The sequence below is a fragment of the Haliotis asinina genome, chromosome 2 (assembly GCF_037392515.1).
Source record: "Haliotis asinina isolate JCU_RB_2024 chromosome 2, JCU_Hal_asi_v2, whole genome shotgun sequence".
Classification (NCBI taxonomy): domain Eukaryota; kingdom Metazoa; phylum Mollusca; class Gastropoda; order Lepetellida; family Haliotidae; genus Haliotis; species Haliotis asinina.
The window spans coordinates 52,270,876-52,333,904 of record NC_090281.1 but is presented as its reverse complement, the minus strand read 5'-3'; the positions used below and the strand labels follow the sequence as shown (position 1 = coordinate 52,333,904).

The following is a 63,029-nucleotide window of genomic DNA, read 5'->3' as shown; positions in this document are numbered from 1 at the left end:
CCTGTCTTCTTGAGAATGGTCTTACTGTAGATGAATCCAGTTCCTTTCGTTCCCCCTTCCCAGAGAGTATTTTTAGCTCCTCGCAAAGGCAGGTTATTAGCAGCTCTGTACGTTGGACCACCATTATCTGTTGTAAAGACTAAGAATAGATTGTCTACTAGACCTTTTTCTTCTAATGCCCTCGTGATATTACCAACAGCTTCGTCTAAAGCACTCACCATTCCACAATAGATCCTTCTGCTTATGGTCTCTATGTTCTTGTACATGTTTTCATATTCAGGAGGAACTTCTAGAGGTGCATGTACAGACTGGAATGGAAGGTACAAATAAAGTGGCTTATTGTTGTCATGGTTCCGAATGATTTCAACAGCTCTGTCCGCAAACACGTGTGCAGAGTACGTTCCATTGGCGTCTCTATAGACCGTCTTGTTATAACGAAAATCCAGTCCTACTTCACCAGGACCTCCCCGTCTCGAGTGGTTAAAATAATCCTCAGCACCACAGTAATATCCAAGGTAGGAGTCAAAGCCTCTCTCTGTGGGTGTATATTTCCAGTTACAGAAACCAAGATGCCACTTTCCAACCATGTGAGCATCATAACCAAGTTGTTTCAGTTTCTGTGGAATTGTTGTGAGATTGGCGGGTAGATGTTTTGCTTCGTTTACCAATATGACGCCATCTTGCAGTCCTGTGTGATAAGGGAAATATCCTGACATGAAGCAGTTTCTGGAGGGAGAACACAGAGGCTGGACGTAAGAAGAGTTGAGGATGACTCCCGCTGTGGCCAGTCTGTCCAGGTTAGGGGTGATCATTTGAGGATTCCGGAATCCGACATCGTTCCATCCAAGGTCATCAGCAACTATGAATATGATGTGAGGTTTCTCTGCACACTCACAGAGAACCGTGACCAAAAGAAGACATACAACAGACGTGAAAGGCATGTTGTTTTTGATGTAGGCAGTGAGACCTAGTTTTATATAAGAGATCTCCCAAAGATAAGGTGTCATGTGAGTGTCCTGATTCGTACCAGCTTGTGTTCATATCTGTGAAAGAAATGCTTAAATGGACGCATTCCGACAGATTATATCAAGGACTGAAAATATGGAGACTATATATGTAGACGCTATAAACATAATGCTGTCATGGTTATAAGTATAAGATGTCAGGATAATGTGACTGTGAATGAAACATGTTGACGTTTCTGGTGTAACCTAACGGTTTGTGATACTTTCAGAATTCAGAATGTCTGAATCGAAACACCAAAGAATTGAAAACAACGGCATGTCGACTTTTTTGCGTAAGAGTCGTCATCTGGGCGTTATATAATGCAGATAAATTACAGCATTTCGATTTTTCAGAAATCTATTTTGTGTACATGTATTATGCTTCTATGAGTGATTGAGTGAGTGACTAAGTGAGGACTTCACGTCACATCGGCAATGTTTCAGCCATATCGTGATAAGAACATATCTGATGAGAAACATGTGTATGGTATAAAACCTGCCGCCAAAGGACAGTACTCTATCAGACAGAATTAAAACTAGTATGAGAAAGATAAAATTAATCGCAGTATTTTCAGCTGTGTGAAAACATTTGCTTTTGTACAACACGCCAAGCATTCTCTGATTTCTGTTCATGTCACTATACCCGGGGAACTACATACATACATGCATACATGTTTACATATGAACAGATGTATTGTAAAACAAATTCGTAACGTTGAAAAGATTATTGTCATGAGTTCACTAAATGATAAAACTCAGTGGAAATTGGTGAATTCTAAACGAAACTTTACACTAAACCCTTTTACCATATTTGCACATGTTTTTCAGCAATTTGATGCATGATCTTCGTGTAATTCATCTGCATAAGATTTGCAGTAGCTGCCCCGACGTTAGTGGAGAAATTCATCTTCGATGTAGCCACACACACACAGGGACACGCGCACACACACGCGCGCACGCTAACGCACACGCACACACATACACGCACACACGTATAATAGTGAGTCTAAACTTTCGATGGGTAGTATATATGACTAAAACTCTGTTAACGAATGACAGTAAAGGAACTACAAATCACAGATGAAGATTGAAATTTGTATACAATCATTAGAACATTAACAGACAACAATATATAATACAAAATAACATTAGATAGATTACATAGATTACCAGCAACCAAAGTTGGGCTACCACACCAGGGACCATGGTACTTCTGCTAACTGCACAGTCGCCCAAGTTGGATGTACGTCAGAACGTTTAGCCAAAGAGTTAAAATTAACAAAATACTGCGACCAAGAACACAGAAGAATAAAAAAGTATTTGGAATAAAATTGGACTCACGTTCCTTCTCGGAGGACTATTATTTTACGGTACTTCAACCACCTTTGAAGGTTTTGCCAAAGTTTCACAAAGTGGTTTTGCAATAGCGGCTATACTTGCTTATAACTGATCTCCACCTTCAAGATGAAGAATGCCGGATTTACAGCCGGTACATTTCTCTCTCTGGAACATCGATATCCTTAAGCTTTAGTAAGAACATAGTGACAATCGGTACAATGGACTCAGTTTTGAGCAAAGATTTCATTTGATTTTAGAAGGAGTTATCACCTGTGATGTGTTGTTGTCTTGACTGATTACGGTGATGAAAATGTCACTGAAAAATGGTTGTGGAGCAGTGATTGATTAAATAAAGACATACTAATACATCAGGCAAAATCATATAATGGCATATTCATACATGAAGCAATGACAACATGTGTAGAGGAATTTAATGTTGACTTTTAGTTTTTGACTTCTGCTTGACAAGTATTAGACGAACCAACGCAGTGAACGCGTTTGTGACAATTGGGAGGGGCAAGTAATGTCTGCGAATACACTTGGTTGCTACAGGTAGATTAGCGATTAAGCACGTGCAATACATGCTGACCGTGGCATGACATGAGTACCGCTACTGTTTAACACGTGTCTCGTAGAACGATTTAGTTCAGCAAGACACCATCACGACACGAATCGCACGAGGAAATTGCACTTTTCAATATTTAGAGGACAACGTGTTTCCCTCTTGTTTCAAATGGAATGTTGTAGAGGGCGTTCCGATATATGTAAATTGGGGTCATTAGTCAGGCCATGGCTCATCTAAAGTTGTCAAGCAGTAGTGGATAATTAAATATGTCAGTTACAACTTTTCATGACCCTCAGCAATGTCTTCAACGTGTTTGTAATATATGTTCATACCTGTCAACTCTCCAGCTTTGGGCTAGAGATTCACGCATTTATTTATTTATGATAAACTGGACCCGGTACTCAGGTAGCTCAAGGTTTTTTTCTGGGTTGGAAGCTTTACATTCTAAGAACTTAACAAGAAGGTCCAGTAAGGTGCACTTACAAATGTTTTATTTCTACTGCAGAAACAAGGGCTTTTGTGCTGGCGTTCGTGTGTCCGACAATGATATAATTTTCTGCCGACGCGAAGCGATGTTGGCATCATAAGTAACAGTGAATGTGATGCAGAATCACATTCTTCTAGTCCTCAATGTCATAATTTCCTAACGCGTTAAGTCAAAAGAACTTCAGTTTATAGTCGTAAGATATTAACATTCTCACAACATTTGTAAAGACCTCCATCTCTACAATAAGATATAGTTTTTAGTCGAGAGTTTGTCTTCAGATTCTATGAAATATGTCTGAAACTTCAAATAATCTTTGATATAGGTTTAAGACTGGAATTCATAAACCGACGTTTAAACTCGACATGCACACTAGTTGTTGCGTGGCTAGGAACAGTTTCATATTTTATAGCTGCTTCAAAGTGATACCTTCAGCTAGAACTGCGTTAATGTTATCAGTTGAAGAGTTGTGTCCTTGATATCTTGTACATGTTGTAAACGACTGAACACACGTGCAGCAGTGCGAAGAGTAGTTGCCATGCACACCTCCATTGAGCTCTGTCAACGTTACAATGAATTCATTCGGGAACCTATTTCTTTTGGATGTGAGCGTGTTTTGAGTGGGTTGATCTAACCACCTCTACTTTGAAAGATATTGAAGATATTTCACAGCATGTCAGTTTCATGGGGCAGTAAAGTCCACCCCAGACTAAACTATCAAAGGCAATTTTCAGGGCCAGTGAGAAACTTAATAACTATTCTACCCACAGATGGAAGCGCGTCTAATGACCACAACTGTGCATGACCTCAGTTAATGCGATCCACCATTACACTGGCAAAATGTTTGTTAAAAAGGGATATCATCTCAAATTCTCATCAGATATTTAACAAAGTATCAAGAGGCGATGAGGTAGTCTAGTGGTCAAAGTGCTCGCTTTCAAGTCACTTTTACCATTGATGTCGGTATACACGTAAACATAACATGCCCTGTAGGACTCTGTATTATTACGTTGTATTACGTTAGTGACGCTCTGGAATCCAATGCTTCTGGTCGCCTCTTACGTCAAACGAGAATGTGCACGCCATGAAAAAACAACAAGTAATATCATGACTCAAAAGCATGTATCATTACACGATTTATTACGTTCATACATTTTCAAACAAACTTTCAGTCTATTCCAATATCATTTGCAGAAAGAAAATGCAAAATATACTGTATGCTATTTCTTGAATACTTAATGTGAATCCCATCGTAGCTTGTGTCAACACCACCCGGGGCTCCACACACCACCACAGTATTTTGGGTTCGCTCTTGGAACAGGAGACGGATCCTGGGCCGGAACACGGGATTTCTTCCAGTTCTCCAGCCTCTTCTTCATCATGTCCACAAATTCAGGGTGCTTGGTTTAGTGGTCAAAGTGTTCGGTTGGATCTGCAGTAATGTTGTAGAGTATGAAGGGAGGGAACGTTTGGTTATCAGCTTCACTCCAGAGACTTACGGAATCGGGTGGTCAGACTCACTTCCTTGGGCAGTGCATGTCATCATACATCAGTTACCTAGAATACCTTCTTTTGGTATTCTCTGGATTGTCTTGTCCAGCCTTGATTACCAACAGAGTTTCACTCAGCTAGTATATTGCTGAGCGACGTAAAACCATACTCAATCATTACTAGTACATCACAAATGAAATGTTATCAATGTTATGTTTAATGCGATTATCTGCCCGTCTGCCTGCATGTCTTTCCGCCTGTCTTTCTGTTTGTCTACCACCACCACTCTCTCTGTGCGTATTTGTGTAAGCGATGTTCAACGGTTCCCAAATGCTTCCAATTCCGACTTCAGTTACGTATGACTGATCAACTCTGGAGAGGTAAGGATTGGTTAATACAAAATCGCACCCATCCTCTTAGTCTTTCCTGCTAATATACACGCCATCTGGTTATGCTTTGTGCCTGCGCTTCCTTGCATGCCATCGTCAGTAACCATGGAAACAACAAGTAACCGTGCCCTACTATACCTGCTACATGTGTACGGACAATGATAACACCATGATTACATCCCGTGTGACAATGTGTCAAGTATGGCATGAATCTACATAATTAATTTTGTCATAAAACTCAAGTTTGTTATACAATCTGTGGTATTCGTTCGAGATGTTGGAGAACGCTAAAGGCAAGCTTGAAATGGAAAGATGAATGACCAAGCTGATTTACAGTCTGGTATTTAAATTCGTTGTCACTTTATATTCGTGCATATATACGCTGTGCAATGAATGGAATTCTTCGATAATGAGGGATCCAGATACGCAGTGGTGGATCCTTTTTTGTGTTTCGGTAGACCAATAACTACGTATCTGGATCCATAATTACGTATATGGATCCATCATCGCTTAAGGTCAGTTGGGATAAATTAATATTAAGTGTAATAACTGACCTGTTACCCGTTTTCAACAATTTACCCAAACGCTTTTCAAACAAGAAATTACGAATACACATCATCCAAATTACATCTTCAGTTGACATTACACTGCTTCTTTTACAATATACATAAAACTCACGTCAATGATGTTTGCCATGGGCTAGGGAGTTGGGTTTGAAACCGTCTTTAAGTAAATTATTTCAGCTATTCTCTGGTGCGTCATCGTGACGGGAACTAATGAAGGTGTTAGGCGTTGACTGCTTTGGTGGCACTTACCATCGGCTGTGGATGGCCGACACAACCAAGAAATATAATGAGTGACTGAGTGAGTTGCGTTTTACGCCACACTTAGCAATATTTCAGCTATATGGCGGCAATGTGATCAACAACATGAGCATCGATCTGTGCGATTTGGAACCGATAACATGTGTCAACCAAGTCAGCGAGCCTAACCACCCGATCCCGTTAATCGTCTCTCACAACAAACATAGTCGCCTTTTATGGTAAGCATGGGTTCCCGAAGGCCTATTCTACCACGGACCTTCACGGGCCAAGAAATATAATAAAAATGAAGTTGAAATTTGGATATTTCATGTGCAAACAATTTTACATCGAGACTAGTATTTTTTATTTGCTGTGAGTGATACATGGGCGGTTTCACATCGTACTCATCTTACGTGGCATCGTCAAACTATTTGATTATATACACAGAAGCTGCAGGGTAATATAAAAAAACTACATTTCCACCTGTACCCAAACACACTACATATTAGCACCACCCAGGACTCCATACTCCTCCATAGTATTTTGGGTTCGCTCTTGGAACAGGAGAAGGGTCTTGTGCCGGAATACGCGACTTCTTCCAGTTCTCCAGCCTCTTCTTCATCATGTCCACAAGTTCAGGGTACTTGGCTGAGAGGTCGAAGTGTTCGGTTGGATCTGCAGTAATGTTGTAGAGCATGAAAGGAGGGAACTTCTGGTTATCAGCTTCATAGACACGTTCATCGATTCCCAAATGTGGCAAAGGAGCCCAACCATTGTGAGTTCCTGGACTCCCTTGCATGAGTTTGAGATCTCCGTACCTGATTGCAGCTGCTTCCCTATCATCATAGATGTTGTAGACGAACTCATTTCGCTTGCTCGGTCCACCATTGATGAGCATGTCGTACTGACTGACTCCGTCCATGTTGGGATCGGTGTTCTCTCCACCAGCCAACTCCACCAATGTCGGGTACCAGTCCACAGCATGCATCATTCCAGTGTTGAGGTAGCCTGTCTTCTTGAGAATGGTCTTACTGTAGATGAATCCAGTTCCTTTCGTTCCCCCTTCCCAGAGAGTATTTTTAGCTCCTCGCAAAGGCAGGTTATTAGCAGCTCTGTACGTTGGACCACCATTATCTGTTGTAAAGACTAAGAATAGATTGTCTACTAGACCTTTTTCTTCTAATGCCCTCGTGATATTACCAACAGCTTCGTCTAAAGCACTCACCATTCCACAATAGATCCTTCTGCTTATGGTCTCTATGTTCTTGTACATGTTTTCATATTCAGGAGGAACTTCTAGAGGTGCATGTACAGACTGGAATGGAAGGTACAAATAAAGTGGCTTATTGTTGTCGTGGTTCCGAATGATTTCAACAGCTCTGTCCGCAAACACGTGTGCAGAGTACGTTCCATTGGCGTCTCTATAGACAGTCTTGTTATAACGAAAATCCAGTCCTACTTCACCAGGACCTCCCCGTCTCGAGTGGTTAAAATAATCCTCAGCACCGCTGTAATATCCAAGGTAGGAGTCAAAGCCTCTCTCTGTGGGTGTATATTTCCAGTTACAGAAACCAAGATGCCACTTTCCAACCATGTGAGCTTCATAACCAAGTTGTTTCAGTTTCTGTGGAATTATTGTTAGGTTTGCCGGTAGATGTTTTGCTTCGTTAACCCCAACAACACCATCTTGTAGTCCTGTGTGATACGGGAAATATCCTGACATGAAGCAGTTTCTGGAGGGCGAACACAGAGGCTGGACGTAAGAAGAGTTGAGGATGACTCCCGCTTTGGCCAGTCTGTTCAGGTTAGGGTGATCATTTGAGGATTCCGAAATCCAACATCGTTCCATCCGAGGTCATCAGCAACTATGAATATGATGTGAGGTTTCTCTGCACACTCACAGAGAACTGTAGTCAAAAGAAGGCACACAGCAGACGTGAAATACATGTTGCATCTGGTGTAGGCAGTGAAATGCAGTCGTATATAAGAGATCTTTCATAGATAACGTGACACGAGCCTTACCTTATTATTGCCAGCTTGAATTCTTCTCATCGGAAAATATGCTACACATCGACACATACCAGACTGATTATATCACCCATTAAAAAAAAACAATGAAGATGGTACATGTGGACGCTAAGAGCGCAATATTAATTTTGCATGATTATAACTACTATATCCTGATTTAGTCACTGAAAATGACACTCGTGACTTGAAACCCCGGTGTTAATTTTGTATTGTCATTGCTTTAGAAGGATATGATATCAGGTTTCACATCTTCACCATGAAATCCATTGATAGAACTGCTTTACCAATGATCTTTCCAGATGGATTCCATATGTTAAAGACTACAAGCACAACACAGTCAAGAAAAACGACCTAATCACCCACCAGTTTCACAAGACGGGCTGCTTTAAATGTTGAGTTTGATTTGAATTTGCTGAAACGATACGGAGACGTCTTTTTAAAGGTAAGTATGTGAGCTGAGGAAGATACAACCACAAAAACAACGAATCAGTGTTTTTTTCTCTTTTGTATAGGACCTCAAAACTCTCTTAACATCCAAACAGAGATAAATATATTGCCCTGTCCAGCAAGTTAAGGTGTATTTAAACTTGTGCACTGTTTTATGCCTCAGGATACGGCCAGGAATGTTTAATGAGCACCTGGGATAATTTCCGTATTGATTCTACACATGCTACTGTAGTAATCAAAACCTTTGGCCCGGTGTTCCTGATACTTTTTCTCAACGAATGTGGAGAGTATGTGGCATATATTTATAGGTACCATTGTGTCAAAGAGATTAATCATACAGATGTCACTGGAAGATGACCAAAGATGAAATAATTGTAAGGATAAGGTGATTATTTTAAGTGATGAAAGGGCAGGTAATCACATACGTGATAAAAGGGCAGATAATTCAGGTGCCTCGTCACATGTTTTTCGAAGGTCTCGTGGCGAGATGGTCAGCAGACAAGCCAGTCGTTCGTTTCTAGGAGAGTGTATAAAGCAGTAAGAATACATCGTGGATTGATATGTTTGTAATATAGCGATAAGCTAATTACATAAGTTGTTGTAAGAATGAAAATGTAATAAATGAAAACTATGCAGTCCGTAACATGTTATGAATTGGGTTACGTACTATCGTAAACAGTTAACGTTATTGCTATATGTGAATCTAAGTTATGTTTATTGTTGCAGTCAATCACATTTCAAGTCACTGCCAGAATAAAGATATGACGTCCCTCTCATTCATCCTTCGGTCGTTAGTCATAATAATAATAGAATGACATACCGATACACTTCAGAGTATCATTTACACAGAAATTGCATGTTGACTTTGAATTAATGACTTGTCGATAGCTTGTAAAGATATTTTCTATAACTATTTCCTACGTCTTCGCACAGAAAACAATATGTTGGCCAAATAAATAAAACTGCAATGAAGATTGGTTTATAAAGTGTTTGTGAAGCAATTGGTCTTGATCAAGGTTAAATATACACATTCTCATCAGTTAATATTACAGAGTATTAGATAAATATATGTGCTCTACGTGCACAATGTTTGTGACTTACAATCCCCTTACACCAAGTGTGAACTTTCTTTTGTACGTCAGTGTATTTTATGAAAAGCACATGTATTGTCAGTTTCTTTTAAGTGTTTTCTTGAGTGAACTTAAGCTGAAGTCAAGATAAGGCACAGAAATGCTTAATTTTGTACTTCATGTTGATGTGCTGTGCGCGACAGAATAGTGTCGTATTTAAGGGTTCTTCAAAAGATAACGTGACATGCGAATAACTGTATTTGTGTCAGCCTGTATTCTTATCATCAGAAGGAATGCTTACATAGACACATTCCACACCACGCATTAAAAACAGCAGTCTAGATTGAATACCACTGTGGCTTGAAACCCGAGTGTTAAGTTTGTATTGTCATTGCTCTAGAAGGATGTGATAACAAGTTTTACACCTTCAGTATGAAATACATTGACGCAATCGCTCTTTTCAATGCTAAGGATCCGCATTTACTCCCAGTGACGTTTCCAGCTGGGTGACATATGTTATAAACCAAAACCACAATGCAGTCAAGAACAACGACATAAAAACTTGCTTGAAAACTTCTTAGAGTGAAACAAAATAATGAATGCACTGCGTCACTCCGCCATCAACTCTTGAAAATAACTAAACCAATCACTAACTGCCACTGATTTCAACAGCTGCACGCATGTGCAAACACTATTTAGGGAAATGGAATCTAAATATAGTAGGTAAAATTCTGTCAAGAAGACACTGAAAAAACACTGACGATACGTGTAGTTGTCATAAAATACACTGGCGTACAAAAAAGAACACATCTGGTCTTTGGGGATTTTGACTCACAAACATTGTTCAAGTAGTGACGCAGTGACGCAGTGACGCATTGCATTCATTATTTTGTTTCACTCTAAGAAGTTTTCAACCAATGTCGCATAAATATAACCATGTCGAAACTGAGATCATTGATGCAAACAGAAAAAGATTCGTCAACCTTCAAATGGCAGACCCCGAAGTTTCCTAGGAGGTTCGAGTATTTTCTTCATTTAACTCCCAGAAATATTCAAGAAAGAATCACGTCTGGACTAGACAGTCTGGTGTTTGACATTGCCTGAGTCCACCCTCACATTCTGTATTGGAATGCATACCTCTCCTTCATTACATGGTACCGTTTTTCGCCTTTTACAACAAATATTGATTGTTGAAGACTGACTCTAGCCCATATCGTCAGGGTGATGCTCTTAAGAGAGCTCGTAATACGCTGACTCAATAAAATATATCTGTTCATTGAGTAGTCATTTTTATTCATCCTTATTCATCCTTGAAGGATCGTTCGACATGTTTGAGCACAACCATTGAAGTCCTATACCAATTTGCATCTCTTCCAATATATTTTTACAGAAAATTAAATGCCTCTTCTTCATCATGTCCAGAAGATCAGGGTACTTGGCTGAGAGGTAGAAGTGTTCGGTTGGATCTGCAGTAATGTTGTAGAGCATAAAGGGAGGGAACGTTTGGTTATCAGCTTCACTCCAGAGACTTACGGAATCGGGTGGTCAGACTCACTTCCTTGCGCAGTGCATGTCATCATACATCAGTTACACGTTCATCAATTCCCATATGTGGCAAAGGAGCCCAACCTTTGTAATGTCCTGGACTCCCTTGAATGAGTTTGAAATCTCCGAACCTAATTGCAGCTGCTTCCCTATCATCATAAATGTAGTAGACGAACTCATTCCTCTTACTCCACCATTGATGAGCATGTCCCTTCGTTCCAAATTGCCATAGTGTAGTCTTGGCTCCTCGCAAAGGCAAGTTATTAGATGCTGTATATGTAGGACCACCACTATCCGTTGTAATGACCACCAGCCAACTCCACCAATGTCGGGTACCAGTCCACAGCATGCATCATTCCAGTGTTGAGGTAGCCTATCTTCTTGAGAATGGTCTTACTGTAGATGAATCCAGTTCCTTTCGTTCCCCCTTCCCAGAGAGTATTTTTAGCTCCCCGTAAAGGCAGGTTATTAGCAGCTCTAAACGTTGGACCACCATTATCTGTTGTAAAGACTAAGAATAGATTGTCCATGAGACCTTTTTCTTCTAATGCCCTCGTGATATTACCAACAGCTTCGTCTAAAGCACTCACTATTCCACAATAGATTCTTCTTCTTACTGATTCTATGTTCTTGACCATGTTTTCATATTTAGGTGGAACTTCAAGTTCGCAGTCTCATTATACCGAAAATCCAGTCCTACTTCATGACGACCTCCCCGTCTCGAGTGGTTAAAATAGCCTTCAGCTCCAGTGTAGTATCCAAGGAAGGAGTCAAAGCCTCACTCTGTTGCTGCATATTTCCAGTTACAGTAGCCAAGATGCCACTTTCCAACCAGGTGGGTATCATAAGCCAAGGTGTTTCAGTTTCTGAGGGATTATTATTAGGTTGCCCGGAAGGTGTTTTGCTTCATTTGCATCAATAATGTCATCTTGTAATTCAGTGTGATACAGGAAATACCCTGATATGAAGCAGTTTCTGGAGGGCGAACACAAAGGCTGGACATAAGAAGAGTTGAGGATCACTGCCGCTGTGGCTAGTCTGTCCAGGTTAGGTGTGACCATTAGAGGATTTGGAAATTCAACATCATTCCATCCAAGATCATCAGCAACTATAAGAATAATGTGAGGTTTCTCTGCACACTCACAGAGAACTACAATCAAACAAAGGCACACAACTGTATACACTACAAAGATAATAACTCATGACTAATCCTAGTTTTATCAGCTCGAATTCTTGACATTGGAAGAAATGCCTTCGTGGACACATTCCAGACTGATTAGGTCAACTAAAGCTTCTTGATTGTATATGCAAGGCCTATTTTGTGGAACCAATGAAATGTATAAACACTAGTGACATAATTGCTGTATGAAAGCAGGAATAATCTACAACAAGGTTGGAGTCTACCTGGACAAAATTGCTGTATGAAAGCAAGGATAATCTACAACAAGGTTGGAGTCTACCTGGTGGAAGCATGTGCATCTCAAGGGAGTCGAATATGAGACGACTGTAAAAGATAAGGTAACTCGTGACTAGCCCAACCTTTACAAGCTTGCTTTCTTATCATTAGCAGGTATCCAAGCACATTCCAAAATATGATTATATAACGCGGTAAATAAGTCAGTCTAATTTTGTATTGTCATACCGATCAAATAACTCGATGTTACAATTTAGTCTTTAAGAATGAAAACTATTGACACAGTCGATGTATTGGAGTTCATGTAAACATTCCAACCAGCGCACGGGTTTATATTGCAATCTTTTGTCTAAAAAAGTGTCAACCCAGTTACTGTGAATATGTAATTTTTTTACGAGATTGTCAGTCAGTTCTCTGTCTTATGATGTCTCACTCTGAATCAGGTATGATGATACGTTGGGTTATGTGCCCCGACGTTAGTGGAGAAATTCATCTTCGATGTAGCCACACACACACACACATACACGCACACACATATAATAGTGAGTCTAAACTTTCGATGGGTAGTATATATGACTAAAACTCTTAACGAATGACAGTAAAGGAACTGCAAATCACAGATGAAGATTGAATTTTGTATACAATCATTAGAACATTAACAGATAACAATATATAATACAAAATAACATTGGTCATAGATTACCAGCAACCAAAGTTTGACTACCACAACAGGGACCACGGTACTTCTGCTAACTGCACAGTCGCCCAAGCTGGATGCACGTCAGAACGTTTAGCCAAAGAGTTAAATTTAACAAACTACTGCGACCAAGAACACAGAAGAATAAAGGAGGACTATTATGTTACGGTACTTCAACCACCTTTGAAGGTTTTGCCAAAGTTTCACAAAGTGGTTTTGCAATAGTGGCTATACTTGCTAATAATTGGTCTCCACCTTCAAGATGAAGAATGCCGGATTTACAGCCAGTACATTTCTCTCTCTGGAACATCGATATCCTTAAGCTTTAGTAACAACATAGCGACAATCGGTACAATGGACTCAGTTTTGAGCAGAGATTTCATTTGATTTTAGAAGGGGTTATCACCTGGATGTGTTGTTGTCTTGAATGACTACGGTGATGAAAATGTCACTGAAAAATGGTTGTGGAGCAGTTATTGATTAAGTAAAGACATACTAATACATCAGTCAAAAGCATATAATGGCATATTCATACATGAAGCAATGACAACATGTGTACAGCAATTTAATATTGACTTTCAGTTTTTGACTACTGCTTGACAAGTATTAGATGAACCAGAGCAGTGAAAGCGTTTGTGACAATTGGGAGGGGCAAGTAATCTGGTCGAATACACTTGGTTGCTACAGGTAGATTAGCGATTAAGCACGTGGAATACATGCTGACCGTGGCGTGAAATCAGTACCACTACTGTTTAACACGTGTCTCGTAGAACGATTTAGTTCAGCAAGACACCATCACGACACGAATCGCACGAGGGAATTGAACTTTTCAATATTTAGACATCAACGTGTTTCCCTCTTGTTTCAAATGGAATGTTCTAGCGGGTGTTTCGATATATGTAAAATGGGGTCATTAGTCAGTCCATGGCTCATCTAATACTTGTCAAGCAGTAGTGGATAATTAAATATGTCAGTTACAACTTTTCATGACCCTCAGCAATGTCTTCAACGTGTTTGTAATATATGTTCATACCTGTCAACTCTCCAGCTTTGGGCTAGAGATTCACGCATTTATTTATTTATGATAAACTGGAAACGGTACTCCGGTAGCTAAAGTTTTTCCTGGATTGAAAGCTTTATATTTTAAAAACTTAATTTTAAGAGGAAGGTCTAGTAAGGTGCACTTACAAATGTTTTATTTCTACTGCAGAACCAAGGGTTTTTGTGCTGGCGTTCGTGTGCCCGACAATGATATAATTTTCTGCCGACGTGAAGCGATGTTGCCATCATAAGTAACAGAGAATGTGATGCAGAATCACATTCTTCTAGTCATCAATGTCATAATTTGCTAAGAACTTCAGTTTATAGTCGTAAGATATTAACATTCTCACAACATTTTTAAAGACCCCCATCTCTACAATAAGATATAGTTTTTAGTCGAGAGTTTGTCTTGAGATTCTATGAAATATGTCTGACACTTCAAATAATCTTTGATATACGTTTAAGACTGGAATTCATAAACCGACGTTTAAACTCGACATGCACACTAGTTGTTGCGTGGCTAGGAACAGTTTCATATTTTATGGCTGCTTCAAAGTGATACCTTCAGCTAGAACTGCGTTAATGTTATCAGTTGAAGAGTTGTGTCCTTGATATCTTGTGCATGTACATGTTGTAAACGACTGAACACACGTGCAGCAGTGCGAAGAGTAGTTGCCATGCACACCGCCATTGAGCTCTGTCAACGTGACAATGAATTCATTCCTATTTCTTTTGGATGTGAGCGTGTTTTGAGTGGGTTGATCTAACCACCTCTGCTTTGAAAGATATTGAAGATATTTCACAGCATGTCAGTTTCATGGGATAGTAAAGTCCATCACAGACTAAACTACCAAAGGCAATTTTCATGGCCAGTGAGACACTTACACAGATGGAAGCACGTCTGATGACCACAACTGTGCATGACCTAAGTTAATGCGATCCACCATTACTCTTGCAAAATGCCTGTTAAAAAGGGATATCATCTCAAATTCTCATCAGACATTTAACAAAGTATCAAGAAGCGATGAGGTAGTTTAGTGGTCAAAGTGCTTGCTTTTAAGCAACGTTTAGCATTGATGTCGGTATACACGTAAACATAACATGTCCTGTAGGACGTTGTATTACGTTAGTGACGCTCTGGAATCCAATGCTTCTGGTCGCCTCTTACGTCAAACGAGAATGTGCACGCCATGAAAAAACAACAGGTAATATCATGACTCAAAAGCATGTATCATTACACGATTTATTACGTTCATACATTTTCAAACAAACTTTCAAATGCAAAATATACTGTATGGTATTTCTTGAATACTTAATGTGAATCCCATCGTAGCTTGTGTCAACACCACCCGGGGCTCCACACACCACCATAGTATTTTGGGTTCGCTCTTGGAACATGAGACGGATCCTGGGCCGGAACACGGGACTTCTTCCAGTTCTCCAGCCTCTTCTTCATCATGTCCAGAAGATCAGGGTACTTGGCTGAGAGGTCGAAGTGTTCGGTTGGATCTGCAGTAATGTTGTAGAGCATAAAGGGAGGGAACGTTTGGTTATCAGCTTCATAGACACGTTCACCGATTCCCATATGTGGCAAAGGAGCCCAACCATTGTGAGTTCCTGGACTCCCTTGCATGAGTTTGAGATCTCCGTATCTGATTGCTGCTGCTTCCCTATCATCATAGATGTTGTAGACGAACTCGTTCCTCTTACTCGGTCCACCATTGATGAGCATGTCGTACTGACTGACTCCGTCCATGTTGGGATCGGTGTTCTCTCCACCAGCCAACTCCACCAATGTCGGGTACCAGTCCACAGCATGCATCATTCCAGTGTTGAGGTAGCCTATCTTCTTGAGAATGGTCTTACTGTAGATGAATCCAGTTCCTTTCGTTCCCCCTTCCCAGAGAGTATTTTTAGCTCCCCGTAAAGGCAGGTTATTAGCAGCTCTAAACGTTGGACCACCATTATCTGTTGTAAAGACTAAGAATAGATTGTCCATGAGACCTTTTTCTTCTAATGCCCTCGTGATATTACCAACAGCTTCGTCTAAAGCACTCACCATTCCACAATAGATCCTTCTGCTTATGGTCTCTATGTTCTTGTACATGTTTTCATATTCAGGAGGAACTTCTAGAGGTGCATGTACAGACTGGAATGGAAGGTACAAATAAAGTGGCTTATTGTTGTCGTGGTTCCGAATGATTTCAACAGCTCTGTCCGCAAACACGTGTGCAGAGTACGTTCCATTGGCGTCTCTATAGACAGTCTTGTTATGACGAAAATCCAGTCCTACTTCACCAGGACCTCCCTGTCTCGAATGGTTAAAATAATCCTCAGCACCGCTGTAATATCCAAGGTAGGAGTCAAAGCCTCTCTCTGTGGGTGTATATTTCCAGTTACAGAAACCAAGATGCCACTTTCCAACCATGTGAGCTTCATAACCAAGTTGTTTCAGTTTCTGTGGAATTATTGTTAGGTTTGCCGGTAGATGTTTTGCTTCGTTAACCCCAACAACACCATCTTGTAGTCCTGTGTGATACGGGAAATATCCTGACATGAAGCAGTTTCTGGAGGGCGAACACAGAGGCTGGACGTAAGAAGAGTTGAGGATGACTCCCGCTTTGGCCAGTCTGTTCAGGTTAGGGGTGATCATTTGAGGATTCCGAAATCCAACATCGTTCCATCCGAGGTCATCAGCAACTATGAATATGATGTGAGGTTTCTCTGCACACTCACAGAGAACTGTAGTCAAAAGAAGGCACACAGCAGACGTGAAATACATGTTGCATCTGGTGTAGGCAGTGAAATGCAGTCGTATATAAGAGATCTTTCATAGATAACGTGACACGAGCCTTACCTTATTATTGCCAGCTTGAATTCTTCTCATCGGAAAATATGCTACACATCGACACATACCAGACTGATTATATCACCCATTGAAAAAAACAATGAAGATGGTACATGTGGACGCTAAGAGCGCAATATTAATTTTGCATGATTATAACTACTATATCCTGATTTAGTCACTGAAAATGACACTCGTGACTTGAAACCCCGGTGTTAATTTTGTATTGTCGTTGCTTTAGAAGGATATGATATCAGGTTTCACATCTTCACCATGAAATCCATTGATAGAACTACTTTACCAATGATCTTTCCAGATGGATTCCATATGTTAAAGACTACAAGCACAACACAGTCAAGAAAAACGACCTAATCACCCACCAGTTTCACAAGACGGGCTGCTTTAAATGTTGAGTTTGATTTGAATTTGCTGAAACGATACGGAGACGTCTTTTTAAAGGTAAGTATGTGAGCTGAGGAAGATACAACCACAAAAACAACGAATCAGTGTTTTTTTCTCTTTTGTATAGGACCTCAAAACTCTCTTAACATCCAAACAGAGATAAATATATTGCCCTGTCCAGCAAGTTAAGGTGTATTTAAACTTGTGCACTGTTTTATGCCTCAGGATACGGCCAGGAATGTTTAATGAGCACCTGGGATAATTTCCGTATTGATTCTACACATGCTACTGTAGTAATCAAAACCTTTGGCCTGGTGTTCCTGATACTTTTTCTCATCGGATGTGGAGAGTATGTGGCATATATTTATAGGTACCATTGTGTCAAAGAGATTAATCATACAGATGTCACTGGAAGATGACCAAAGATGAAATAATTGTAAGGATAAGGTGATTATTTTAAGTGATGAAAGGGCAGGTAATCACATACGTGATAAAAGGGCAGATAATTCAGGTGCCTCGTCACATGTTTTTCGAAGGTCTCGTGGCGAGATGGTCAGCAGACAAGCCAGTCGTTCGTTTCTAGGAGAGTGTATAAAGCAGTAAGAATACATCGTGGATTGATATGTTTGTAATATAGCGATAAGCTAATTACATAAGTTATTGTAAGAATGAAAATGTAATAAATGAAAACTATGCAGTCCGTAACATGTTATGAATTGGGTTACGTACTATCGTAAACAGTTAACGTTATTGCTATATGTGAATCTAAGTTATGTTTATTGTTGCAGTCAATCACATTTCAAGTCACTGCCAGAATAAAGATATGACGTCCCTCTCATTCATCCTTCGGTCGTTAGTCATAATAATAATAGAATGACATACCGATACACTTCAGAGTATCATTTACACAGAAATTGCATGTTGACTTTGAATTAACGACTTGTCGATAGCTTGTAAAGATATTTTCTATAACTATTTCCTACGTCTTCGCACAGAAAACAATATGTTGGCCAAATAAATAAAACTGCAATGAAGATTGGTTTATAAAGTGTTTGTGAAGCAATTGGTCTTGATCAAGGTTAAATATACACATTCTCATCAGTTAATATTACAGAGTATTAGATAAATATATGTGCTCTACGTGCACAATGTTTGTGACTTACAATCCCCTTACACCAAGTGTGAACTTTCTTTTGTACGTCAGTGTATTTTATGAAAAGCACATGTATTGTCAGTTTCTTTTAAGTGTTTTCTTGAGTGAACTTAAGCTGAAGTCAAGATAAGGCACAGAAATGCTTAATTTTGTACTTCATGTTGATGTGCTGTGCGCGACAGAATAGTGTCGTATTTAAGGGTTCTTCAAAAGATAACGTGACATGCGAATAACTGTATTTGTGTCAGCCTGTATTCTTATCATCAGAAGGAATGCTTACATAGACACATTCCACACCACGCATTAAAAACAGCAGTCTAGATTGAATACCACTGTGGCTTGAAACCCGAGTGTTAAGTTTGTATTGTCATTGCTCTAGAAGGATGTGATAACAAGTTTTACACCTTCAGTATGAAATACATTGACGCAATCGCTGTTTTCAATGCTAAGGATCCGCATTTACTCCCAGTGACGTTTCCAGCTGGGTGACATATGTTATAAACCAAAACCACAATGCAGTCAAGAACAACGACATAAAAACTTGCTTGAAAACTTCTTAGAGTGAAACAAAATAATGAATGCACTGCGTCACTCCGCCATCAACTCTTGAAAATAACTAAACCAATCACTAACTGCCACTGATTTCAACAGCTGCACGCATGTGCAAACACTATTTAGGGAAATGGAATCTAAATATAGTAGGTAAAATTCTGTCAAGAAGACACTGAAAAAACACTGACGATACGTGTAGTTGTCATAAAATACACTGGCGTACAAAAAAGAACACATCTGGTCTTTGGGGATTTTGACTCACAAACATTGTTCAAGTAGTGACGCAGTGACGCAGTGACGCATTGCATTCATTATTTTGTTTCACTCTAAGAAGTTTTCAACCAATGTCGCATAAATATAACCATGTCGAAACTGAGATCATTGATGCAAACAGAAAAAGATTCGTCAACCTTCAAATGGCAGACCCCGAAGTTTCCTAGGAGGTTCGAGTATTTTCTTCATTTAACTCCCAGAAATATTCAAGAAAGAATCACGTCTGGACTAGACAGTCTGGTGTTTGACATTGCCTGAGTCCACCCTCACATTCTGTATTGGAATGCATACCTCTCCTTCATTACATGGTACCGTTTTTCGCCTTTTACAACAAATATTGATTGTTGAAGACTGACTCTAGCCCATATCGTCAGGGTGATGCTCTTAAGAGAGCTCGTAATACGCTGACTCAATAAAATATATCTGTTCATTGAGTAGTCATTTTTATTCATCCTTATTCATCCTTGAAGGATCGTTCGACATGTTTGAGCACAACCATTGAAGTCCTATACCAATTTGCATCTCTTCCAATATATTTTTACAGAAAATTAAATGCCTCTTCTTCATCATGTCCAGAAGATCAGGGTACTTGGCTGAGAGGTAGAAGTGTTCGGTTGGATCTGCAGTAATGTTGTAGAGCATAAAGGGAGGGAACGTTTGGTTATCAGCTTCACTCCAGAGACTTACGGAATCGGGTGGTCAGACTCACTTCCTTGCGCAGTGCATGTCATCATACATCAGTTACACGTTCATCAATTCCCATATGTGGCAAAGGAGCCCAACCTTTGTAATGTCCTGGACTCCCTTGAATGAGTTTGAAATCTCCGAACCTAATTGCAGCTGCTTCCCTATCATCATAAATGTAGTAGACGAACTCATTCCTCTTACTCCACCATTGATGAGCATGTCCCTTCGTTCCAAATTGCCATAGTGTAGTCTTGGCTCCTCGCAAAGGCAAGTTATTAGATGCTGTATATGTAGGACCACCACTATCCGTTGTAATGACCACCAGCCAACTCCACCAATGTCGGGTACCAGTCCACAGCATGCATCATTCCAGTGTTGAGGTAGCCTATCTTCTTGAGAATGGTCTTACTGTAGATGAATCCAGTTCCTTTCGTTCCCCCTTCCCAGAGAGTATTTTTAGCTCCCCGTAAAGGCAGGTTATTAGCAGCTCTAAACGTTGGACCACCATTATCTGTTGTAAAGACTAAGAATAGATTGTCCATGAGACCTTTTTCTTCTAATGCCCTCGTGATATTACCAACAGCTTCGTCTAAAGCACTCACTATTCCACAATAGATTCTTCTTCTTACTGATTCTATGTTCTTGACCATGTTTTCATATTTAGGTGGAACTTCAAGTTCGCAGTCTCATTATACCGAAAATCCAGTCCTACTTCATGACGACCTCCCCGTCTCGAGTGGTTAAAATAGCCTTCAGCTCCAGTGTAGTATCCAAGGAAGGAGTCAAAGCCTCACTCTGTTGCTGCATATTTCCAGTTACAGTAGCCAAGATGCCACTTTCCAACCAGGTGGGTATCATAAGCCAAGGTGTTTCAGTTTCTGAGGGATTATTATTAGGTTGCCCGGAAGGTGTTTTGCTTCATTTGCATCAATAATGTCGTCTTGTAATTCAGTGTGATACAGGAAATACCCTGATATGAAGCAGTTTCTGGAGGGCGAACACAAAGGCTGGACATAAGAAGAGTTGAGGATCACTGCCGCTGTGGCTAGTCTGTCCAGGTTAGGTGTGACCATTAGAGGATTTGGAAATTCAACATCATTCCATCCAAGATCATCAGCAACTATAAGAATAATGTGAGGTTTCTCTGCACACTCACAGAGAACTACAATCAAACAAAGGCACACAACTGTATACACTACAAAGATAATAACTCATGACTAATCCTAGTTTTATCAGCTCGAATTCTTGACATTGGAAGAAATGCCTTCGTGGACACATTCCAGACTGATTAGGTCAACTAAAGCTTCTTGATTGTATATGCAAGGCCTATTTTGTGGAACCAATGAAATGTATAAACACTAGTGACATAATTGCTGTATGAAAGCAGGAATAATCTACAACAAGGTTGGAGTCTACCTGGACAAAATTGCTGTATGAAAGCAAGGATAATCTACAACAAGGTTGGAGTCTACCTGGTGGAAGCATGTGCATCTCAAGGGAGTCGAATATGAGACGACTGTAAAAGATAAGGTAACTCGTGACTAGCCCAACCTTTACAAGCTTGCTTTCTTATCATTAGCAGGTATCCAAGCACATTCCAAAATATGATTATATAACGCGGTAAATAAGTCAGTCTAATTTTGTATTGTCATACCGATCAAATAACTCGATGTTACAATTTAGTCTTTAAGAATGAAAACTATTGACACAGTCGATGTATTGGAGTTCATGTAAACATTCCAACCAGCGCACGGGTTTATATTGCAATCTTTTGTCTAAAAAAGTGTCAACCCAGTTACTGTGAATATGTAATTTTTTTACGAGATTGTCAGTCAGTTCTCTGTCTTATGATGTCTCACTCTGAATCAGGTATGATGATACGTTGGGTTATGTGCCCCGACGTTAGTGGAGAAATTCATCTTCGATGTAGCCACACACACACACACATACACGCACACACATATAATAGTGAGTCTAAACTTTCGATGGGTAGTATATATGACTAAAACTCTTAACGAATGACAGTAAAGGAACTGCAAATCACAGATGAAGATTGAATTTTGTATACAATCATTAGAACATTAACAGATAACAATATATAATACAAAATAACATTGGTCATAGATTACCAGCAACCAAAGTTTGACTACCACAACAGGGACCACGGTACTTCTGCTAACTGCACAGTCGCCCAAGCTGGATGCACGTCAGAACGTTTAGCCAAAGAGTTAAATTTAACAAACTACTGCGACCAAGAACACAGAAGAATAAAGGAGGACTATTATGTTACGGTACTTCAACCACCTTTGAAGGTTTTGCCAAAGTTTCACAAAGTGGTTTTGCAATAGTGGCTATACTTGCTAATAATTGGTCTCCACCTTCAAGATGAAGAATGCCGGATTTACAGCCAGTACATTTCTCTCTCTGGAACATCGATATCCTTAAGCTTTAGTAACAACATAGCGACAATCGGTACAATGGACTCAGTTTTGAGCAGAGATTTCATTTGATTTTAGAAGGGGTTATCACCTGGATGTGTTGTTGTCTTGAATGACTACGGTGATGAAAATGTCACTGAAAAATGGTTGTGGAGCAGTTATTGATTAAATAAAGACATACTAATACATCAGTCAAAAGCATATAATGGCATATTCATACATGAAGCAATGACAACATGTGTACAGCAATTTAATATTGACTTTCAGTTTTTGACTACTGCTTGACAAGTATTAGATGAACCAGAGCAGTGAAAGCGTTTGTGACAATTGGGAGGGGCAAGTAATCTGGTCGAATACACTTGGTTGCTACAGGTAGATTAGCGATTAAGCACGTGGAATACATGCTGACCGTGGCGTGAAATCAGTACCACTACTGTTTAACACGTGTCTCGTAGAACGATTTAGTTCAGCAAGACACCATCACGACACGAATCGCACGAGGGAATTGAACTTTTCAATATTTAGACATCAACGTGTTTCCCTCTTGTTTCAAATGGAATGTTCTAGCGGGTGTTTCGATATATGTAAAATGGGGTCATTAGTCAGTCCATGGCTCATCTAATACTTGTCAAGCAGTAGTGGATAATTAAATATGTCAGTTACAACTTTTCATGACCCTCAGCAATGTCTTCAACGTGTTTGTGATATATGTTCATACCTGTCAACTCTCCAGCTTTGGGCTAGAGATTCACGCATTTATTTATTTATGATAAACTGGAAACGGTACTCCGGTAGCTAAAGTTTTTCCTGGATTGGAAGCTTTATATTTTAAAAACTTAATTTTAAGAGGAAGGTCTAGTAAGGTGCACTTACAAATGTTTTATTTCTACTGCAGAACCAAGGGTTTTTGTGCTGGCGTTCGTGTGCCCGACAATGATATAATTTTCTGCCGACGTGAAGCGATGTTGCCATCATAAGTAACAGAGAATGTGATGCAGAATCACATTCTTCTAGTCATCAATGTCATAATTTGCTAAGAACTTCAGTTTATAGTCGTAAGATATTAACATTCTCACAACATTTTTAAAGACCCCCATCTCTACAATAAGATATAGTTTTTAGTCGAGAGTTTGTCTTGAGATTCTATGAAATATGTCTGACACTTCAAATAATCTTTGATATACGTTTAAGACTGGAATTCATAAACCGACGTTTAAACTCGACATGCACACTAGTTGTTGCGTGGCTAGGAACAGTTTCATATTTTATGGCTGCTTCAAAGTGATACCTTCAGCTAGAACTGCGTTAATGTTATCAGTTGAAGAGTTGTGTCCTTGATATCTTGTGCATGTACATGTTGTAAACGACTGAACACACGTGCAGCAGTGCGAAGAGTAGTTGCCATGCACACCGCCATTGAGCTCTGTCAACGTGACAATGAATTCATTCCTATTTCTTTTGGATGTGAGCGTGTTTTGAGTGGGTTGATCTAACCACCTCTGCTTTGAAAGATATTGAAGATATTTCACAGCATGTCAGTTTCATGGGATAGTAAAGTCCATCACAGACTAAACTACCAAAGGCAATTTTCATGGCCAGTGAGACACTTACACAGATGGAAGCACGTCTGATGACCACAACTGTGCATGACCTAAGTTAATGCGATCCACCATTACTCTTGCAAAATGCCTGTTAAAAAGGGATATCATCTCAAATTCTCATCAGACATTTAACAAAGTATCAAGAAGCGATGAGGTAGTTTAGTGGTCAAAGTGCTTGCTTTTAAGCAACGTTTAGCATTGATGTCGGTATACACGTAAACATAACATGTCCTGTAGGACGTTGTATTACGTTAGTGACGCTCTGGAATCCAATGCTTCTGGTCGCCTCTTACGTCAAACGAGAATGTGCACGCCATGAAAAAACAACAGGTAATATCATGACTCAAAAGCATGTATCATTACACGATTTATTACGTTCATACATTTTCAAACAAACTTTCAAATGCAAAATATACTGTATGGTATTTCTTGAATACTTAATGTGAATCCCATCGTAGCTTGTGTCAACACCACCCGGGGCTCCACACACCACCATAGTATTTTGGGTTCGCTCTTGGAACATGAGACGGATCCTGGGCCGGAACACGGGACTTCTTCCAGTTCTCCAGCCTCTTTTTCATCATGTCCAGAAGATCAGGGTACTTGGCTGAGAGGTCGAAGTGTTCGGTTGGATCTGCAGTAATGTTGTAGAGCATAAAGGGAGGGAACGTTTGGTTATCAGCTTCATAGACACGTTCACCGATTCCCATATGTGGCAAAGGAGCCCAACCATTGTGAGTTCCTGGACTCCCTTGCATGAGTTTGAGATCTCCGTATCTGATTGCTGCTGCTTCCCTATCATCATAGATGTTGTAGACGAACTCGTTCCTCTTACTCGGTCCACCATTGATGAGCATGTCGTACTGACTGACTCCGTCCATGTTGGGATCGGTGTTCTCTCCACCAGCCAACTCCACCAATGTCGGGTACCAGTCCACAGCATGCATCATTCCAGTGTTGAGGTAGCCTATCTTCTTGAGAATGGTCTTACTGTAGATGAATCCAGTTCCTTTCGTTCCCCCTTCCCAGAGAGTATTTTTAGCTCCCCGTAAAGGCAGGTTATTAGCAGCTCTAAACGTTGGACCACCATTATCTGTTGTAAAGACTAAGAATAGATTGTCCATGAGACCTTTTTCTTCTAATGCCCTCGTGATATTACCAACAGCTTCGTCTAAAGCACTCACCATTCCACAATAGATCCTTCTGCTTATGGTCTCTATGTTCTTGTACATGTTTTCATATTCAGGTGGAACTTCAAGAGGTGCATGTACAGACTGGAATGGAAGGTACAAATAAAGTGGCTTATTGTTGTCGTGGTTCCGAATGATTTCAACAGCTCTGTCCGCAAACACGTGAGCAGAGTACGTTCCATTGGCGTCTCTATAGACAGTCTTGTTATAACGAAAATCCAGTCCTACTTCACCAGGACCTCCCTGTCTCGAGTGGTTAAAATAATCCTCAGCACCGCTGTAATATCCAAGGTAGGAGTCAAAGCCTCTCTCTGTGGGTGTATATTTCCAGTTGCAGAAACCAAGATGCCACTTTCCAACCATGTGAGCATCATAACCAAGTTGTTTTAGTTTCTGTGGAATTATTGTTAGGTTTGCCGGTAGATGTTTTGCTTCGTTAACCCCAACAACACCGTCTTGTAGTCCTGTGTGATAAGGGAAATATCCTGACATGAAGCAGTTTCTGGAGGGCGAACACAGAGGTTGGACGTAAGAAGAGTTGAGGATGACTCCAGCTTTGGCCAGTCTGTCCAGGTTAGGGGTGATCATTTGAGGGTTTCGAAATCCAACATCGTTCCATCCGAGGTCATCAGCAACTATGAATATGATGTGAGGTTTCTCTGCACACTCACAGAGAACTGTAGTCAAAAGAAGGCACATAGCAGACGTGAAATACATGTTGCATCTGTTGTAGGCAGTGAAATGCAGTCGTATATAAGAGATCTTTCATAGATAACGTGACACGAGTCTTACCTTATTATTGCCAGCTTGAATTCTTCTCATCGGAAAATATGCTTACTTCGACACATTCCAGACTGATTATATTACGCATTAAAAAAAACAATGAAGATGGTACATGTGGACGCTAAAAGCGCAATATTAATTTTGCATGATTATAATTACTATATCCTGATTTAGTTACTGAAAATGACACTCGTGACTTAAAAGCCCGGTGTTAATTTTGTATTGTCATTGCTTTAGAAGGATATGATATCAGGTTTGACACCTTCACCATGAAATCCATTGATAGAACTACTTTACCACTGATCTTTCCAGATGGATTCCATATGTTAAAGACTACAAGCACAACACAGTCAAGAAACACGACGTAATCACCCACCAGTTTCACAAGATGGGTTTTTTGTCTCTAACTCCAATAAATGGTGAGTTTGATTTGAATTTGCTGAAACGATACGGAGACGTGTTTTTGAAAGGCTAGTATGTGAGTTGAGGAAAATACAACCACCAAAACAATGAATCAGTATTTTTCTCTTTTGTATAGGACCTCAAAACTTTCTGAACATGCAAATGGAGATAAATATATTGCCCTGTCCAGCAAGTTAAGGTGTATTTAAACTTGTGCACTTCTTTGTGCCTCAGGATACGGCCAGGAATGTTTAATGAGCACCTGGGATAATTTCCGTATTGATTCTACAACACATGCTACTGTAGTAATCAAAATGTTTGGCCCGGTATTCCTGATACTTTTTCTCAGCGAATGTGGAGGGTTTGTGGCATATATTTATAGGTACCATTGTGTCAAAGAGATTAATCATACAGATGTCACTGGAAGATGACCAAAGATGAAATAATTGTAAGGATAAGGTGATTATTTTAAGTGATGAAAGGGCAGGTAATCACATACGTGATAAAAGGGCAGATAATTCAGGTGCCTCGTCACATGTTTTTCGAAGGTCTCGTGGCGAGATGGTCAGCAGACAAGCCAGTCGTTCGTTTCTAGGAGAGTGTATAAAGCAGTAAGAATACATCGTGGGTTGATATGTTTGTAATATAACGATAAGCTAATTACATAAGTTATTGTAAGAATGAAAATGTAATAAATGAAAACTATGCTTTCCGTAACACGTTATGAATTGGGTTACGTACTATCGTAAACAGATGACGTTATTGCTAGAGGTGAATCTAAGTTATGTTTATTATTGCAGTCAATCACATTTCAAGTCACCCCCAGAATAAAGATATGACTTCGATCTCATTCATCGTTCGTTCGTTAGTCATAATAATAATAGAATGACATACCCATGCACTTCACAGTATCAGTTTTTTCAAAGGCATTTAGAAGTTGGAGGAATCAAACTAAAAGTGCATTATGGTTCAACGTCTTTTTATATACAAGGCCACAACGTTTCGAGACAGATTCTAGTCTCACCTTCACGTCTTCACCTCACCTGAATTAAAGACTTGTCGATAGCTGGTAAAGATATCGCCCATCATATTTTCTATAACTATTTCCTACGTCTTTGCACGGAAAACAATTTGTTGGCCAAATAAATAAAACTGAAATGAAGATTGGTTTATAAAGTGTTTGTGCAGCAATTGGTCTTGATCAAGGTTAAATATACACATTCTCATCAGTTAATATTACAGAGACTTAGATAAATATATGTGCTCTACGTGTACAATGTTTGTGACTTACAATCCCCTTACACCAAGTGTGAACTTTCTTTTGTACGTCAGTATATTTTATGAAAAGCACATGTATTGTCAGTTTCTTTTAAGTGTTTTCTTGAGTGAACTAAAGCTGAAGTCAAGATAAGGCACAGAAATGCTTAATTTTGTACTTCATGTTGATGTGCTGTGCGCGACAGAATAGTGTCGTATTTAAGGGTTCTTCAAAAGATAACGTGACATGCGAATAACTGTATTTGTGTCAGCCTGTATTCTTATCATCAGGAGGAATGCTTACATAGACACATTCCACACCACGCATTAAAACAGCAGTCTAGATTGAATACCACTGTGGCTTGAAACCCGAGTGTTACGTTTGTATTGTCATTGCTGTAGAAGGATGTGATAACAAGTTTTACACCTTCAGTATGAAATACATTGACGCAATCGCTGTTTTCAATGCTAAGGATCTGCATTTACCCCCAATGACGTTTCCAGCTGGGTGCCATATGATATAAACCAAAACCACAATGCAGTCAAGAACAAGGACATAATTACATACCAGATTCTCAAGACGAGCTATTTGCTTCCAACTCCAATAAATGTTGACAAACAATACGGTTACATGATTTTTAATGCCCATATGTGAACTGAGGAAGATATCACCATCCAAACAATGAATCAGTGCTTTTTCTTTTTTGTATTGGACCTCACTACTCTCTGAACATCCAAAGGATTCAACGCTTTTAGAAGGGTTTGTGGGATATACTTACAGGCACGATTGTGTCAAAAATATTAATTATATAGATGCCAGTGGGAAGATGACCAAAGAACCAAACATTCGATGAAATAATAGAATAACATACCGATACACTTCATAGTATCATTTGCTCGGAAATCGAAAGTTGACTTTGAAATATAGACTTGTCAATAGTCTGTCAAAGATGTCACCCGTCATATTTGTTATAATTATTTCCCTTGTCTTTGCACGAAAATTGTTTGTTTCTTGGTTGGTTTATAAAGTACCTGTGAAGCAACTGGTGGTAAGTGCACTCATTCCATTCAGTTAATATTACAAAGCACTAGATAAATATATATGCTGTTTTGGCTCTACTTGCTCAATGTTTGTGAGTCAAAGTCCCCAAAGACCAGATGTGTTCTTTTTTGTACGTCAGTGTATTTTATGACAACTACACGTATCGTCAGTGTTTTTTCAGTGTCTTCTTGACAGAATTTTAGCAGCTATATTTAGATTCCATTCCCCTAAATAGTGTTTGCACATGCGTGAAGCTGTTGAAATCAGTGGCAGTTAGTGATTGGTTTAGTTATTTTCAAGAGTTGATGGCGGAGTGCCTTCATTATTTTGTTTCACGCTAAGAAGTTTTCAACCAATGTCGCATAAATATAATCATGTCGAAACTGAGATCATTCATGCAAACAGAAAAAGATTCATTAACCCTCAAATGGCAGACCTCGAAGTCTCCTAGGATGTTCGAGCACTTTCTTCATTTAACTCCCAGAAATATTGAAGAAAGAATCACGTCTGGACTAGACAGTCTGGTGTTTGCCATTGCCTGATTCCACCCTCACATTCTGTATTGGAATGCATACCTCTCCTTCATTACATGGTACCGTTTTTCGCCTTTTGCAACAAATATTGATTGTTGAAAACTGACTCTAGCCCATATCGTCAGGGTGAAGCTCTTAAGAGAGCTCGTAATACGCTGACTCAATAAAATATATCTGTTCATTGAGTAGTCATTTTTATTCATCCTTATTCATCCTTGAAGGATCGTTCGACATGTTTGATCATAACCATTGAAGTCCTATACCCATTTGCATCTCTTCCAATATCTTTTTACGGAAAATTAAATGTGAGAAAAAACCCTATAATATATGATATGTAACCATTCACAATTTGGATCAACACCACCCAGGACTCTATACACAACCGTAGTATTTTGGGTTCGCTCTTGGAACAGGAGACGGATCCTGGGCCGGAACACGGGACTTCTTCCAGTTCTCCAGCCTCTTCTTCATCATGTCCACAAGTTCAGGGTACTTGGCTGAGAGGTCGAAGTGTTCGGTTGGATCTATAATGTCAATAATGTTGTAGAGCATGAAGGGAGGGAACGTTTGGTTATCATCTTCATAGACACATTCATCAATTTCCATATGTGGTAAGGAGCCCAACCGCTGTGATTTCCTGGACTCCCTTGCATGAGTTTGAAATCTGCGAACCTGATTGCTGCTGCTTCCCTATCAACATAGATGTTGTAGAAGAACTCGTTCCTCTTACTCGGTCCACCATTGATGAGCATCAAGGTGTTTTCCTTCATTTACATCAATAATGTCATCTTGTAATTCAGTGTGATAGGGGAAATACCCTGATATGAAGCAGTTCTTCAGGGCGAACACACAGGCTTGACATAAAAAGAGTTGAGGATCACTCCCGCTGTGGCTAGTCTGTCCAGGTTAGGTGTGATCATTAGAGGATTTCGAAATTCAACATCATTCCATCCAAGATCATCAGCAACTATAAAAATAATGTGTGGTTTCTCTGCACACTCACAGAGAACTACAATCAAACAAAGGCACACAACTGTATACACTACAAAGATAATAACTCATGACTAATCCTAGTTTTATCAGCTCGAATTCTTGACATTGGAAGAAATGCCTTCGTGGACACATTCCAGACTGATTAGGTCAACTAAAGTTTCTTGATTGTATATGCAAGGCCTATTTTGTGGAACCAATGAAATGTATAAACACTAGTGACATAACTGTTGTATGAAAGCAGGAATAATCTACAACAAGGTTGGAGTCTACCTGGACATAATTGCTGTATGAAAGCAGGGATAATCTACAACAAGGTTGGAGTCTACCTGGTGGAAGCATGTGCATCTCAAGGTAGTCGAATATGAGACGTCTGTAAAAGATAAGGTAACTGGTGACTAGCCCAACCTTTACACGCTTGCTTTCTTATCATTAGCAGGTATCCAAGCACATTCCAAAATATGATTATATAACGTGGTAAATAAGTCAGTCTAATTTTGTATTGTCATACTGATCCAATAACTCGATGTTAAAATTTAGTCTTTAAGAATAAAAACTATTGACACAATCGCTGTATTGGAGTTCATGTAAACATTTCAACCAGCGCACGGGTTTATATTGCAATCTTTTGTCTAAAAAAGTGTCAACCCAGTTACTGTGAATATGTTGTTTTTTTTGCGAGATTGAATTTGATTTCAACCTGTCAGTTCTATGTCTTACGATGTCTCACTCTGAATCAGGTATGATGATACCTTGGGTTATGTGCCCCGAAGTTAGTGGAGAAATTCATCTTCGATGTAACCACACACACACATACGCGCGCACGCAAACGCACACACACATACACGCACACACACATAATAGTGAGTCTAAACTTTCGATGGGTAGTATATATGACTAAAACTCTGTTTACGAATGACAGTAAAGGAACTACAAATCACAGATGAAGATTGAAATTTGTATACAACCATTAGAACATTAACAGACAACAATATATAATTCAAAATAGCATTGGTCATAGATTACCAGCAACCAAAGTTTGACTACCCCAAGCTGGATGTACGTCAGAACGTTTAACCAAAGAGTTAAAATTAACAAAATACTGCGACCAAGAACACAGAAGAATAAAAAAGTATTTGGAATAAAATTGGACTCACGTTCCTTCTCGGAGGACTATTATTTTACGGTACTTCAACCACCTTTGAAGGTTTTGCCAAAGTTTCACAAAACGTTTTTGCAATAGCGGCTATACTTGCTAATAATTGGTCTCCACCTTCAAGATGAAGAATGCCGGATTTACAGCTGTTAACGTTACATTTCTCTCTCTGGAACATCGATATCCTTAAGCTTTAGTTAGAACATAGTGACAATCGGTACAATGGACTCAGTTTTGAGCAGAGATTTCATTTGATTTTAGAAGGGGTTATCACCTCTGATGTGTTGTTGTCTTGACTGACTACGGTGATGAAAATGTCACTGAAAAATGGTTGTGGAGCAGTTATTGATTAAATAAAGACATACTAATACATCAGGCAAAAGCATATAAGTAGTATAGGGGCCTTTAAAGAGTCAAGTTTGACCTAGTTCCCACATTTGACCTAGTTTTAGAATAGGTCTTCTATAGAGTCAACATCTATTTTTAGACCATGAGTCACTCCTCTCTATTGTATAGGGAGATCTATTGTGTGAACACCTGGTGTGTGTAATTTTAGAAAATGAGTCACTCCTCTCTATTGTATATGGAGATCTATTGTGTTAGCAGCTATATTTAGATCCATTGTGTCAACACCTGGTGTCTATGTTTAGTCTTTCAGTCATTGTCTGAGGACTATATGGAGATCTATTGTGTCAACACTTGGTGTGTCTATTTTTAGAAAACGAGTCACTCCTATATTTAGCTTGTGACTCAGATGGTTATTTTTAGATTCAGCTGGGAAATATAAGGTCCACCAAACAGCCCTCCAGATCATTCCGACTTCACTTGCCGAACGTAACCTCTCCAGTCTATGTTCTTGACTCTACTGGTTCTGGTAGCTGTTTACTTTGAAGACAGAAAATGGAAACGGTTCACTGGGAGATCCTATGGAAGAATTATTCAGGCCTCGTGTAGGCCATGCAGCATATAGAAGAGGTGGTCGACAAACTGTTGGAGTTTAACGTCCTGACGATCTTCATGAGAGCGGAGATTATGGAGAAACCACAGACATCGTTTGACAGGGTTAGAGAGTTACTCAACATGTTACCTAGACGAGGGCCTCAAGCATACACCCTGTTTTGCAAATCCCTAGAGGGATGCGGGGAGATACAGGCCCTAACATTGCTGAGACTTGAGAGAGACAAGACCGAATATGATGATGGGTACCTATGTATGGACAGTATCCCTCTCAAACCTCAGTTCCAAGAACGGCTGAATTCCTTTCAGTCTTGGCCAGTGCAGATGAAACAGCGCCCTAGTCACATGGCCCAGGCAGGATTTGTGTACTTGCTCAGAGGAGACGCTTGCAAGTGTGTTCAGTGTGGTGTCATTCTCAAGAACTGGGAAGTCGATGATGATCCATGGGTCGAACATGAAAAGTGGTCTCCAGACTGTCCCTATTTGACCCTGGTGGGAGTCCCTCCGACAGAGATGGTCCGTTGGGGTAGTCATGTGGATTTGTAATGTAAAATACTGTCTGAGAATAAATGAATATGAGAGTATATTTGTTGTGTGTGTATAAATAGAGGTTTACTCATTGAGATCAGACTAGAATGATGGCCAGGTACGTGTTGAAACATTACGCATTTTTAAGGGACATATTAATATTTCAAGACGTTGAAGAAATTCGACATGACATCTTAGACATGAACAGAGAACAGATTCTTGCTGTCAATGGTATTATCAATAGGTTATTAAAAGGAACATTACCCGTGACTCGATATGAAAGACGTCGTTTCCTAAGGAAAAATGATAGAAACAACTATCTAGCCGTGTTACGAAGATTAGTTCACCCTCTATGGACGACACACAGCTTTTGGAAGAGTCTTTTCTCCAGTAACATGCCTATCGTAGCATTTGTTTTGAAACCACAGTTTGTCAATGCACTTAGAGATGAGGCCATTCAAAATGCCTGGTTATTCAATAGAGCATTGGCTTAGAGCTATGACTAACAATGATACCATACCAAGCCATGGATATAAATCAGCACGAGGACAATCTTGCTTCATTTAGTCGCGGACCAGTGACAGTGACAGATCACCTCAAGTTGCTCCCGTTTTGGTGTTCATCATGAATAATCCCCGATACAAACTCTTCGTACCCGATGCCGAAAAATGTACCCCATTCTACATGTTACAGGCTGAAGGGAAAGGAGATCCTTATCACTCCAAATCTGCCATGATGTCTGTGGATCGCTTTTTGGAACTGTACGATCCAGAGTGGAAGAAAGAGAAACCAAAAGAAACAACCTCAGAACAACAACCTAAGATTAATTTCGTCACCCCGACTCAACAAGTGGTAGAACAGGGGAAAGCAAAGTTGAAGGGAGAAAGGCAAAGGTTCATCCAGCCAGGGGAAACTACCACGGAAGTAGTGTCGAGAAGGAAAATGAAAATAGATTTTTAAATAGAGACAAAAGGGTAAATGTGTCATTTGTAGTAGGACTGTCGCCGTGTGAACATGTATTCCTGTCCCGTATGCTCCAAACAATATGTTTGGGCTCATGACTTGTCCCGCCATATTCGAACAAAACATTCTGCAGAGGATCTCAAGCAGCAGCAGCAGCAACAACAACAGCAGCAGCAGCAACAGCAACAGCAGCAGCAGCAGCCAGCGCCGTCGCCGCAATTGTCACCACCAGTGGAACCACATTCATCGGAGAGTAATACCCAGGAAGAATTTAGACTCTTACACCCCTTTACCATGATTGTTTCTTGGCCGACCTCCTGTGGAAAAACCTACTTGGTGAAGCAGCTTCTAGAAAGATTGAACATTAAACCTTATCCCGAACGTATTTTATGGCTCTACAAACGTTGTCAGCCCTTGTATAATATCATTCAAAGTCGTGTTTATCCCTACGTTGAATTTCATCAAGGCATTCCTACTGACCTGGAAAGGGATGAGTTTCTGAACCCTCATGTGGTGAATGTCGTTGTGCTTGACGATTTAATGTCCACAGCGAGTAAAGATCCACGCATTACCGATCTGTTTACGGAAGGAAGTCATCATCGTAACCTCTCAGTCATTGCCTTGAACCAAAACTTGTATTACAGTAAGGATCCCACACAACGAAGAAATTGTCATTATCTGCTTCTGTTCAATAATCCTATTGATACACAACCCATCATGACTTTGGCGAGGCAAATGTATCCAGGTAACACTGACCATTTCATGGACCAGTTTCAAAGGGCTACCCAGAAGCCTTATGGACACTTGCTGGTTGATCTAAAACCCCAAACACCTCCCCATTTGCGACTTTGTCCTAATGCGTTCAGTTTAAAAGGAAACCTCCAAGCTAGGACGATTCAGTCAGACTTCGACGTTCAACGTGAGCAGACGTGTGAAGAACCGCTCTCAGTCATGCCATCTTGTGATGACTGCGGACTCATGTTTCAAGATCCTTCTGATTTGCAAAAACACAGACGAAACTGGTGTCCCGAAAAGTCCCAAGTCGGCCCTCCTGGAATACCCCAACTTAAAAGGAAATGGGAGGATGATGTGAAGAGACCACGTCCTCTGTCAGAATGTGACTATTGTGGTCAAGTGTTTAGCAGTAACCATAACTTACAACGACATTTACACGACAAGCAATGTCCTGAAATGGAACAGGATGATTATGATGATGATGAATCATTAAGCAATGTCAACAACAGGAAAAGTAAGATGGCTGATCTTGAAGAGCAAGGTATCCGGCAAATGTATTCACGTACGCGTGAGCTGAATAGAGATGTACTGGATGAGAAACGTCAGCTGTACATGAAGAGAGGTTTTAGTGAGGACGTGATCCAAACCAGACTGAAAACATAACCTGGATCGCGTTTAAGGAGACGTATGCTCGCTTTATTACTTATATGTATCATATGCAGTGGGGTCCAAAGACACAAGGAATATTAACAGAAATAAAAGATAGCAATAATATGTATGATGATGTGTTTTCCAAATTGTACAAATACAAGGCTTGGGTGGAAGGGTTGACTGATGATGATGATGATGATACAGACACCCTGTCTGAGACAGAGAGCGAAGGACAGGGGGATGATGAAGGACACTGACATGTACAGTAGACTATTGGGTGTGCTCCTATCCCATAGTTTTACTCATTTGAAAACGGAGCTAATAAACCATGAAATCTATATATCTTGTGTGTTTCTTAATGTATTGTTCTAACACAATATTATATTTGAAGGTTAGAATGAATGAATCCATGCATGTTTGTCACAAGGAGGCGATTCATGGGATAATTGGCTTGGCTGGCAGTTTCCAGTTCGATGCTCATACTGTTGGATTGTCTGCTTCAGACAAAAACTGCAATAAACTCACTCACTTCTTAATACCAATGTGAACCCTATGTTCTCAACCTCCTCATACAACCGCATACTATAACCAGTCATAAAAGTTACAACTTAACGTTATTACTGTTTCAGTTCATTTTTGCTCTGTCATGATCTGTAAATATTATATTCATTCACTTAAAATATCGCATCATTTAGACATGTGGGCAACTGTTTGGGATAGGTAGCCGTTTTGGTTATGTGTCCCTTTTGATTGAGGGGCGTTTGCGCACAGGTTTGACAGAAGCGGTTTGACACAGAACCGGTTTTTAGGCTGAGACACGGGTGTACCTAAAACCGCGCGCAAATGTCTTTGTTTGACTGTTCTTTGTCCACCTACCCTGAGAGTGAGAGGGCAGAGACGTGGGTTGTGCGACGGGTTACTCTGCGGCTTCATGGATTATACAAGTGTATGGAATTTGTGTGATATGCAATATTTAGACGGGATATTCTTTATTCTGATGGATTATTCTTTATTTTGATGGGAGAGAACCTTGTTTGTGAGTATACCCTTCATGCTTTTCATGCCGATCATCAGGTTTGTTTACATATAAATATCACCAAGTCCCCCATGGTTCCTAGTATGGTGATCTACCTTCAGCTATTGGCGATCTATAGCCCGTGTTTTATATCGTATTGTCCTTGTTTTCAGCTTTGAGTGCTATTTTTCATAAATGTGATAGTTTATGGTTTTTTAACTGTACTCCGATGACAGACTTTAAATATTGGTATAAAATAATTTGTTCTCGTCATGGTATGGTTGCAATATTGCCGATGTGACGTCAATTATTTTTAAAACTCACTCATTTTAATATCACCAGACACCCCTGAGGTATGTGTGAACTGATGATGGTTTTAATCCCATCTATATTTTACATTGAAATGTTTAATATCACCACACATGGTACAAGATGTGTAGACGTTAATGGAGTTTATGAACTGTGTATTTATACATAGTGATTTTACCATACACGCTATATAAACATGCAATAAATAGTGTTTGTTTTTGCAGTATTAGTTTTTACTATGATTCATGTTTATTAGGATTCAGGCAAGGTTAACAATTCTTATTTATTTGTTTTCAACAACTAATTTTATTGTAACTGAAATAACAAGAAATATCAGCAACTGTTTAATTGAAAGTGAAATAACAAGAAATAAAATCAATATTTTGAAATCTCTTCACCGCATATGATTGTATATTTTTTATTGTTGTTTCCTTTGTTAAGTTATTAGGAAAAGTATTCGTTTAGAGCATAATTTCAGCATGAATAGTGTATATCATGTACATTTGTATGACACACCGAAGTGTATTCACATCATTGTGTTGCATTGATATAACACATGTGGCTCATTCTACAGGGATTCTAATATTCTGTATGCATAGTGATTCTACAGGGATTCTAATAAACAGTATTCTGCATTCATAACGATAATAACTATGATTTTTAAAATTTTCATTTGTATAATATGAAAAGTGTCATTGGGTTTCAATATGGCGGCTGGGGGACGCGATCTATGACCTGGTTTCACGTTGGGCACGAGGGGCGTCATCCTTCACGGTTCATTGAGCATAGGTACTTCAATGTTATGGGCGAATGCACCTGACGCGGAGGCTGTCGCACATTAAAAGAAAGATTAACACGGACACTCGGGAACATGTATGTGATGTTATTTACAAGTTAATGTTTTCATGTTTTCTTAATCTTCATGCTTGGGCGGGAGAGGGGATTCCCGTCAGTGGATCGTAAACATAACTTTACATGGCTGTCGGTCGGACTTACGGGTGGGCAAATGAGTCATTCATTGTTGGAGTACAGTCATACCTAATCTGTTTCTTCACATGAATGGGTTACTTGTCCCAACCCCTCCAAACATCTAGACATGCTGGATATATTCTCAATATTGGATCTATCCATTCATGGACATACCTGGATATTTCATGGAACTATTCTAAGAGACACTGTGCTGCTGGATACAATGGATGTATGTGTGGATCTGTCATGGACATATCTGTGTTGAGGAATTTCTTATAGATGTCATGAGGTAAGTTGTTCTTCCTTAGATGTTTGTACCAATGTGTGAAGGGTAACTTACCTTGATGTTCTGTTGATGTATAGTTGAAAACATGTATCCACACAGTATGTAATCCAGTGAAATGCACACAGTATATTCCAAGGATATTTTGGTATCCACAATGTGTAGTCACTATAGGCACTAGTGACTTCTGAGACTGTCAGGGACTGTCTTGGGGGCTTTATATACCCCCTAGGGGCTAAAAATAAGTTGCGGGGAATCCCATGTACAACATGAGTCATACCCTAAAAATAGACACATCAGATGGTGACACAATAGATCTAAATATAGTCCTCAGACAATGACTGAAAGACTAAACATAGACACCAGGTGTTGACACAATGGATCTAAATATAGCTGCTGACACAATAGATCTCCATATACAATAGAGAGGAGTGACTCATTTTCTAAAAATACACACACCAGGTGTTCACACAATAGATCTCCCTATACAATAGAGAGGAGTGACTCATGGTCTAAAAATAGATGTTGACTCTATAGAAGACATATTCTAAAACTAGGTCAAATGTGGGGAACTAGGTCAAACGTGACTCTTTAAAGGCCCCTATACTACTCATATAATGGCATATTCATACATGAAGCAATGACAACATGTGTACAGCAATTTAATATTGACTTTCAGTTTTTGACTACTGCTTGATAAGTATTAGATGAACCAACGCAGTGAAAGCGTTTGTGACAATTGGGAGGGGAAAGTAATCTGAAAGTAATACACTTGGTTGCTTCAGGTAGATTGGCGATTAAGCACGTGCAATACATGCTGACCGTGGCGTGAAATCAGTACCACTACTGATTAACACGTGTCTCGTAGAACGATTTAGTTCAGCAAGACACCATCACGACACGAATCGCACGATGAAATTGAACTTTTCAATATTTAGACGACAACGTGCTTCCCTCTTGTTTCAAATGGAATTTTCTAGCGGGTGATTCGATATATGTAACTTGGGGTCATTAGTCAGGCCATGGCTCATCTAATACTTGTCAAGCAGTAGTGGATAATTAAATATGTCAGTTACAACTTTTCATGACCCTCAGCAATGTCTTCAACGTGTTTGTGATATACGAGGGGAAGTCAATAAGTTCATAGAAGTGGGTGCTGATATATCCTTGGTGATGTTGTCATTGGTGTCATTATTGAGTTGATTCATCTGTGACTCTGTATACTGATACCCAACCTTCCTCGAGCATTTACTTGAGAGTTAGAGCCTTTAAAAGACGATTACCCTGCACAAATCATGGAAACCTCCAAAACTGAGTTTCGTGCAGTTATCAAGTTTCTCACTAAAGAAGGTGTGAATGCAACCGAAATCCACAAACGCATGATCAATGTGTATGGCGAGGAAGCCCCTCAATATTCCACTGTGGCAAAATGGTCAGCTGAGTTTAAGCGAGGTCGCAGCTCCTTGGAAGATGACCCACGGTCAGGAAGACCTTCTGAAGCCATTACAGAAGATACAATTGCCCGGATCCAACGCTTAATTATGTCCGATCGGAGAATAAAGGTGGACGAGATAGCTTCAGAGTGTGGCATTTCACATGGAAGTGTTTGCACAGTGATCCATGAACACCTGCACATGTCCAAGGTATCCGCAAGATGGGTCCCTCGTAACCTAAATGCACATGATCGTCACCAGAGAGTTGAATCCAGTCGTGAGCTGTTGGACATCTAGAACGCTGATCCTGATAACTTTCATGCTCGTCTGGTTACTGGGGATGAAACCTGGATTCATCACTGGGATCCCGAAACCAAACAAGAATCCATGCAGTGGAAGCACAAGCATTCTCCTGCACCCAAGAAGTTCAAAACACAACCTTCTGCTAACAAGATCATGGCAACCGTTTTCTGGGATTCAAAGGGTGTGATTCTCATAGACTATAAACCACCTAAAAATACGATCACAGGGGCTTACTATGCTGACTTGTTGAAAAGATTGAGAGCGGCCATCAAAGAGAAGAGGCGTGGGAAGTTGACAGCTGGAGTCATGCTTCTCCACGACAATGCACCAGTCCACAAGAGCCGTGTTGCACAAGCTTCTCTTCAACAATGTGGCTTCGAACAACTAAACCATCCCCCATACAGTCCAGATCTGGCCCCCAGCGACTACTATCTGTTTCGCAATTTGAAATCTCACTTGCGTGGAACAAGATTTGCCAATGATGATGACCTCAAGGCAACAACAGAGGCGTGGCTGAGGGACCAATCTGAAGACTTCTATTTCAAGGGCATAGACAGTCTCAAAGACAAATGGGCAAAATGCATCGAGGTTCAGGGAGACTATATTGAAAAATAAAACCAATATCACAACCATTGTGTTCTGTTTTATATCGAGTTCTATGAACACATTGACTTCCCCTCGTATGTTCATACCTGTCAACTCTCCAGCTTTGGGCTAGAGATTCACGCATTTATTTATTTATGATAAACTGGACCCGGTACTCCGGTAGCTGAAGTTTTTCCTGGATTGGAAGCTATATATTTTAAAAACTTAATTTTAAGAGGAAGGTCTAGTAAGGTGCACTTACAAATGTTTCATTTCTAGAAGAAACCAAGGGTTTTGTGCTGGCGTTCGTGTGCCTGACAATGATATAATTTTCTGCCGACGCGAAGTGATGTTGGCATCATAAGTAACAGTTAATGTGATGCAGAATCACATTCTTCTAGTCCTCAATGTCATAATTTCCTAACGCGTTAAGTCAAAAGAACTTCAGTTTAAAGTCGTAAGATATTAACATTCTCACAACATTTTTAAAGACCTCCATCTCTACAATAAGATAAAGTTTTTTTAGTGGAGAGTTTGTCTTCAGATTCTATGAAATATGTCTGAAACTTCAAATAATCTTTGATATAGGTTTAAGACTGGAATTCATAAACCGACGTTTAAACTCGACATGCACACTAGTTGTTGCGTGGCTAGGAACAATTACATATTTTATAGCTGCTTCAAAGTGATACCTTCTGCTATAACTGCGTTAATGTCATCAGTTGAAGAGTTGTGTCCTTGATATCTTGTACATGTTGTAAACGACTGAACACACGTACAGCAGTGCGAAGAGTAGTTGCCATGCACACCTCCATTGAGCTCTGTCAACGTGACAATGAATTCATTCCTATTTCTTTTGGATGTGAGCGTGTTTTGAGTGGGTTGATCTAACCACATCTGCTTTGAAAGATATTGAAGATATTTCACAGCATATCAGTTTCATGGGACAGTAAAGTCCATCCCAGACTAAACTACCAAAGGCACTTTTCATGGCCAATGAGAAACTTAATAACCAGTCTACCCACAGATGGAAGCGCGTCTGATGACCACAACTGTGCATGACTTAAGTTAATGGGATGCACCATTACACTTGCAAAATGCCTGTTAAAAAGGGATATCATCTCACATTCTCATCAGACATTTAACAAAGTATCAAGAATCGATGAGGTCTAGTGGTCAAATTGCTTGCTTTTGAGCCACGTTTAGCATTGATGTCAGTATACACGTAAACATAACATGTCCTGTAGGACGTTGTATTACGTTAGTGACGCTCTGGAATCCAATGCCTCTGATCGCCTCTTACGTCAAACGAGAATGTGCACGCCATGAAAAAACAACAGGTATTATCATGACTCAAAAGCATGTATCATTACACGATTTATTACGTTCAAACATTTTCAAACAAACTTTCAGCCTATTCTGATATCATTTGCAGAAAGAAAATGCAAAATATACTGTGTGGTATTTCTTGAATTCTTAATGTGAATCCCATCGTAGCTTGTATCAACACCACCCGGGGCTCCATACACCACCATAATATTTGGGGTTCGCTCTTGGAACAGGAGACGGATCCTGGGCCGGAACACGGGACTTCTTCCAGTTCTCCAGCCTCTTCTTCATCATGTCCACAAGTTCAGGGTACTTGGCTGAGAGGTCGAAGTGTTCGGTTGGATCTGCAGTAATGTTGTAGAGCATGAAGGGAGGGAACGTTTGGTTATCAGCTTCATAGACACGTTCATCGATTCCCATATGTGGCAAAGGAGCCCAACCATTGTGAGTTCCTGGACTCCCTTGCATGAGTTTGAGATCTCCGTATCTGATTGCAGCTGCTTCCCTCTCATCATAAATGTTGTAGACGAACTCGTTCCTCTTACTCGGTCCACCATTGATGAGCATGTCGTACTGACTGACTCCATCCATGTTGGGATCGGTGTTCTCTCCACCAGCCAGCTCCACCAATGTCGGGTACCAGTCCACAGCATGCATCATGCCAGTGTTGGGGTAGCCTGTCTTCTTGAGAATGGTCTTACTGTATATGAATCCAGTTCCTTTCGTTCCCCCTTCCCAGAGAGTATCTTTAGCTCCCCGTAAAGGCAGGTTATTAGCAGCTCTGTACGTTGGACCACCATTATCTGTTGTAAAGACCAACAATAGATTGTCCATGAGACCTTTTTCTTCTAATGCCCTCGTGATATTACCAACAGCTTCGTCTAAAGCACTCACCATTCCACAATAGATCCTTCTGCTTATGGTCTCTATGTTCTTGTACATGTTTTCATATTTAAGAGGAACTTCTAGAGGTGCATGTACAGACTGGAATGGAAGGTACAAATAAAGTGGCTTATTGGTGTCGTGGTTCCGAATGATTTCAACAGCTCTGTCCGCAAACACGTGAGCAGAGTAGGTTCCATTGGCGTCTCTATAGACCGTCTTGTTATAGCGAAAATCGAGTCCTACGTCATCTTTGGTTAACATTTTCGAGTGGTTAAAATAGTCCTCAAAACCGATGTAATATCCAAGGTAGGAGTCAAAGCCTCTCTCTGTGGGTGTATATTTCCAGTTACAGAAACCAAGATGCCACTTTCCAACCATGTGAGCATCATAACCAAGTTGTTTCAGTTTCTGTGGAATTATTGTTAGGTTTGCCGGTAGATGTTTTGCTGCAGTATTCGCAACAACACCATCTTGTAGTCCTGTGTGATAGGGGAAATATCCTGACATGAAGCAGTTCCTGGAGGGCGAACAAAGAGGCTGGACGTAAGAAGAGTTGAGGATGACTCCAGCTTTGGCCAGTCTGTCCAGGTTAGGGGTGATTATTTGAGGGTTTCGAAATCCAACATCGTTCCATCCGAGGTCATCAGCAACTATGAATATGATGTGAGGTTTCTCTGCACATTCACAGAGAACTGTAGTCAAAAGAAGGCACACAGCAGACGTGAAATACATGTTGCATCTGTTGTAGGCAGTGAAATGCAGTCGTGTATAAGAGATCCTTCATAGATAACGTGACACGAGCCTTACCTTATTATTGCCAGCTTGAATTCTTCTCATCGGAAAAATGCTTACATCGACACATTCCAGACTGATTATATCACCCATTAAAAAAAAACAATGAAGATGGTACATGTGGACGCTAAGAGAGCAATATTAATTTTGCATGATTATAACTACTATATCCTGATTTAGTCACTGAAAATGACACTCGTGACTTGAAACCCCGTTGTTAATTTTGTATGGTCATTGCTTTAGAAGGATATGATATCAGGTTTGACACCTTCACCATGAAATCCATTGATACAACTGTTTTACCTAAATGACTTTTCCAGCCGGGTTCCATATGTTAAAGACTACAAGCACAACACAGTCAAGAAAGACGACCTAATCACCCACCAGTTTCTCAAGACGGGCTGCTTTAAATGTTGAGTTTGATTTGAATTTGCTGAAATGATACGGAGACGTGTTTTTGAAGGTAAGTATGTGAGCTGAGGAAGATACAACCACCAAAACAATGAATCAGTATTTTTTCTCTTAACATCAAAACTATCTGAACATCCAAACAGAGATAAATATATTGCCTTGTCCAGCAAGTTAAGGTGTATTTAAACTTGAGCACTTCTTTGTGCCTCAGAATACGGACAGAAATGTTTTATGAGCACCTGGGATAATTTCCGTATTGATTCTACACATGCTACTGCAGTAATCAAAATGTTTGGCCCGGTGTTCCTGATACTTTTTCTCAACGAATGTAGAGGGTTTGTGGCATATATTTATAGGTACCATTGTGTCAAAGACATTAATCATACAGATGTCACTGGAAGACGACCAAAGATGAAATAATTGTAAGGATAAGGTGATTATTTTAAGTGATGAAAGGGCAGGTAATCACATACGTGATAAAAGGGCAGATAATTCAGGTGCCTCGTCACATGTTTTTCGAAGGTCTCGTGGCGAGATGGTCAGCAGACAAGCCAGTTGTTCGTTTCTAGGAGAGTGTATAAAGCAGTAAGAATACATCGTGGATTGATATGTTTGTAATATAACGATAAGCTAATTACATAAGTTATGGTAAGAATGAAACTGTAATAAATGAAAACTATGCAGTCCGTAACACGTTATGAATTGGGTTACGTACTATCGTAAACAGTTATTGCTATATGTGAATCTAAGTTATGTTTTTTATTGCAGTCAATCACATTTCAAGTCACCCCCAGAATAAAGATATGACGTCTTGGTCTTGATCAAGGTTAAAGATACACATTCTCTTCAGTTAATATTACAGAGTATTAGATAAATATATGTGCTCTACGTGCACAATGTTTGTGACTTACAATCCCCTTACACCAAGTGTGAACTTTCTTTTGTACGTCAGTGTATTTTATGAAAAGCACATGTATTGTCAGTTTCTTTTAAGTGTTTTCTTGAGTGAACTTAAGCTGAAGTCAAGATAAGGCACAGAAATGCTTAATTTTGTACTTCATGTTGATGTGCTGTGCGCGACAGAATAGTGTCGTATTTAAGGGTTCTTCAAAAGATAACGTGACATGCGAATAACTGTATTTGTGTCAGCCTGTATTCTTATCATCAGAAGGAATGCTTACATAGACACATTCCACACCACGCATTAAAAACAGCAGTCTAGATTGAATACCACTGTGGCTTGAAACCCGAGTGTTAAGTTTGTATTGTCATTGCTCTAGAAGGATGTGATAACAAGTTTTACACCTTCAGTATGAAATACATTGACGCAATCGCTGTTTTCAATGCTAAGGATCCGCATTTACTCCCAGTGACGTTTCCAGCTGGGTGCCATATGTTATAAACCAAAACCACAATGCAGTCAAGAACAACGACATAATTACATACCAGATTCTCAAGACCAGCTATTTGCTTCCAACTCCAATAAATGTTGACAAACAATACAGTTATATGATTGTTAATGCCCATATGTGAACTGAGGAAGATATCACCATCCAAACAATGAATCAGTGCTTTTTCTCTTTTGTATTGGACCTCACTACTCTCTGAAAGGATTCAACGCTTTTAGAAGGGTTTGTGGGGTATACTTAAAGGCACGATTGTGTCAAAAATATTAATTATATAGATGTCAGTGGACATAGAACCAAACATTCGATGAAATAATAGAATGACATACCGATACACTTCATAGTATCATTTGCTCGGAAATTGAAAGTTGACTTTGAAATAGAGACTTGTCATTAGTCTGTCAAAGATATCACCCGTCATATTTGTTATAACTATTTCCCTTGTCTTTGCACGAAAATTGTTTTTTGCTGGTTGGTTTATAAAGTACCTGTGAAGCAACTTGTGGTAAGTGCACTCATTTCATTCAGTTAATATTACAGAGCACTAGATAAATATATATGCTGTTTTGGCTCTTCTTGCACAATGTTTGTGAGTCAAAATCCCAAAAGACCTGATGTATTCTTTTTTGTACGTCAGTGTATTTTATGACAACTACACGTATCGTCAGTGTTTTTTCAGTGTCTTCTTGACAGAATTTTAGCTACTGTATTTAGATTCCATTCCCCTAAATAGTGTTTGCACATGCGTGCAGCTGTTGAAATCAGTGGCAGTTAGTGATTGGTCTAGTTATTTTCAAGAGTTGATGGCGGAGTGACTCAGTGCATTCATTATTTTGTTTCACTCTAAGAGGTTTCCAACCAATGTTTCATAAATATAATCATTTCGAAACTGAGATCATTCATGCAGACAGAAAAAGATTCATCAACCCTCAAATGGCAGACCCCGAAGTCTCCTAGGATGTTCGAGCATTTTCTTCATTTAACTCCCAGTAACATTCAACAAAGAATGCATACCTCTCCTTCATTACATGGTACCGTTTTTCGCCTTTTGCAACAAATATTGGTTGTTGAAGACTGACTCTAGCCCATATCTTCAGGGTGAAGCTCTTAAGAGAGCATGTAATACGCTGACTCAATAAAATATATCTGTTCATTGAGTAGTCATTTTTATTCATCCTTATTCATCCTTGAAGGATCGTTCGACATGTTTGACCATAGCCATTGAAGTCCTATACCCATTTGCATCTCTTCCAATATCTTTTTACAGAAAATTAAATGTGAGAAAAAATATAATATATGATATGTAACCACTCACAATTTGGATCAACACCACCTGGGACTCTATACACAACCGTAGTATTTTGGATTCGCTCTTGGAACATGAGAAGGGTCCTGGGCTGGAACACGTGATTTCTTCCAGTTCTCCAGCCTCTTCTTCATCATGTCCAGAAGATCAGGGTACTTGAGAAAAGATCGTCCATGAGGCCTTTTTCTTTTAATGCGTGGGTGATATAAATAACAGCGTCGTCTAACATGCTCACCATGCCACAATAGATTCTTCTTCTTACTGATTCTATGTTCTTGACCATGTTTTCATATTTAGGTGGAACTTCAAATCTAGTCCTACTTCATGACGACCTCCCCGTCTTGTGTGGTTAAAATAGCCTTCAGCTCCAGTGTAGTATCCAGGAAGGAGTCAAAGCCTCTCTCTGTTAGTGTATACTTCCAGTTACAGAAGCCAAGATGCTACTTCCCAACCATGTGGGTATCATAGCCAAGGTGTTTCAGTTTTTGAGGGATTATTATTAGGTTGGCCTGAAGGTGTTTTGCTTCATTTGCATCAATAATGTCATCTTGTAATTCAGTGTGATACAGGAAATACCCTGATATGAAGCAGTTTCTGGAGGGCGAACACAGAGGTTTGACATAAGAAGAGTTGAGGATCATTCCCGCTGTGGCTAGTCTGTCCAGGTTAGATGTGACCATTAGAGGATTTCGAAATTCAACATCATTCCATCCAAGATCATCAGCAACTATAAAAATAATGTGAGGTTTCTCTGCACACTCACAGAGAACTACAATCAAACAAAGGCACACAACTGTATACACTACAAAGATAATAACTCATGACTAATCCTAGTTTTATCAGCTCGAATTCTTGACATTGGAAGAAATGCCTTCGTGGACACATTCCAGACTGATTAGGTCAGCTAAAGCTTCTTGATTGTATATGCAAGGCCTATTTTGTGGAACCAATGAAATGTATAAACACTAGTGACATAACTGTTGTATGAAAGCAGGAATAATCTGCAACAATGTTGGAGTCTACCTGGACAAAATTGCTGTATGAAAGCAGGGATAATCTACAACAAGGTTGGAGTCTACCTGGTGGAAGCATGTGCATCTCAAGGTAGTCGAATATGAGACGTCTGTAAAAGATAAGGTAACTCGTGACTAGCCCAACCTTTACACGCTTGCTTTCTTATCATTAGCAGGTATCCAAGCACATTCCAAAATATGATTATATAACGCGGTAAATAAGTCAGTCTAATTTTGTATTGTCATACCGATCCAATAACTCGATGTTAAAATTTAGTCTTTAAGAATGAAAACTATTGACACAATCGCTGTATTGGAGTTCATGTAAACAAGTAGAGCGCACGGGTTTATATTGCAAATTTTTGTCTAAAAAAGTGTCAACCCAGTTACTGTGAATATGTATTTTTTTACGAGATTGAATTTGATTTCAACCAGTCAGTTCTATGTCTTATGATGTCTCACTCTGAATCAGGTATGATGATACGTTGGGTTATGTGCCCCGAAGTTAGTGGAGAAATTCATCTTTGATGTAGCCACACACACACATACGCACACACACACATACACGCACACACGCATAATAGTGAGTCTAAACTTTCGATGGGTAGTATATATGACTAAAACTCTGTTAACGAATGACAGTAAAGGAACTACAAATCACAGATGAAGATTGAAATTTGTATACAATCATTAGAACATTAACAGATAACAATATATAATTCAAAATAACATTGGTCGTAGATTACCAGCAACCAAAGTTGGGTTACCACACCAGGGACCACGGTACTTCTGCTAACTGCACAGTCGCCCAAGCTGGACAAAGAGCCAAAGAGTTAAAATTAACAAAGAACCAAGAACACAGAAGAATAAAAAAGTATTTGGAATAACATTGGACTCACGTTCCTTCTCGGAGGACTATTATTTTACGGTACTTCAACCACCTTTGAAGGTTTTGCCAAAGTTTCACAAAGTGGTTTTGCAATAGTGGCTATACTTGCTAATAATTGGTCTCCACCTTCAAGATGAAGAATGCCGGATTTACAGCCGGTACATTTCTCTCTCTGGAACATCGATATCCTTAAGCTTTAGTTAGAACATAGTGACAATCGGTACAATGGACTCAGTTTTGAGCAGAGATTTCATTTGATTTTAGAAGGGGTTATCACCTCGATGTGTTGTTGTCTTGACTGACTACGGTGATGAAAATGTCACTGAAAAATGGTTGTGGAGCAGTTATTGATTAAATAAAGACATACTAATACATCAGGCAAAAGCATATAATGGCATATTAATACATGAAGCAATGACAACATGTGTACAGCCATTTAATATTCATTTTCAGTTTTTGACTACTGCTTGACAAGTATTAGATGAACCAACGCAGTGAACGCGTTTGTGACAATTGGGAGGGGCAAGTAATCTGGGCGAATACACTTGGTTGCTTCAGGTAGATTGGCGATTAAGCACGTGCAATACATGCTGACCATTTCGTGAAATCAGTACCACGTGTCTCGTAGAACGATTTAATTCAGCAAGACACCATCACGACACGAATCGCACGAGGAAATTGAACTTTTCAATATTTAGACGACAACGTGTTTCCCTCTTGTTTCAAATGGAATTTTCTAGCAGGTGTTTCAATATATGTAAATTGGGGTCATTAGTCAGTCCATGGCTCATCTAAAGTTGTCAAGCAGCAGTGGATAATTAAATATGTCAGTTACAACTTTTCATGACCCTCAGCAATGTCTTCAACGTGTTTGTGATATATGTTCATACCTGTCAACTCTCCAGCTTTGGGCTAGAGATTCACGCATTTATTTATTTATGATAAACTGGACCCGGTACTCTGGTAGCTGAAGTTTTTCCTGGATTGGAAGCTTTATGTTTTAAAAACTTAATTTTAAGAGGAAGGTCTAGTAAGGTGCACTTACAAATGTTTTATTTCAACTGCAGAACCAAGGACTTTTGTGCTGGCGTTCGTGTGCCCGACAATGATATAATTTTCTGCCGACGCGAAGCGATGATGGCATCATAAGTAACAGTGAATGTGATGCAGAATCACATTCTTCTAGTCCTCAATGTCATAATTTCCTAACGCGTTAAGTCAAAAGAACTTCAGTTTATAGTCGTAAGATATTAACATTCTCACAACATTTTTAAAGACCCCCATCTCTACAATAAGATATAGTTTTAGTGGAGAGTTTGTCTTCAGATTCTATGAAATATGTCTGAAACTTTAAATAATCTTTGATATAGGTTTAAGACTGGAATTCATAAACCGACGTTTAAACTCGACATGCACACTAGTTGTTGCGTAGCTAGGAACAGTTTCATATTTTATAGCTGCTTCAAAGTGATACCTTCAGCTAGAACTGCGTTAATGTTATCAGTTGAAGAGTTGTGTCCTTGATATCTTGTACATGTTGTAAACGACTGAACACTCGTACAGCAGTGCGAAGAGTAGTTGCCATGCACACCTCCATTGAGCTCTGTCAACGTTACAATGAATTCATTCCTATTTCTTTGGGATGTGAGCGTGTTTTGAGTGGGTTGATCTAACCACCTCTGCTTTGAAAGATATTGCAGCTTTCACGGCATGTCAGTTTCATGGGACAGTAAAGTCCATCCCAGACTAAGGCACTTTTCATGGCCAATGAGAAACTTACACAGATGGAAGCGCGTCTGATGACCACAACTGTGCATGACTTAAGTTAATGGGATGCACCATTACACTTGCAAAATGCCTGTTAACAAGGGATATCATCTCACATTCTCATCAGACATTTAACAAAGTATCAAGAGGCGATGAGGTAGTCTAGTGGTCAAATTGCTTGCTTTTAAGCCACGTTTAGCATTGATGTCGGTATACACGTAAACATAACATGTCCTGTAGGACGTTGTATTACGTTAGTGACGCTCTGGAATCCAGTGCCTCTGGTCGCCTCTTACGTCAAACGAGAATGTGCACGCCATGAAAAAACAACAGGTAATATCATGACTCAAAAGCATGTATCATTACACGATTTATTACGTTCAAACATTTTCAAACAAACTTTCAGCCTATTCCTGTATCATTTGGAGAAAGAAAATGCAAAATATACTGTGTGCTATTTCTTGAATACTTAATGTGAATCCCATCGTAGCTTGTGTCAACACCACCCGGGGCTCCATACACCACCATAATATTTTGGGTTCGCTCTTGGAACAGGAGACGGATCCTGGGCCGGAACACGGGACTTCTTCCAGTTCTCCAGCCTCTTCTTCATCATGTCCAGAAGATCAGGGTACTTGGCTGAGAGGTCAAAGTGTTCGGTTGGATCTGCAGTAATGTTGTAGAGCATGAAGGGAGGGAACGTTTGGTTATCAGCTTCATAGACACGTTCATCGATTCCCATATGTGGCAAAGGAGCCCAACCATTGTGAGTTCCTGGACTCCCTTGCATGAGTTTGAGATCTCCGTATCTGATTGCAGCTGCTTCCCTCTCATCATAAATGTTGTAGACGAACTCGTTCCTCTTACTCGGTCCACCATTGATGAGCATGTCGTACTGACTGACTCCATCCATGTTGGGATCGGTGTTCTCTCCACCAGCCAGCTCCACCAATGTCGGGTACCAGTCCACAGCATGCATCATTCCAGTGTTGAGGTAGCCTGTCTTCTTCAGAAGGGTTTTACTGTATATGAATCCAGTTCCTTTCGTTCCCCCTTCCCAGAGAGTATCTTTAGCTCCCCGTAAAGGCAGGTTATTAGCAGCCCAAAACGTTGGACCACCATTATCTGTTGTAAAGACCAACAATAGATTGTCCATGAGACCTTTTTCTTCTAATGCCCTCGTGATATTACCAACAGCTTCGTCTAAAGCACTCACCATTCCACAATATATCCTTCTGCTTATGGTCTCTATGTTCTTGTACATGTTTTCGTATTCAGGAGGAACTTCCAGAGGTGCATGCACAGACTGGAATGGAAGGTACAAATAAAGTGGCTTATTGTTGTCGTGGTTCCGAATGATTTCAACAGCTCTGTCCGTAAACACGTGAGCAGAGTAAGTTCCATTGGCGTCTCTATAGACCGTCTTGTTATAGCGAAAATCGAGTCCTACGTCACCTTTGGTTAACATTTTCGAGTGGTTAAAATAGTCCTCAGCACCGATGTAATATCCAAGGAAGGAGTCAAAGCCTCTCTCTGTGGGTGTATATTTCCAGTTACAAAAACCAAGATGCCACTTTCCAACCATGTGAGCATCATAACCAAGTTGTTTCAATTTCTGTGGGATTGTTGTTAGGTTTGCCGGTAGATGTTTTGTTTCATTAATCCCAACAACACCATCTTGTAGTCCCGTGTGATAGGGGAAATATCCCGACATGAAGCAGTTCCTGGAGGGCGAACACAGAGGCTGGACATATGAAGAGTTGAGGATGACTCCAGCTTTGGCCAGTCTGTCCAGGTTAGGGGTGATCATTTGAGGGTTTCGAAATCCAACATCGTTCCATCCGAGGTCATCAGCAACTATGAATATGATGTGAGGTTTCTCTGCACACTCACAGAGAACTGTAGTCAAAAGAAGGCACACAGCAGACGTGAAATACATGTTGCATCTGTTGTAGGCAGTGAAATGCAGTCGTATATAAGAGATCCTTCATAGATAACGTGACACGAGCCTTACCTTATTATTGCCAGCTTGAATTCTTCTCATCGGAAAAAAATGCTTACATCGACACATTCCAGACTGATTATATCACGCATAAAAAAACAATGAAGATGATAAATGTGGACGCTAAGAACGCAATATTAATTTTGCATGATTATAACTACTATATCCTGATTTAGTCTCTGAAACTGACACTCGTGACTTGAAACCCCGGTTTTAATTTTGAATTGTCATTGGTTCAGAAGGATATGATATCAGGTTTCACATCTTCACCATGAAACCCATTGACACAACTGTTTTACCTAAATGACTTTTCCAGCAGGGTTCCATATGTTAAAGACTACAAGCGCAACGCAGTCAAGAAAAACGACCTAATCACCCACCAGTTTCTCAAGACGGGCTTTTTGTCTCTAACTCCAATAAATGATGAGTTTGATTTGAATTTGCTGAAATGATACGGAGACGTGATTTTAAAGGTAAGCATGTGAGCTGAGGAAGATACAGCCACCAAAACAATGAATCAGTATTTTTCTCTTTTGTATAGGACCTCAAAACTCTCTTAACATCCAAACAGAGATAAATATATTGCCCTGTCCAGCAAGTTAAGGTGTATTTAAACTTGTGCACTTCTTTGTGCCTCAGGATACGACCAGGAATGTTTTATGAGCACCTGGGTTAATTTCCGTATTGATTCTACGCATGCTACTGTAGTAATCAAAACCTTTGGCCAGGCATTCCTGATACTTTTTCTCAACTAATGTGGAGGGTTTGTGGCATATATTTATAGGTACCATTGTGTCAAAGACATTAATCATACAGATGTCACTGGAAGATGACCAAAGATGAAATAATTGTAAGGATAAGGTGATTATTTTAAGTGATGAAAGGGCAGGTAATCACATACGTGGTAAAAGGGCAGATAATTCAGGTGCCTCGTCACATGTTTTTCGAAGGTCTCGTGGCGAGATGGTCAGCAGACAAGCCAGTTGTTCGTTTCTAGGAGAACGTAGAAAGCAGTAAGAATACACCGTGGATTGATATGTTTGTAATATAACGATAAGCTAATTACATAAGTTATTGTAAGAATGAAACTGTAATAAATGAAAACTATGCAGTCCGTAACACGTTATGAATTGGGTTACGTACTATCGTAAACAGTTGACGTTATTGCTATATGTGAATCTAAGTTATGTTTTTTATTGCAGTCAATCACATTTCAAGCCACCCCCAGAATAAAGATAGGACGTCCCTCTCATTCATCCTTCGGTCTTTCGTTCGTTAGTCATAAAAATAATAGAATGACATACCGATACACTTCAGAGTATCATTTACACAGATATTGCATATTGACTTTGAGTTAAAGACTTGTCGATAGCTTGTAAAGATATTTTCTATAACTATTTCCTACGTCTTTGCACAGAAAACAATATGTTGGTCAAATAAATAAAATTGAAATGAAGATTGGTTTATAAAGTGTTTGTGAAGCAATTGGTCTTGATCAAGGTTAAATATACACATTCTCATCAGTTAATATGACAGAGTATTAGATAAATATGTGTTCTCTACGTGCACAATGTTTGTGACTTACAATCCCCTTACACCAAGTGTGAACTTTCTTTTGTACGTCAGTGTATTTTATGAAAAGCACATGTATTGTCAGTTTCTTTTAATTGTTTTCTTGAGTGAACTTAAGCTACTTTATTTAGATTCCATTCCCCTAAATACTGCTTGCACATGCTTACAGGACCCGTGAAGATCCCGGGGTAGAATAGGCCTTCAGCAACCCATGCTTGTCATAAAGGGCGAATATGCTGGTCGTAAGAGGCGACTAACGGGATCGGGTGGTCAGGCTCGCTGACTTGGTTGACACATGTCATCAGTTCCCGATTGCGCAGATCGATGCTCATGTTGTTGATCACTGGATTGTCTGGTCCAGACTCGATGATTTACAGACCGCCGCCATATAGCTGGAATCATGCTGAGTGCGGCGTAAAAGTAAACTCACTCACACATGTACACATGCGTACAATCCAAGAAATTATCAAAAATAAAGAGCAATAAGAGATCAATACAGTGAAAAAAAGATTACTTTAGAGGTACATAGGCACAGTGTATACGATCGTTACAATGTTAATGTTATGAGGGACAAGCCTGCTCGAGGAAAGAAAAAACAAACTTGTATATGTTGTAAGCGACTTGAACTCAACCGAATATAACATCTGCCACAAGCATACAATTCACAGGAGCAGGTATTTCCATACGTTTATAAAACTTTTATTGGTGTTTCAGAGATATTGAGTCAGGTCGTGTGAACATTGTTTCAGTTGTTTCACGTCGTTTTAGCTATGAGAGAGAGAGCAGAGTCCTGAGTAAAGCATGACTGAGTCGTTTACCACTTTGGGAAACACGGGGATTGTGTACACAAAGTACCGAGGATAATGATTTTGAGTTTTCTAGACCACTCAGAAATGCGACCCCACACGGCCAAAGGAAGCAAACTGCATTAATTGGTCAAACATAATCCCTTACAGACACGATACAAACTGGAATTTCATTTCTTCTCTGCTCTTCTACGTAGCTGCAACCAATTTGTCTTCTGAAATAATAATTACTCTAAACAAAAATTCAAAGCTGTTAAAATATGTGGCAGTTGGTGATTGGTTTAGCTGTTTTTCCACAGCTGATGGTTCAGTGAATCAGGACATTCATTGATTTGCTTCGCTGCAAGAAGTTTTCAACCAATATCGCGTAAATATGTGGAAGCTGGGATCATTCATACACACATTCAAAAGATTCAGCAACCCTGAAATGGCAGACCCAAACTTCACCTAGGATGTTTGAGCATTTTCTTCATTTAACTCCCAGAAATATTCATGATAGCGATAAATATTCACGCCTGGATCAGACAATCTAGTGTCTGCCATCGCCAGAATTCACCCACACATTCCTGATAGGAAGGCATGCCTCTACCTCACCACATGGTCCTGTGTTTTCGCCTCGTGCAACATGCATTGATTGTTGAAGACTATAATAGGATGAAGCTCTTAGTGAGTGAGTTAATATTTCACGTCACATCGGCAATATCCCAGCCATATCGTGACGAGAGCGATTAGTTACAAAACTACATATTAATTAATGGCACGTTATAAAAATCTGTCAACGAAGGACAGTAAAACCAACTAGAAGATCACAGAGAATATAAAACTAGTAATGAGATTAAAACAGTTGAACTATAAAGGACAATACAGCATAAAAACAGACTATAGATCGCCAGCAACTGAAGGTAGATCACCATACCAGGGACCATGGGGACTTACAGTACCTTTTCTACCTGCATGGACCCTAGTTTGATTTACATCATCCCTTCAGTCGCTGGCGAGTGTACAAAATGCTAGCCAAAATTAAAACAACAAGAATACTACGATTAAAAACCTGGTAGACTTAAATTTACTGTGAATGTTTTTGGACTTACGTACCCTCTCAGGAGGACAATAATTTTACAATACTTCAACCTTCTTTGAGGGTACAGCCACCAACAATTCAAGTTACTAATCCAAAGTACCAATCATTAAAATCCATCTATTTACACAACATAATACTCAAAGTTCAACCAAAAAAGCAATTTCTTTAAAAAAAAATAAAAAATATATGAGAATTAATGCTGGTAAAAAGATCCTTAATTGTTTTAACTGTAAAATACTTATCCCTTGCGATGAAGAATTCAACACAGTCAAGCAAAATATACGTGACCGTGTCTCTCTTCTCACAAGGGATACAAAATGGAGGATCCTCACCTTTTAGCAGGTGTGCATGAGTATATCTAGTATGGCCAATACAACATCGTCTTAAAATAACCTCTTCAAATCTGGACGGACAGCCCAAGTAGGTGTAACCAATATATGGTTTTATTTTATGTAATTTATTTATACCTACTTGTGTGTCCCACTTCTTCTGCATCAGATCACGGATGTAAGTTCTAATGTTAGCTTTGTAATCAGAGTATGGAATAAGAAGTGATGTCACAGATTTGTTGAGTGCTGCCTTGGCAGCAAGATCAGCCATTGTGTTACCAGAAATGCCCACATGGCTTGGTAACCAACAGAAGACGATGTCCACAAGAAATATTTTAATAGCCTTAAGGCAAGAAAGAGAGTCTGAATAGATTATATACTGTTTATGTTTAGGGTGCCTTTGAATATATTTAAGAGCTGTCAATATGGCGTTAGCTTCTGCTGTGAAAATAGAACTATTGTCTGGTAATCTAGAGGATATTGTTCTGGATCCAATGACAGTGGCACAAGCCACTGCGCCACCGCCCTTGGACCCATCTGTAAATAAGGATTTATAATTGTTATATTTATGTTTCAATTGATTATATTCTTGCTTATACTGTAATTCATTCGTTGCTGAGTTTTTAAATGTAGTTAATGTTAGGTCAACTTGTGGCCTAACCAACTGCCTAGGAGGAGAAGAAAGAAGTCGGAAAGGAGCTATATTTTCCAACTCAATGCCGGAAGAAGCAAGAAATGGCTTAATTCTGAGTCCAAGAGGCGGAACAAGGGAATACTTTTTGTTATACAAGTCCTCATAAAGAGGATTAAAGACACAATTAAATGCGGGATTAGACTCATTGGAAGCTAATTTTGTGATGTACTGTAAAGATAGTTTTATACGGCGTTTGTTGAGAGAAGGTTCATCAGCTTCGACATAAAGACTGGCGATAGGAGAGGTTCTAAAAGAACCAAGACAAAGTCTTAGGCCTTGGTGATGGACAGAATCAAGTATTTTAAGGTAGCTTTGACAGGTTCCACCATATACGATGGAACCATAATCAAGTTTTGATCGCACGAGTGATCTATGTAAGTGAAGGATGGTAGTCTGATCCCCTCCCCATTTTGAATTAGACATAACCTTTAATAAATCGAGAGCCTTCAAGTATTTGGCTTTTAGGGATTTAATATGGGGAAAAAGCCCAAATGTGAATCAAAAATAAGTCCCAAGAACTTAGCCTCCTTAACAACTTTGACAGGGGTGCCACTTAAAAATAATTCTGGGTCTTTATGGGGTTTATATTTACGGCAGAAGTGTATACAATTGGTTTTTGATTTAGAAAATTTGAAGCCATTTTCAAGACACCATTTATCTATTTTGTTTAAACTCAGTTGCAGTTGCCGTTCAATAGTGTGCATATTTTTCCCACGACAAGAAATATTAAAATCATCCACAAATAGCGAACCATCTATTGAACCGTTTAAAACTTTTGATAAACTGTTGATCTTGATGCTAAAAAGAGTGACAGACAAAATACTGCCTTGTGGAACATCCTGATCCTGATGGTAATGATGAGACAGGGTAGAACCCACGTGGACTTGAAATTGTCTGTTGTTTAAAAAATTGGCTATGAATTCAGGCAAACGACCTTGCAAGTCGAAATCATGTAAATCTTTTAAAATGCCATATTTCCAGGTTGTGTCATATGCTTTCTCAAGATCAGAAAAGATAGACACAGCGTGTTGTTTATTAATTAGAGCGTTTTTGACAAATGATTCTAAACGCACTAAGTGATCAAGAGTACTTCTGTTTTTACGGAAACCACATTGTATATCTGTTTTAAGGTTATTTGTTTCCATGTACCAAACAAGTCGATTATTTATCATGCGTTCCATGGTCTTGCAAACACAGCTAGTTAGTGAAATGGGTCTATAATTGGACGGATCGGTATGATCACGTCCAGGTTTAGGTATGGGTACTACTATAGCGTCACGCCATGAGGGAGGAAATTTACCTGATGTCCATATATCATCAAAAATAGTTAAAAGAGATTCCAGGCAGGATTCTGTTAAGTGCTTCAGGAGTTGGTAATGTATGTTATCAGGTCCTGTAGCAGTATCGTGAGCTTGATCAAGAGCACTATGAAGCTCATGAATGGAATTTAATAGGTTTCTTTTCTTGTTGTCTTTGATATTGTTGGAATTTTTGGCATATAGTTAGAAGAGGAAGAATGTTTAGCAAGCGTTTCACCCCGTTTATTTGCAATATCTGGTTTATCAGTAAGTAATTGATCACCATGCTTAAGATGATGGACACTAGATTTTGTACCCTTACCTTTAATTTTCTGTACCATGTTCCACACTTTAGACATTGGCGTTCGAGAATTTATTTTGGATACATAATTTTTCCAAGATTGACGTTTATTCATTTTAAAGGTACGCCGCGCTTTACCGTATAAAATTTTAAATTTATTTAAATTATGGACCATTGGATGGCGACGGAAATACTGTTCTGCTTTCTTCCGTGCCTTCCTAGCTTGTGTGCAGTCATCAGTAAACCATGCTGTATGTATGAGTGGATTTGAAGAGGACTTCGGAACACAATCATCAGCTATTTTATGAAGAGAAAGAATTTATAGGAGCAGGAACGTCAAGAAAAACATGTTTATTAGAACAAAGAATTTCATACCAAGCCCAGTTAGCTTTAGCAAAGTTCCATCGTGATGATGGAGAGACATCCGATGGTGTCACAGATTTTAATAAAGTGGGAAAATGATCACTTCCACAGAGGTCATCGTGAACTGACCATTCGAACTCACTTAGCAGTTGAGAATCAACAACAGCTAAATCAAGACACGAATACGTTCCAGTTCCTGGATGCAAATATGTAGAAGAACCATCATTGAATATGCATAAGTCATTGTTTATGAAAAAATCCTCCAAAACTTTACCTTTCGGATTGCTGTCATTGCTACCCCAAAGTGGGCTATGGCCATTTAAATCTCCAATGATTATAGAGGGTTTCGGGAGTTGGTCATAAAGTGTCTGAAGATCATATTGTTGAAGACAATATGACGGTGGGATGTATAAAGAACATAGAGTGAACACGACATTCAATGTCACACGAACGGCAACAGCTTGGAGAGGGGTATGAAGAGGGACAGGACTATGAATGACACCCTGCCTCACCAAAACAGATGATCCTCCAGTTGATTTATCGCCTGGGGGAGAAAAGTGATGATATGAGTCAGACTGTCTGAAATCAATTTTATCTGTGTGTTTGAGGAATGTCTCTTGTAAACAAGGAGCACAAGGTTTTAAAGCTTGGATCAATAGCTGAAGATCAGATAAATTGTTACGAAGACCTCTACAATTCCACTGCAATAAACTGTCAGGGTAGTTCATGGGGGCATAATAGGAGATCGTGAATAAGGAGGACCTTTATGCTGCAATGGCAGCGATGGAGAGACCTCCATATCTAGAGATTCGAAGATATTATGAAGCTCCAGAGGAACAGTCAGTGGTAAAGGCACCTCAATATGTTTGAGGCCCTTTGATTCTTTTTTCTTAAGCTTTTGTTTTTCCTTCGTTGTAAGCAAAGGAGTTCGTTTTATCTCAGTTACAGGTTCAGGCTCTGGTATTGTTTCAGCAGACACATTCGTTTGTGAGGATGATGTGGAACGGGAAGGTGTGACTTCAGCATCTAGTTCATAAAGAACCGTTTGTACATCCGATATCCAGGTAATTGACGTTTGACATCCTTGATCAACCTTTGGAAGTGAGGAAGAAACTACAGCAGAGTAAGACACTGCAGAAGTGGAGGAAGAGGACTCCTTTTCTACTATTTTTTTAGAATATTTTATGGTGAGAATTTTGTTTTGCTGCACGCAGCATGGCATGATTTTGAGAAGGACATGTGGTCGCCACTGCAGTTTGCACACTTGATTACATCTGTGCAGTCTGTACTGTCATGTTTCCCACTGCAGCGGGAGCAAACTTGAGAGTTACGGCAAGATTTTGCACCATGTCCAAACTGTTGACATCTGAAACACCGGAGAGGATTTGGGATATATACATCAACTCCAATGTTGAAATACCCGGCCTTGATTGATGAAGGTATTTTTGATAGTGCAAACGTGAAAAGGTAAGTGTTGGTTTTGATACCTCTCTCACCATCTTTCCTAGTGAACCGTCTCACATGCGTAACACCTTGAATCTGCAGCTCTGCTGTAATCTCATCCTCTGACATGTCTGAGAGGCACTTCGCACGGTCGCGGATAATACCTCTACAAGAATTTAAAGTTCTGTGTACTGAGACAACAATCTCAGTATTTGCAAAATGATGGGCTTTGAGGAGATTCACAGACTGTTGTCTCCGAGTACATTCCACAAGTAATGAACCAGAGCGGAGACGGGTAACATTCTTTACGTTGCCACATATGCCCTCAATTGACTTCGAAATTACAAAAGGATTGATTTTCAAGGGTTCACCCTCAACACCTGCTGCGACTAAAAATCGTGGCCAGTAATCAGAATTGTGTACAGATTCCTCATCCGAAGAATTAGCAATATCTGCATCAACGTGTCTTCTCTTAGTTTTTGACCGAGAACCAGTTGGTTGTGGGGTAGCCATAATGAAGGAAATATATTCAACAGTCTTTCTCCCTACCCACCATGGGTGTCAACGCGGACGGTGTTGTAGTGGAAGCCAACTACAGACACCAGGGTTACAGGGATGTTATACTCCAGCAAAATGGACACGGGTAGCTATTGTTGCCAAACAAGGTATAAGTCAGGCTGGTTCTGCCATAGACAGATCCCTGAAGACAAACAGAACCCGGAGGTCAAGATTGCCAGATTGGCCCATGAGCCACCACCTTCTGGCATAGGACTCTTGGCAAGTTATTATACATATAATTTTGCATGGAAAATCGAAATGTCCAAGACCCAGTAACAGAAATGTGCACAAAATAATCACCATGCACAGGGCTTGGCGTGACCAGCCGATTGATAGAACCGTGCCAGTTCTACCACCCGTCTAGGTGAAGTCAGGGCCAAAGTGGTGTGTTGAGCAACAGGAACACGGTTCCAGTCCCCTGTTGCCCTCAACCACCAGGATCCCCTCCTCCACCGACACAGGGCTGCAACCCACGGCAAACGGGATGGTGGACCAAATATGCCCCCGTATCCACACGGTGGGAGGGGGGCGGGGCTTGGCGAGCACCACGAGGAGGTGGCTCGCCACGAGTGCCAATGAAGCTCTTAATCAAGGGTGCACATAATACGCTGACTCAGTAAAATGCACCTGTACATTAAGTAGTTATTTTTATTCATCCTTCAAGGATCATTCGATATGTTCGCGCATAACCATAGAAGTCCTATACCAATTTGCATCTCTTCCAATACCTTTTTATAGAAAATTAAATATAAGAAAAAACTGTACTACGTGTGATACGTAACCATTCACAGTTTGGATCAACACCACCCAGGACTCCATACACCACCATAATATTTCGGGTTCGCTTTTGGAACTGGAGAAGGGTCTTGTGCCGGAACACGGGATTTCTTCCAGTTCTCCAGCCTCTTCTTCATCATGTCCACAAGTTCAGGGTACTTGGCTGAGAGGTCGAAGTGTTCGGTTGGATCTGCAGTAATGTTGTAGAGCATAAAGGGAGGGAACGTTTGGTTATCAGCTTCATAGACACGTTCATCGATTCCCATATGTGGCAAAGGAGCCCAACCGTTGTGGCCTCCCGGGCTCCCTTGCATGAGTTTGAGATCTCCGTACCTGATTGCAGCTGCTTCCCTATCATCATAGATGTTGTAGACGAAATCATTTCGCTTGCTTGGTCCACCATTGATGAGCATGTCGTACTGACTGACTCCGTCCATGTTGGGATCGGTGTTCTCTCCACCAGCCAGTTCCACCAATGTCGGGTACCAGTCCACAGCATGCATCATGCCAGTGTTGAGGTAGCCTGTCTTCTTCAGAAGGGTTTTACTGTAAATGAATCCAGTACCTTTCGTTCCCCCTTCCCAGAGAGTATTTTTGGCTCCCCGTAAAGGCAGGTTGTTAGCAGCTCTAAACGTTGGACCACCATTATCTGTTGTAAAGATCAACAATAGATTGTCCATGAGACCTTTTTCTTCTAATGCCCTCGTGATATTACCAACAGCTTCGTCTAAAACACTCACCATTCCACAATAGATCCTTCTGCTTATGGCCTCTATGTTCTTGTACATGTTTTCATATTTAAGAGGAACTTCAAGAGGTGCATGTACAGACTGGAATGGAAGGTACAAATAAAGTGGCTTATTGTTGTCGTGGTTCCGGATAATTTCAACAGCTCTGTCCGTAAATACGTGAGCAGAGTAGGTTCCATTAGCGTCTCTATAGACCGTCTTGTTATAGCGAAAATCCAGTCCTACTTCACCATGGCCTCCCCGTCTCGTGTGGTTAAAATAGCCCTCAGCACCAGAGTAATATCCAAGGTAGGTGTCAAAGCCTCTCTCTGTGGGTGTATATTTCCAGTTACAGAAACCAAGATGCCACTTTCCAACCATGTGAGCATCATAACCAAGTTGTTTCAATTTCTGTGGAATTATTGTTAGGTTTGCCGGTAGATGTTTTGCTTCGTCTACCTTGATAACGTCATCTTGAAGTCCCGTGTGATAGGGGAAATATCCTGACATGAAGCAGTTCCTGGAGGGCGAACACAGAGGCTGGACGTATGAAGAGTTGAGGATGACTCCAGCTTTGGCCAGTCTGTCCAGGTTAGGGGTGATCATTTGAGGATTCCGGAATCCGACATCATTCCATCCGAGGTCATCAGCAACTATGAATATGATGTGAGGTTTCTCTGCACACTCACAGAGAACCGTGGCCAAAAGAAGGCACACAGCAGACGTGAAATACATGTTGCATCTGTTGTAGGGAGAGAAATGCAGTCGTTTATAAGAGATCTTTCAAAGATAACGTGACACGAGCCTTACCTTATTTTTGCTAGCTACAATTCTTATCATCGGTGGAAATGCTTACATTGACACATTCCAGACCGATTATATTACACATTAAAAGAACAATCTAGATGGTACATGTGGACACTAAAAG

General features: G+C 39.9%; 7 pseudogenes; all 7 read right to left on the bottom strand.

Moving 5' to 3' along the window:
- The window catches only part of LOC137272671 (arylsulfatase I pseudogene), a 1,422-nt pseudogene extending 502 nt beyond the window's left edge, over window positions 1-920 (bottom strand).
- Window positions 921-6,579: 5,659 nt separating this feature from the next.
- LOC137272670 (arylsulfatase B pseudogene) lies at window positions 6,580-8,021 on the bottom strand (annotated as a pseudogene).
- Window positions 8,022-15,655: 7,634 nt separating this feature from the next.
- On the bottom strand, window positions 15,656-17,098 carry LOC137272669 (arylsulfatase B pseudogene; annotated as a pseudogene).
- Window positions 17,099-24,731: 7,633 nt separating this feature from the next.
- LOC137272668 (arylsulfatase B pseudogene) lies at window positions 24,732-26,174 on the bottom strand (annotated as a pseudogene).
- A 15,680-nt stretch (window positions 26,175-41,854) lies between these two features.
- Window positions 41,855-43,297, bottom strand: LOC137272667 (arylsulfatase B pseudogene; annotated as a pseudogene).
- A 7,209-nt stretch (window positions 43,298-50,506) lies between these two features.
- On the bottom strand, window positions 50,507-52,091 carry LOC137272665 (arylsulfatase B pseudogene; annotated as a pseudogene).
- Window positions 52,092-61,230: 9,139 nt separating this feature from the next.
- On the bottom strand, window positions 61,231-62,842 carry LOC137272664 (arylsulfatase B pseudogene; annotated as a pseudogene).
- Between the last annotated feature and the right edge of the window lie 187 nt (window positions 62,843-63,029).